We start from the raw sequence: 72,089 nt of genomic DNA, 5'->3' as shown, positions 1-72,089 counted from the left end.
CTTAATTATGCCTTCAGTGAGTACCATGTTTAAGTATTATGATCAAATTTCTAATTGAAACAGAAATCTTCTTGGTTCCAGAAACAGTGTCCTATTCTCTATATCATGTAGCTACCTGAATAACTTACCTCCTTAAACCTTTATATTCAAGTGGTATATAGAGAATATAAGAAGCTAAAGTATCATTTCAGATACTTAATAGCTGTGTGAGCCTAGGCAAGTCACTAAATTCTGCCTCAGTTCCTCATTTGTAAGGAGAGCTAGAGAAGGAAATGGCAAACCACTACAGTATCTTTGCCAAGAAAACTCTAAATGGAGTCATGCAGAGTTAGACATGACTGAAACCACCTAACTATAATGAGCTGTAGTAGTAATTTGTTTTTTTGGTGCATGTCCATGGGTTCCTCTGCATACTTTGCTACTTGTTCATTAAGGAAATAAGAAGTTGTCCCATTCCTGAAAGAGCCAGGAATTTGGAATTTAGGAGTTTTCACTTCTGCAAGTATAAACTATATTTAATATGTGCTTCTCTCCAAATCACTATTTTTTCTTCTGCTGGGAGGGAGTAGAAATTCCCTCTATTATCGCATGTTGCTATCTGAAATTTCAAGTAAGAATGGAGTTTAGCTATTTCAGAGCTCACTAGTATAGACTACTGGAAGGTGGTTCTTCCAAAACCTCCCTGCCACCACTATCCTCAACCCTGACCCTCCAACCACACACACACACTGCATGCTTAGTAGCCTATCATTTCAGAGACACTGGAACCTAGTCCAATCAGAGGAGTTCACTCTTCTGAACTCTTCTGGGGTAGGAATCGCATCAGGAAGCAGGTAGGACATATACCTCTCTTCAAGGGACTGGGGCACATGTCTAACTTCACAAGAGATTCTTCCTTCTGACAACAGCATACATTTTACAGTCTCATCAAGATGACTGAAGAGCTCAGGGATAGAGAGGTTCTCCTGCTCATTCTGCTTCATGAGTATTCTAGATCTTTGAGGCTTTTGTTGTTGTTCAGTTGTTTTAGTCAAATCTATCTTGGCAAAGATACTGGTATTGTTGGCCATTTCCTTTTCCTAGAGTCATATACAGATTTAAACTCAGGGATATCGTTCTGACTTTAGACCTGGATCTCTATATTCACTGTACCACTTAGCTACCTCTTCTTTAAGGATACAATTTTCATTCATTCTCATTTCAAATCTAGGATCAAATATTAATTTGCTACGTCACTCTAGTCGTCACTTAACCTTTTCATTCTCAGTTTTCCCAACTGTAAAATTATCATAACTGTTATGAGAATAAAATAAGATAAGATTTGTAAAGTACTTTGCAAATATTAGAGTCCTTGATGGGGATGATGATGATGAAGGTTGGACATATTTCTTTTAAGACATTGTGGATGCTTTCAGAATGAATCTGTAAAAGTACACTGTATCAGTGTTGTAGTTTTCCTCAGACACAGTAATATAGTCCTCGTTTTGGCTAAGAGATTACAATTTTATTGCATAGAGCAGCATTGGGAAGACAGACCTGATGTGTTCCTGCTTTCCATGGGTATGTGGATAAGAAAGACATGATACAGAAAGTTAAGACTCAGTTCATGGTCATGAAGTAGTCAATTGTAGGTCTAAAATTCTGAGCATTCCAGATCCAAACTGTTCCACTTCTTCCAGAGACCATTGTAACTCCTTGCTTCTACTACTAATGTGGGTATACAGATTTTAACTTTATTAATTTGTCCCAAACCCCTCGCAATCACTCTCGGACTTTTCTTTTAAATTCTTGGAGTGAGGACCATTGTGATTAATCCCTAGCTCTGCAGATATTCTGACAGGCTGCATTTCAAGTGAAAGGTCAGCTTAGAGATTTAGAGAACAGAACATTTGCTTGTTTTTTTATAAGGACAGCAACCTGGGAAAACTTAGAGTGAGCTTAAACAAACCACTCATAATATTTTACAGGAGTCCAGAGTAATTAGAGGGGGAAGTAATATTACATGAAATGCTAGATTACTGGAGAAGCCAGAGGGGCCCTATGAGTGTCAGCATTGATTCGAGGCTTGAAATGTGTCAAGGAGAGACAATGTCATGTGGGAAATGCAATGAGCCAATGTACATAGTTATGGATTTAAAGCATGCTTGGGTATTTGTGGTTTGATATTTCTATTTAGAATGCCAAGCACATTGAAAGACACCCCCACTCACCCCTGCTGTACTCCTTTCTGTCCTTGACTCAGTCTACAACACCATTTCCTCTATGAAAATAAAATAGACTCTAGAGGAGAAATGAGTTCTTGCCAAATTACAGAGAAACAAAAGCAACTCTGGTTTTTGGCCAGGTGCTGGGGTTATATCCCAACTAAGAAAAGCAGAATTCCTAAGCTCTGTTCTGGAGCCTGGGGTTTATATTCAGAGGTACTCTTCTGATATTACACCATCCTCTTAGTTATTAGTGTCAGAAGAAAATGTGACAAAAGCTTTGGATAATTAGTTTTGTTTCCAATGGAATTTGTATTAAGATACACCACTACACAATTGAATTTGGAGTCTAATGTCAAAGAATTGGGAAAAATCAATATTTTTCTTGACATTTGACAAAAATCATTTTTCTTTGTGGTATTCTCTTCTCCTTTGGTTTCCATGACCCTGAGTCATTAACTGTTGGATATTTTGTTTGTTCTTTTTTGCTTGTTTTGTTTTCCTCTGTCTCTTGCTGCCTGCTCTTTCTGTTTCTTTCTCCTTGTTTTGAGTCCTTCTCAAGACTTTGCTTCAATGGATTCTGTCCTCTTCTCTTTCTTTTTTCCATTCATTACTTTCATGACTTTTAAAAATTATTATTAAGGATTTACTTATCATACTCTCCTCTCCTGCCTCTCACTGCAGCATGGAGGCATGTCTAGTCTATGTCATCCTCCTCTGTCTCTTCTTAAGCTCAAGCCTTTTTATATCTTTTAAAATTTCCAATTAGACATCTCTCATGCACTATGCAATATGCCTAAAGCTGAAGGGTTTACTCCTCATTTCACAGATTTTTATTACATGATATTAATAACAAATCCATTTCCTATTTACATATTTGCAGTCTTAGAGTAATATTTGATTAAGGCACCTTATTTTTCCCACTTTTACAGAGTTCTGACCATTTTATATTCAAAGTAGTTTCATATTCTTCCTCAACAACATTGCTGTAATTTAAGGTCCTCTTTATTTCTCAAATTTCATCAACTTGAAGTTTTAGAATTAATTTTCTTTTTCATTCTAGAAGGAATTCCATAATGTCATATAATATAATGACATTTTTCCTTTCCTAATTTGGGTCAAAGATTGAGGTCTTAGCCTTGAATTTTTTGAATTTTTATTTTTAGGTGGTCTCATTCTCATGATTCTGAGAGTCATCATAAAACAAAGGTTTTTAATTTTAGCAATCAATAGTGATATTTGAAACGCATATTAATGGTTTTCAGTATTTGAAATGTGGATACTTAGTACTTTAGATCATGGTAAAATTGGTTGAAATTAGGAGCAATATATTATACTATATGTTCGTGAGCCAGACAGAAGCTAAGACTGTCTTTAAAAGCTATTGCCTGAGTAGGAGTTTATTTGGCAATAAATAAGGTATGTCAACATTTGGTATATCAAGATTCTATACAAAGCTTTTCATTTTTCCAACTGTCATTCTTTCATGCTCTAGCCATTTCATGTTTCAAGTAGCCAAACACATAAGTTTAATATAATAATTGCCTGCCCCAGCATGCTGATAGAGATAGACAAGCGTACTAAGGAGTATATCTATTTCAGTTAGTGATTTTGTGCTTTCATGGAAAGTCACCTTCATGAAATACTTGATGCAAAACCTGCTACTTTCCTAACATAGTACTGCTATTTATTTGTTTTCTTGAGCTTAGCACATCATGACTTAATTCTTCAGCTTTCTAAATGCACATTGAAAAGTCATCTCATCTCTCCAGGTGCTTAACAAAGAAAGCAAAAACTAAATTTTGAAAGTATTCAACTCCATCTCAATAATATAAAATTTATTTAATGGTAGGGAAAATTGTTTGTGTGTGTGTGTGTGTGTGTGTGTGTGTGTGTGTAATGAATAGGTAATTTAAAGATGATTTAGAATCAAATATATGTATATATAATGTGTGTTTACAAACTCATATGTATATACATGTATATGTGTGTCCATATGTACACATATAAACATAGATTGATGATATGTAATAGATGGATGGATAGATAGATAGATAGATAGATAGATAATCAGTTTTTTTTTCATAGTAGCCCAAAAAGAAAACTAAAGATATATCTATTTATAGGAGAATGGCTAAAGCAATTATGGTGGTGCACTTATGATACATAAATGTAATGGATTAGGATTGTGCCAAAAGAAATTATCAAATAGATAGTTTCAGAAGAAAGTTTGAAGATCTTTATTAACTGATACAGAGCATAGTGATAATAAGAATAACTTATAAATATGAATAATGTTATAAAAATCAAACTATAACAAAAACAGAGCAATGACATTATTAAACAATAGTCTTAAAGAATGAAGATGTGTATATGTATGTTTGTGTGTATGTATATATGTATATATGTGTGTGTATATATATATATATATATATATATATAGAGAGAGAGAGAGAGAGAGAGAGAGAGAGAGAAAGAGAGAGAGAGATTTGGGGGCATGACGATTGTGAAACAAATTTTTTGAACCAAACATATTTTTGGTGAGGGATTTGTTTTTCCTTTTTCTTATTCAATTGGAGGGCATAGTGTTAAGGACAGATTATAAATGCATGAAAACCTTTTTAATTTATCTTTAATATAACTTAGAATAATGGAATATTCATGCTAGAAAGGATATTGAACATCATGAATAGTCTACTTATTGCCTTTTTAGAACAAGGAAACCTGGACCCAGAAAGAAGAAATAACATTCAGGATTACACAGTAATTTTATTTGTATAATCACAATCTGCTCTCTGAAATTGTTGAAATACATCCCAACTCCATCAACAATGTATTAGTATGTCTATCTTCTTCATATGACTAGACATTGAGGAATAACTATATACACACATTTATATACATATGTATGCCTATTTGTGTGTATGTGCATGTGTCTGTGTGCATGTATTTATATATAGTTTAGATTTCAAACCCTTTTCAGAGAAATGTGATGAAAAACAATCCCAAGTTGACCATTTCCTTATTATCCTAGATGCATTAATGTTGTCTGTACAGTTTTTTGGTTTTAAACAAAGTTATCTTTATAGCCTTTGTAGTTGTCTCATTAAGAATACATCTCTTACTCATAATTGTGAGAGAGATATATTATCTCTTTCTCTTCTATTTAAAAATAGTATGATCTTTACAATTTAGGTCATTTATAATTTTAGGCTGCATTGTGGTATGTGATTTCAGGTATTAGACTAAGTCTAATTTCTGCCAGGTTTCTTTCCAGTTTTCCCAGCATATTTTATCAAATAGGGAATTTGTCCCTAGGTAATTTATATTTCTGACTTTATCAAACACTGATTTATTGAGTTCTATTGTTTCTGAATTCCCTTGTCTAGGATGTGCCATTGATGAATCTCTCTATACGTTGTCTGGATGATTTTGATGACTGCTGCTTTAAAGTGTAGCTTTAGGTCTGGAAGTTCTATTTCTCCTTCCATCTTTATTTCTTTTCTACATTTCCCTTGATCTTCTGGATGTTTTTGTTTTCCAAATTTATTTTGTAATTATTTTACCAAATTCTGTAAAGTTTCCACTTGAAAACTTGATTGGTATAGCATCAAAGGTGTAAATTAATTTCAGTGTACTGCTCTTTTTATTGAATTGGCATGGTCAAGTTATGTGCATTGAATATTACTCAAGCTATTTTTGTTGTTTGGTTCTTTCAGCTACATACATCCAACTCTTTATTATCCTTTCCCCCTTTGAAGTTTTGTCATTTCCTTCTCCAGATCATTTTACAGATGAGAAAACTGAGACACACAAGGTTAAGGGAATTGCCCCAGATTACACAACCAATAAGTGCCTGATACTGGATTTGAATTTAGATCTTCCTGACTCCATTTCCAGCACTTTGTCCTCTATACTAACTTGCTGTCCTCGCTGTCCTGGCTATTTGTTGTTCTTTATTTCTTTAAGGAGAGCTTAGAAATTGAATTTATATAATTCTTTTGTGTAGGATATGTAAGGATATGCTTTTCCACTCATAGAATGCATTAGCTATTTCCCAGAAATTAAGATATTTTGTTTCATCATTATCTTATTTTATAATTATTGTTTTATATAATTTGTATTTTGACTCACTCATTATTTGAAATTTTAACTTTAAGCCTCTATTAGTGTCCATATCTTTTGTTTGTGATACCATAACCAATTTCTATTATTATTTCATTATGCTCTGTAAAAATTCACTCTTTCTACCTTTTGATATTTGTTAGCAGTATCTTTGTGCCCTAGTACTTGGTCAATTTTGCATCTCTACAACAATTTGATATTTGTGTCCTAGAGCAAAAAATAAGTAGCTCACAATGGCAGGAGATAAGATCATTTATTCTAAAAAGTTCAGGTGGTTAATATTTATATACTGAAATAAATACTATTATCATCATTAATGTATAGACAGAGATTTGGAGAGGTTTTGGCTAGCCCTATGTAAAAATTACAATGCAATGAAGATTTGTTGAAAGAATTGGCTTAGGTTGAGCAGTTGCATGAGCTATAATAGGCCAAAATACATGAAAGTGAGAAAACCTTGGAGAAGAGCCCACCAAGAGAGTAACACATGTGCCATGTTAACTGGCATTGAATGGATATGGTGATATATCCTCTATCTATCTTTCAGCACTGATAGATACATCAAATCATGGCTGTATTCCCAGATTTGGGGGAAAAAACCTATACTGGAACCAATTCTGGATTCCCTTCTGACAGACTGGTACTCCTCTAAGAGCAAAAAATCCTGCAATGCAATATAATTTGAAAGTAGTAGGGAAGAAAGAGGTCCCTGAGGTCATTTCTCAACCATCGTCTATTTTTAACTACTGGCTTTCTTACTCGACCCCTTTCCCTCAACCTCTCTTCCTTCATCCAGTTCCTTTTCAATGCTATTTTCCTTACTTAGAGTGTCATAAGTAAACCCAAGCTCAACAAAATATTCTGAAATAGTAAAATGAATCCACAACTGCTTTACACTTAACTTCCTCCTCTTGAGGTATTTGAACCAAAGATGTCAAGCAAGGGAAAGACTACATGATTCTCCTCACTCTCTGGTTTCTTCTTGTTAAAGCATCCGCATATATGTGAAGTGCCCACCATGGCAAGACTGACCAATCAGTGCAGACAATTTAGCATTGTGCCTAATAATAGAGAACCATAAGGAAGTATCCCCCAGGCTTATGAGGGAAGTTTGGGCTCCCTCAGCTGCCAAATCATAGCAAATCTTTGCAGGGAATGTCACAAAAATGGATTAGTAGCATTGGGATGTGACTACATACAAGCCCGCCCATTGATAGATTTTTTTTTCATTTTATTTACTATGTTGACTTTGAATTAGTGGAATTCCCCTCCCTCCTCCATATCCTTCTAAAAGATTTAGGATATAGCAAGCATGTTCTGGAAAGGGAGGAACATGAAAACACTCTGGCTGGAAATAGGAGGAAAAAACAGTTAATTTCAATCATGATGACAGTTTCTCAGTGAACAATAGTCTCTGAGAGTTGACATGGAGCAGTAATGAATGAATGAAAGGAGAACTGAGTCACAGCTGCACATTGCAATCATGGTCGAACATCTACTCTCCTCCAGCCAAAATACTATTAATACGTGTGTCAGCACAGTGAGTGAATCTCATAGTGTGTACGCATTGGAACAGTTCAGGAAAGAAAATGAAGAATATCCTCAGGGACAGACTCTCCTTTTTCTCTGAGAGAGTCTTCATTATTCAGGCATTGTGATACTTTTCCTTTATTTGTGTAAAGATTAAATTGCACATGATTTCTAATGTTTCTGCTACTCCAACTGTCATAGGTCGATGACCTTCATGGAAGTGAGATAATAGATACATCGTCTGTGGCTCAGCCCAGTGCTGTTCTTCCACAGCCCAGTACTTTTCTATTGTTATAAGTCGAAAGCAATTAAATAAAAATACAAGATAAGGCATCTCAAGTATCTTTAGATTTCCATATGTATCTTTACATGACTGTCATTTAGCACTAATATGAGATATGATCTAATGGAATAATGAGGCTTAGAAGCATGCATCAGGGATCTAAATCATAGGAGACATGAAACGTTACAGGGGAAGATGTCCATCTGGAAGGGTATTTAATAATGCAGTCTCTGGAAACAAGCACTCTAGATATTTAAAACTTTTGATCCAGAGGCCACTAATGGATAGTTGTGTGTGTGTGTGTGTGTGTGTGTGTGTGTGTGTGTGTGTGTGTGTTATAGCCTTTGGAGATATAACAAAGGTCTTTAATTGCCTACTATGCTCCACAGGACTCCACTGGAAAACTATTTCTGTCAATCAGAGGATTATTATTCAGTGGTTACTTTTTCCCAATATTTTTATTTTAAAAATATTAAATTCTGCCTTCATCTCTAATTATCCATACTAATGGCAGGAAGCACATGGTCATCACTTCAACAGGGATTATATCATTTTTGGGAAAACCATATTTACCCAGAGAATTCCCTGCTTCTATCATAGCACCCCTTTATTCTTAAACCATCAAATAACTATTCTGAAATCTATTTCTATACTCTGTTCTTTAGAAACCTTATACCCTTTTAGGGTCTTTACTTTTATTTTCTTCTCTTTGAAATATTCTTGATTTTCCATAAATGCCTGCTGAATATTATGAATTATCACTTCAAACATGAAACATCTAAAAATCATCATTTTTTCTCATTATATTTCCTCCTCACTTTCTTATTTGTATCTATTTTATCATCACTCTTGTCATCAAAACTTTGTCACCAAATAGTTCTTATTTTGAACTCTTCCCTCTTCTCATGTCCTGCTTCTAGCAATAACCACTCATATTTAATGGAGCTTTTGAAAAACAATTTTCCTCACACTAACCTTCTATAGTTCTGGAGTGGGTAATTACTGATGTGGAAACTTCATCTTCTAGTGAAGATTCATAACGTTTTGTTAAATCTTAATTTCTAATAGTAAGTAATGACCTTACTTCATATTTGATTGCATTGGCAGTACTTTTGAAATAACCTTTTTTTCTGACCTAATATTCAACCAAGTATTTTGACATCCTCAACTTCCTGGAATAATATTTTATTAGAAGCTTGCCTATGATAATGAGAAGTTGAGACTTTTTCAAGGTCACATAGTATAGAGAGAGAGTCAAGGCTTGAACCTCATTAGTTCTCTCTGACTTCAAGACCCATCCTGGATCCTACACTCTACTGTATCTATCATGATGTATTATTATTCGTATTTTATTAATGAGGAAACTGAGGCTTAAGGAAGATAAATGGTTTGCTCTGGAACACAGAGCTAATATGTATGATACCTGGGTTTCAAATTTAGGCCTCCTAATCTCAGGACAATCGATCTTTCCAGTATCCTAGGGTGGCTCCCAAATGGCCCTAAACCATGTTGATTTTTTCATTGTGGTGTTTTTCAATTTTTTCCCTTTCTTTCCATTTCTACATTTATCAGAATGTTGCAAGCTCTTATCTCATATTTGCATTATTGCCATAAATTCATAAATAGGTTTATTATTACTAGTCTCTCCCTACTTAAGTCCATTCTATACACTATCAGCATTTCCCACCTAACATATAGTAATATTGCTCCTTTGAAACATTTAATGGCTACCACATCAGTCAGGTTTTACTCCATTTTACTACAAGTTTACTATTTACTACATCTCAAAATACTTGTATATTTCAGCCTTCATAACTTTTGTTCATGTTCGGTCCTTTTCACCTATATCATTTCTACCAGATCATCTTTCAAAGAAAATTTCAAGTTCCCCCAAATTCATGAAACCATTTCTTATTTAACTTAATTCATTAGGCAGCATAGTGGTAGAATGGACAGAGTCCTGGACCAGAAATCAGGAAAATTGACTTGACATTGTGCAGATAAAAAATTTTCCACACCTGAACTACATTCCCAGAATCCTCTTAAGTTACATTCTCATTTTATGTAAGGATACTTGGGAGATAAATTTGGCAGAGGTCCACACTAAAGGGCTCTTTTTTTGGAGTTTGTACTTTTGGTAAAGTGCTGCAGGTGTGAATCTCTGGCTCTCTTTACTAAGCTCACTTGACTGAAAGAACCTTTTTTCCTTTTCCCTCTCTTTTGATTTATTATTAAAAATCCTATATTTTTTAAATACTATGAGTATTTATTTATTTTTACTCCTACAACATTTTTGTTTTGGACAGTTATTAGCTGTGTTACCCTGAGCAAGTCACTTAATCTTTGTCTGCTTCAGTGTCCTCATCTGTAAAATTGGGATAAGAATAACACCTGGTTACTGGGTGGTGCAGTGGATAAAGTTCTGAGCCTGGAGTTAGAAGACTCACCTTCCTGTGTCCAAATATGGACTCAGGTACTTATTAGCTATGTGATCATAGACCACTCACTTAACCCTGTTTAACTCAGTTTTATCACCTGTAAATTTAGCTGGAAAAGGAAACTACAAACCATTCCAGTATCTTTGCCAAGAAAACCGCAAATGGGGTCATAAACAATCAGCAACTACTGAAATGATTGAACAACAACAATAGCAGCTACCTCCCAGGGTTGTTGTGAGGGTAAATGAGATATTTATAAAGCATTTTCCAAAATTTCAAGTATTTTATAAATTGAGCTATTATTATTATTTTTGGCATACTCTGAACTGGAAAAGAAAACAATCTCTCATACTTCCCTATCTCTTATAAAGAGAAAAATAAATTCTTCATCCTGGCATTTAAGGCCCTTTATAACATGACAACATACCTTTTTGGCCAACTTTCTTATTTTCTCTCTCACATCAACACATACTTTCAAAACTAAGTTTCAATCAAACTGGACTACTTAGAACTTTCTAATTTTTCTCACCATCTCCTATTTGTAATCCTTTGTTTAGATTGTTGCTCATGATGCCTTAAGTTCATTTCCCACTCTTTCTTTGCCTTTAAAACCCTTCTGATCCTTAAATTAATAATTTAGGTATCATTTGGGTGACAAAGTTTTCCCTGTCCCCATTCTAGCTTAAATAAACTTGTTTTTTTCTTAAATTTTCCTTGATTATTGGCAACTCTTCTTTCTCCTTTCAGTCCTATTTTATGTAGCCTGCCCCACTAACATTTAGGCCACTTGAAAACTATTTTAGGTTTCAAATAGTAGGTCATTTGGCTCAAAAATACTCAATCATGTTTCTTTTAACAAACCAACCAAGGACACATTGATCAAAAGTTAAAAAAAAGTCATTTAATTAAATATCACTGAGATAAAAAACAGAATCAATACCCACCCCATCCCCATACACATCTTTAAGACTCGCTCTCTCATGGATTCAATCCCATGTTACAAATGGAAGAGAATGGGCATTTAGAGAATATGTGCAACAAGGTAACTCAGATTCCCAAAGCTATGTCCCATCTAGCCTCACTCTCTGCCTCCAAAACACTTCTTAATTCTTTTTCCACTTTACTGCAAGATGGGAGTTTATTTTACTGTATTGTTTTCTCCACTGTATTGACTCACTGCTGAGTTGTAACTACTATGTGGTCTCCTCCCAAAGGAGAAATCTCTCAAAATCATAGTCTTGAAGTGATTTTCTGTTTTTTTTTTTAGTGATTCATAACCATAAGTTGTAGTAGCATTGAGATATCTAGCAAATGCTTTTGCTTTATCTGCCATTCACTGACATAAAGTCTACACTTTTAATTGGAGTAAACAAATTCTTTTATATTGCCATCATACTGCTCCCTGAGTTGCTCCTCCCTGTGTCAATGCAATTCATATCATAAACTTTGCTTAGCTAAACTATAGAGATTAATGAAATAGAAGATATTTTTTCATGCTTTTCTGTTTACTTGAGGATTGTTATTTTTCCTTTATTTGAATTATGCTCCTATTTGTGTCTATTTTAATCATTTCATTTAGATGATAAACTAAATTAGAGCACAGATTTGGTTCATTTCTTTTCTCTGTTTTACAAGCATACACATTGTGGCTAACACAAGGATGGTGCTTAATAAATGAGCGCTGAATTCAGTTGAATTTATAGAGTATTATCTGTACCAATAATTTGATACATATAACTCATTAAAGCCATATCCCTAAATGGAACCCAGGTATCCTGTCTCCAATCTTGCAGTGCCCATTCCACTGCTCATCCTGTTTCCATTTTAAGTGGATTAAACAATTTTATATCTTCCTTCAACCCATCCCCAGTCCAAGAAAGCTCTTTTGATTGATTAATCATTCTATCTCTATAAACTTGCTTATTTTTTTTTTTTTACTATTTTTGGGATAGGGGTTATATTTTAAGAGAGAAGAAAATTTCCATTCTGTTTGCCTTTCAGTTTTTGTGAACAGAAATAGTTGTAAGGAACAACAAAATAGCTACTTAAGCAGAAGTGGTGGTCATATCACAAATAAATGATTAATTTTCAAGTTATATAGAAAAGCAGATTTTATAAAGACAGCTGAGAATTGATTATTATATGATAGATCTTAGGGAATTTTTTTGCATGGCAGGAACATAAAGTATACCTGTAATGATTCGATATAACCAGATATTGAAGATGATTCATTCATTCATGCAACAAACATTTATCAAATGTTTATCAAAGCATTGTACTAGGCATTTGCGAAACTCCAACATTCCAATATATCTGTGATGTCATTGTTACTATTATTTTCTCTAACAGTACAGATTATAATTCATTATGCTATCTAACCAATCTGTGAAGTGGATATCTTCCCATAAATTCACCATAAAACTGATTCTACCCAAAATTTTGGATACTTTCTTCTTATTCTATGATAAGGATACTAATGTAATATGAAAGCTCAGCTACTGCTTCAATACTTGGCCATTTGATCTTTTTTTATTATATTTTTGATGACATCCTTTTACAAATTTTCCTTGTTTGTAATATACTATATCTCACGTGTGCCACTCATAGGCTTCTTGTTGGCCATGTGGATGACTCTCAATTTCAATTTTTTAGGGAGTATGGATTTTCAGTCATACTACCCTAGAGGAATATTGGTATTAAAAAGATGAACCTTTATTTCATAAAGAAGTTTTGGTGGTCATGAAAATAACCGTGTTGTTTCTGAAAAGCAATAAGCCTGTTCTTTGGGACCAACTCCTTATTCATTAGCAGAGTGCATCCAAAATACATACAAATGTAAATATGTGTTCCCAAACATCAAAATAGTAACAAATTATATAATGTAGATATAGAACAATATATTCACATGTACACACATGTAAAAGACATATATATACACACATGTTGATGGACAAACTACAAGTTATCCATCCTATTTTATTTAATATTCAGGAGGGTAAGAAAAATTTAAAAATAGGAATTGGGGTTATACAGAATATATGTCTGGAAGGCATATGTAACTATCAGAGGGGATTGCCACAAAACCTAACTATTCAGCTTGAATTGTAAGAGAACTTTCTAGGTCTTATTCAGTGAACTCACCACATGGCCTTTGGATTTGTGATTTATTTCCAGTGAGAAAATGCTGATGTGCATACAAATCATTGCACCTTTCAATAATTTTAAGATCATTACCTTTTCACTCATTACTATATTTGGTTCATAATAGATCCTTACCAGTCTTATAATAAAGTCACGGTCTTCCATGTTGCAACCAAAGATGTGATAGTTAAACCTCTTTGGTTCAGTTTAGTTTTTTTTTTTAGTATCATCAATTAAACATCTCAATTACTAGTAGCAAAACAAAGAGGAAACAAAAAATAATAAAAGAAAAACAAAAAAGAAAAGGAAGCAAAAACTAAATTAAAGTAAGTACTTTATTTAAGAAAACCATGGACAAGATTCCAAAGATGATGATGGTAGCTAGCATTTACATAGTACCTTGATGTTTGCAAGGCACTGTACATATTGCATCCTTTTATTCTCCCAACAACTCTATAAAGTATAAGATATTATTATCTATGTTTTGCAATGAGGAGCAAGTTGACAAACGTTAAGTGATTTGCTCAAGGTCATATATTAAGTAAATATTCAGACTCAAGTCTTCCTAATTTCAAGTCAATTGTTTTATTCACAGTACCACTTTACCTTCTTCCCTTCTTCTTTACAAATAAGGTATAAATCAAGATTTTTTAGCCCTGTGACCCTGGACCAATCATTTAACTTCTGTTTGCTTCAGTTTCCTAATCTATAACATAAATAAAATGGAGAAGAAAATGGCGAGCCACTCCAATATCTTAGCCAAGAAAACACCAAATGGGGTTACAATATGACTGAAACATTAAAACAAGTATAAATACCCTTCTTACCATTTTGCTTCTCTTCTGGAACATTGCTTTTTCTGTTTGGTGAAGTGACTGCTTCTTGGTGAAAAGCATCTCTACTGTGTGAACAAAATGCTAAAGATTAAAATAGAAAAGAAGAGAAATAATTATAATCTGCTAATAAGATCTCTTCATTGAACCATCAGCCATGTTGGAAATTGGATAGGGTGGGGCAGGATAGGTTGTAGAACTCACAATGGATAAAAGAGAGAAATGATTTGAAGATGGTTCAAAAGATGCATGACTTGTAGGAACCTTAGAGACCATCTCGTCCAATGCTCTCATTTTGTGAGGAGGAAACCCAGTTCAGAAACACAAAGTATCCTGCTGAAGGTTACATAACTAGTGAATCCCAGAGCTAGGATTTGAACCTAGACTTCCTAATCCCAAATCAGAGGCTGCTTCTGCTATATCTTATCTGGCAAAAACTTGGAATCAGGAAAAGAGATGGGAAACATTTTATAATTTTAAAGCCAGTGGAGGCCTGATATGTCATTTCAACACTTTGGCCCTAGGTTTCGAAGTCAAATATCCCATTTCCAGTGTGTGCCTTGGGCATATGGCTTTGCAAATATTTGCAAACTTGTGAGGGTCAGTACAAATATGCTTCTGTATTTCTACTCTTGCTGACTGCAGATGCACTACTGAGAGGTGATTGAAATCCTCGAGTGGATAGGAAAATGATTATTTAGAAAAACCCTCCTGATACCAAATTTAAAAAAAAAACAGATTACAGGTGGGGAAAAGGAAGATTTATCTCATTTAAAGCTTTATGGTTTGTACTATGAGGGATTTATGATATTTATAATTTATAGACTTTTTGATATTCTCATTTTAATGGAATGTTATTTCTTTCATTAATAAAGTCAAATATAAAGCAATGCACTTTTTATCTCTGCTTAAAGAATTGTCAGTCCTTTGGTTGAAAAGTTTAAAAACATCTTATATAAAACGTCACATTGTTATATCATATTGATTCTGAGATTTAAAAAAATAGTCCTACTATTTCTGTGATGTTTTATGTTCCCATCTAGGGAAAATGTAAGAGAATCAATTTCAACCAATTTACTAGAGGTTTGTTAGGTTTTTTGTTAAGGTTAACAAAACCATTCATTTGCTCATTCATTCATTCAACAAGTATTTTTTAAGTGCCCACTCTGTGATAGGTACTGTGCTCAGTTCAAATGATTCAAAGGAAATAGTCCCTTTCCTCAAATAATTTACATTCTATTGGAAGGGGAGCAAGGAAAGAAATGAGCAAATATTATATATATATATATATATATATGTGTGTGTGTGTACATATACATATATGTATGTATATTCATGTTTATACATATATGTGTAAATATTTATAAATGGATGAGAGAAGGGGATATCTATTGACATATATATATATATATATATATATATATAGAGAGAGAGAGAGAGAGAGAGAGAGAGAGAGAGAGAGAGAGAGAGAGAGAGAGAGAGAGAGAGAGAGAGAGAGGAACTGATTTTTGAAGGATGCTTGGAATTCTAAGAGGTGGAATTTAAATGAGTAGGGAGATTGTGTTCTAGCAAGTGCAAAGGCCCTGAAATGAGAGATTTAATATTGTGCAAGGAAGGGGATAAGAAACTAAGTCAGTTAGGCAAACACAGAATCAATGAAGGGAATTTGTGAAGCAAGCCTTTTAGGTGAGGTATAGACTATAGTTCTTAGGAAGAAATGCCGCCATCCTTGAAAGCTCTAAAGACTATGTCAGTTACAAGAATTTCCCCTTCTTGCATCCAACTAATAGACTAGATAAGACACTCATTGTCCTCATGAGGCCCTTTGCATGAGGAGTGATATACAGCCCCAAAGGACAATGATGCCTCCAAACAGAGAATGGATAATGATTTTTCTAACAAATTGTTGTTACCCTAAACACCCCCTCCCTTAAGAGACGAGACAGAAATCCAGGTCTACTGCTGACAGTTCTCACCAGTTATGAAATGGTTTAAATAATTTTCAGCTCCTAACATTTCCATTAAGCATGACAAATTTACATAATTTGGCCACAACTCCATGCCTTTCATCCTTCTTTCTCCAGGCCCCAGTTCACTCCCTGGCTTCGACAGTTTTTTTAAAAAGCCCAAACACTTACACTCACCATTAACTGTTAGGTAAAAACATTCCTAACCCAGTTATTTTAACACACATTGTAACCATGGGTGGGCTCTATGTCTACTTCTTTCTGTAGATGTGGGACTGTGTATAATTTAACATATGATCATATTAGTCTCAGAGAAGATTTATGACTAAGACCCAAGAGACTTTCTAGCTTCCATGATGTTCTACTGAGATTTCAAAAGCCAAACAAACCAGAGAGAAGATATACAGTTGTGATGGAAGAGAGACAAACTAAGAAGCTATGGAAAGTATCATGTAAGAGTCTAGAAATATGCTACCATAGCAGCTATCTCATTCAAATATCTATTGGAAGTTTTTATCAATGGATCTAAATTCCAGCTCCTTGTTGATTGTTTTCTTTTTGTCTTATATTTTGCTTGTTTGTACATATCTGTTTGTATGTTGTCTCCCACGTTCGATTGTGAGCTCCTTGAGGTCAAGGGATGTTTTTTTGTGTTTGTTTTTTGTTTTTGACCTTTCTTTGACTCTTCAGAGATTAGCACAACATCTGATACATGTAGGTACAATAAATGGTTTTTTTTGTTTTTGTTTTTTTACAAATTGACTGAAGGTTATAACATTTAGAGAAATACCTTATTACTAAGGACCATAAAACTTTAGTCATAGAAGAGATCTTAGAGAAATGAACTAAACCTCAGGCAAATCAGTTTCTTCTATGGCTCTGTCCAGTGCTACGTCAATTGTAATATGAAACTGGAGGTCAAGAGATTTAAAATTTGCCAAAGATTAGTTCTAGAATAAGAACAAATTGCTATTTAGGTTGGTTTTTGTTCAGTTTTTTTTTTGGTTTTCTTGTATCTTCTGAGTACTAATCTAATATTCTTTAAAAGATACAAAGATGCCTTTTCACTCACCTCTCCCTTATTCTTATAGCAACTTTAAATGACATTCTTTTTTTTTTTTTCAATAGGAAGAGGGGCCAAGTTAAATTTAGCTCCACCCTCTAAAGAATTTTCTTCCTTTAATACTAGGCATTCTATTTTCAAAGAATATCAATATAATTTAAAACAGTTGCCAGAATTTTTCAAACGATCTTGAAGACATTTAGGGCAACAGTGGGTAGATAAAGCAAGAGCCAAGAAGACCTGAGGTCAAATATGGCCTCACTCAAGTACTAGCTATGTGACCCTGGGCAAATCACTTCACTTCTATTTGCCTCAGTATTCCCATCTGTAAAATGGTAATAACAATTACACCTACTTCTCCTGGTTGTTGTTTGGGTCAAATGATTTAATAATAATTGCTATACAGCAAACACTCTATACTATATCATTCATACAAAATATGCTTCCAGGGTAAATAATAATATGAGGACAAAATAAACTTTGTTTATGAAAAGTACAGTGTGAAAAATATTGTTATATTAATGTTAAGCATTCACTTAAAATTCATTAGTGAAGAAGGGGAAAACGAAACTGAATGATGTTTCATTATAATGGCAAAGCCCTGAAAGATGAGGAAATGTACCATGTTCCCTTTTTTGCAGAGGAGAGAAATTACAGAAATGGCCACTGTACATACCATCACATTAGGTTGATGTTTGGATTAATTTTGCTGAAAGTCTTTTTCCCCTCTATCCTTTTTCTATTTTATTTTAAGGGACGACTTGATGTGTTGAGATATACCAGGAAATGAAGGTGATAAAAATGAAAGCAATAAAATTAAAAATAAAAAAGCATTGACTTCAAGTCTAAATGAGGCCATCAAAATATAAAATTAAATTAAATCCACTACTGAGTTTCTTCTCACTATTCAGATTTTTCCCCTTAAGTCTATTTTTTGGTGTTACAACTTTAGGGGTACTTGTCATATCCATTGTTTGTTTGCTCTTCCCATTTCTAAGACTTCTACTTGCTCTTTTTGTCAGATTGCTGGTATCTGATGCTGTTTCTATGAGCTTACTTCATTACAGTATATCATTTGGTTCAAAGTCATTCCTGATAAGGAAAAGACCAAGAAGTTAAAAAAATAAACAAACAGAAAAATAACTAGTTTCATTCCTATTTAGTGCATTACAATAAAAACACCCTTCATTGTTACTGTGATAAAAAGGGTAGCAGGCTCCAGGAGATTTTTTTGGTAATCAGTAATATGAATCGGTTGCCTTTGTTTTGCCAGTATTTGTTACTATTCTCTCCTCTATGAGCCTGTTTATCGAGGTCTACTGAAAGCCCAGAAGCCCATAGGTCAGAGAACAGCATTTTGATGGATTATGGGATTGTAACTGTCCCTGCCAGCTGACAGCTTTTATTGGCTGGGAGGATGAGCCTGTAAACCTTTATATAATTATTGTATTAAAGCCGCTGTGCCTCTGTGTTGCTGGCGCTTGTTCAGGGATCAATGTGAAGATAATTTCAAAAATGAATAGTAAGTATTGATCGTCCCTTGGTGCAGCCTTATCAGTGGCTGAAGCAGACTACTGTAGATTATAACTTCAATGTCATTTATGATGATATGATACGTATTGCCGAGGAGCAATTTAAACAAAGGGCTGATTTAATTCACAATGGATTTTTGTAGTGTGATGGGTAATAAATCACAATCTGTGTAATTTTTAGAAATGAACACGTGTTGGCAGTAGTTCAGGGCAGTTCCTAAGAGATCTGAAAATGACCAGGGAGGGCAAATATCAGCAGAGAACCCCTTCTGAATGATTGGCCTTTACTTGATTCTGGCATTCAGATGACCTTGGGGCCTCTGCTGGCAGCTGCTGGTTAATTTTCTTCACTGAGGACACAGTTTAACTTTCTATCTGTCTGCCAATTACCTGACATTTTCAACTTATCACCTTCTATTTTTTAAATGATTGGAGGCACATCCACATTTTGACATTTTTTTTAGGCAAGTATTCATTTTGGCGGCTGCCAAGAAATCTCTGTCACCTTGTTGTATTACGCCTGTTACTTAAAAAAAAAAATTAACAACTGTTAACTAGATAAAAGAAAAGACCAATTTTTATTGGTAACCTCAATACTTGCTTTTCAATTAGTTGTTTCCAACTCACAAATATCACTTTCATGCTGTTTCTTTGCATATAAACTAAGAAATGTCCACCTAGGGTCGCTACACACACTGGCCCTGCTTTAAGATATTTCATTCTCTATTTAAAAGAATTATTGTCATGTAAATGAAACTATCATTACAATAGTTACTAGAACAGCATTAATGGATTGTTAAATCTATTTTAACATGGGATGGGAGAAAATTTGAGCCTAAACCTGCTACTGTCAGTAACCCAACCTATTGGCTTTAGTGTTAAATTCATAATTCAATTTCACTTTATGCATTTATTTAGCATCTACTGTGAACTAGACATTGTCCTAGGTATTGAATACATATTAAATAAGAAATATTCAAATGTACTAGTTATTACATCATTGTATATTTTCTCTCTAAAATGTGTAACTCAGAACCTATAAATGACTGCTTTTCTTGTCTCTGCCTTCCCACAAGTTCATCACTGGTGGTCCATATATAACATACCAGGGACCTTCTTGAATATTATGAGTATGTCAGTAAAGTACAGAAGCTTTCCATTGCTTAACTCACATTCTTGCTATATGGCCAGCTTTTTATCTTTTTGAAACATATATTTCTTGAATGATGTGCTCTATTCGAATCCTCTGTGATTTAGCACTTCTCAGACTGAGGTCTATGAACTTATGTTTTGTTTTTTTATTTAAGTTCATAATTATCTTTTGATATAATTGGTTTCCTTTAAAATACTATGTATTTTATTTGATGCATTTGTGTATCCAATCTTTATTAAACTGCTAAAGGAGACCATGACAACAAACAAAATTAAGAACCCTTCTTGTAGACTGCAGTGTTTTTATTTCTTCAGAGATGATAGTGCCCTGTGACTCATTACCAAACAATGCCCAAATAATATTGATAGCATGATTGGCCTTTCTGATCCAGAGAAAAATATAGGATCAGTAAAATATTTCTTAAGTTTTCTAAAAGGACATGCAGCCTGTTCTCTTCTCTTGTTTAGTTCTGGGCTAACCCTTTGGTCAGTTGTGATTTGCACATGAAATATGACAGTGGAGTCGTTCTGCTTAACTGAAGTTTTCCTGTATGGGTGATTAGATCAAATACTTTTGAATGGTTATGGATCCTATCCAGGAAGTCTTGGAGCTTCAAGTAACCTGAACAATGTCATCTCCAAACAGGAGCATTTGAATATCTTATCATTCATAGGGAATCCTTTCCAAGCTTGGACTTTGTATGGGATCTTCCCCATTCCTGTAGTAAACCATTTTAGTGCAAGTACATTTCATCCTTTAAAAATTTATCTGATATTAATGATGAGAAAGCCTTTGAATAAGATTATCTTTGTTAAACAATTCAAACAATATGAAATTATTTGGCACTTAATATGTGCCAGAGAATGTCCTTATAATAGGAGATTCAATTGTAATAGGCCTTCACCAGATCTTGGGATGGCTACAAAGATATTGGAAGTTCTGGTTCTTCCCACCTTAGAAATAGAGTAAGCTAACATGAGATCAGGACTGGAGGATGGACCTTTTCCCCCATTTGGAGGAGTGTTGAGGTTGTCAAATGAGAGGCCAAATTGAGCAAAAGAGGCTGGGGGTTCTCTAACACACAGAATAGCAAAGATAGTAAAACCAAGGTAGAGAGAGTACATCTGCAGTTTCATTTTTCAAACTAAGATTAGAGAGGTAACTTCTAAAGAGGCAAGCTGAGTGGTTAATACAAAATTGCGGTTTTTGTCTTAATTTTGAGTTCTTACTCTGATAGCAGAAGTGCTGAGAGAAAAACTAATGGGAAAAAAAAACAGTGGTCCTACCAAACCTGCTCCCCATTCCTCAACTATCACTTCACTTCACTTCACTTCACTTCAACTATGTGGGAAGGCATCTACTTCTAATTATGTCCTTTAAAAAATCAGGACTGCATTTTGTATATTTCTTATTATTGGTTTTAATAAACTTCTGTAGTTTCCCTTTTCTTTGCATTTTCTTGACTTGAGTTAGTTCTAGAAGCCCCAGAGGAGAGACTTACGTTCCCTTGTACCGGGCTATAATATCACTACTCCCCCAATCCCTCAGCCCCATCCCGATTTTTTAAACTTTTTTTGCTACCTGGACAAATATACACATATTTCTTCTTATTGGTTTTAGAACTAATTGATTGTCATATCTTAGTTGGGAAATATTAATATTTGATATCTGGTGCCATGTTAAAAATGTATGTTTTGTGGTTGCCTTTATTATTTTATCTATTACAATTTTGTCATTTGACCATAACTAAACTTGATGTTTATGACTCATTGCTGAACTAAAGCTAATTCAACTAAGTTGTTTGGTCAATTTTTCATTATTCTTTGGTAATTAGAACAATATTAGCATCATGGTATAACATTGTGATCCTCTAATTATGCTATTGTTGAATACTGTCATCTTACAAATGATGTACTTAAATGTTTAGGGATACTTAGAATTGAATCTACTTATTGGAATGTTAATGTTAAAAAAGTTTTATAAAGTAATATAAATGAGTTGAAAAGCAATATAATGATTAATCTGTGTGGAGTTAGGACAAGCAGCTATGTATATACTATTTGGATTATTAGTCATATCAATACCACAAGTTATGAAAATATGAATAGGGAATCATTATTGGATATTGGTGTGTGACCCAACTATTTACCCATTGTGAAGTAGAAGAGCTCTTTAATAAAACAATGACTGATAAAAAAGGGACCCATAAAGCAAACCAATTGAGGAAAAAAGGTTTGAAAATATATTTGGACCAAGGTAAAGTAAAATATATAAATGATTTGGAAATAAAGGGTGATACCATGAACAAATTAGGGGAACACAAAATAATTTGCCTATCAGACCTAAGGAAAATGGAAAAATTTATGTCCAAACAAGGCAAAGATAAAATTATAATATGTAAAATAATAACTTTGACTACTTTAAATTAAAAAGATTTTAGATAAACAAGATCAATGCAACCAAGATTAAAAGGCAAACAAGAAACTGGGAAAATTTTTATAGCAAATGTCTTTGACAAAAGCCTTACTTTTAAACTACATAAAAAATTGAGTCAAATTTATAAGAATACGTAGTATTCCCCAATTGGCAGATAGTCAAAGGATCTGAATAAGCAGTTCTCAGATGAAGAAATGTAAACTATCTTTATTCACATTAAAAAATGCTCTTAATCACTATTGATTAATGAAATGCAAATTAAAACAATTGAGAGATACTACCTCATACCCATCAGACTGGCTAACATACCAAAAAAAGAAAAAAATGATAAACGTTGGCTGGAATGTCAAAAAATCAGGACACTAATACACTGTTGGTGGAGCTGTGAAGTGAGGCAACCATTCTGAATAACAATTTGAAACAATACCCAAAGGGCCATAAAACTATACCTAACCTCTTATTCAGGAATACCAATACAAGGTCTTTATCCCAAAGACATTAAAGATCAGGCAAAATAGTTTGTATAAAAACATTTATAGTTACTCTTTCTTGTGGTGGTAAAGTACTAGAAGCTGAAGTATTGTTCATCAAACAGGCATTGAATTAATAAGTTGTAGTATATGATTGTAACGTAATACTATTATGCTATAAAAATGACAAACAAGGTGATCAAAAAAAATCCTGGAAAAAAACTTATACGGAAAGAGTGATGCAAAGTGAAGTGAGCTGAACGAGTAGTATGTTATCAGTACAGTAAAAACAATAACGTATGATTATCAACTGTGAATGATTTGACTCTCAACAAGGAAAGGATGCAGGACACCTTCAAGGGATTCATGATGAAAAAAGTTATCCACAGCCCATAGAAAAAAATGACAGAGTCTGAAATATACCATTTTCACTTTAATTCTTCCATTAATTTTTCTTAAGTTGAGTAATGTGTGTGTTTAATAACTTTATGAGCATGGCAATATATATGATAATATATTTACAACTTATATCATATTACCTGATTGGGGATAGGTCGGAGGGAAGGGTGGGAGGGAGAAAGAGTACACAAATTTCAAAATATTTTAAAGCAATCATTTAAAACTTTACCAACATGCAATCTGGAAAAAAATAGGAAGAAAACGCATAGGAATTATTACCTGTTCAAACGTTAAATAAGGAGTTTTATCGGTATTAACAGAAAACTTATAGGTAACACTGAGCTTGTCATCCAGCACTCAAGTATGTGGGCTAGGAATCCTTAAGCCTAGGAATCCAAGGAAGGTTGATATCCTTCAGTCTAAAAGCAAGACCTAATGAAAAGACTGAGGATTATACACAGAAAAAATTGTTCCCAGGTCTCAAGTATTTAAATTCTAGAAGCTTACATTCTAAATGCATATATACAAAATACTCACAAGGTAAGTGAGCTACCACATGAGAGGCAGTCATCAAGTAGAAACAAAACCTTTCATGGAGTCAGAAAGACCAAGCTCCAAGTCATACTCCCACAAATTCTACATAAGCATGAATGAAGCACAACTATGTAAGATTGTAATTACAAAGAATTTGATGATATACATTCATACAGGGAGTTTCTATTGAAGGAGTCTCAGTGACACTGGCTTCCATTTTCTTTCTCTCAAAAGATGCTCACTCTCTCTAGGAATCTATCTGCCGAGACAAACACAGGAACTATATGAACACAACTACAAAACACTCTCCATACAATTAAAACTAGATCTAAACAATTGGAAAAACATTGATTGCTCATGGGTGGGATGAGCTAATATAATAAAAATGACCATCCTACCCAAAGTTATATATCTATTTAGTGCAATACCCATTGAACTACCAAAAAACTATTTTACTGAATTAGAGAAAACCATAACAAAGTTCATTTGGAAGAATAAAGGATCAAGGATATCCAGGGAAATAATGAAAAAAATACAAAGGAACGTGGCCTTGCAGTCCCGGATATCAAACTATATTACAAAGCAGTGGTCATTAAAACAATTTGGTACTGGCAAAGAGACAGAAAGGAGGATCAGTGGAACAGACTTGGGGTAAATGACCTCAGTAAGACAGTCTTTGACAAACACAAAGACCCCAGCTTTGGGGACAAAAATCCAGTATTTGATAAAAACTGCTAGGAAAATTGGAAGACAGTGTGGGAGAGATTAGGTTTGGATCAACACCTCACCCTACACCAAGATAAACTCAGAATGAGTTTGAATGACTTGAATATAAAGAAGGAAACTATAAGTAAATTAGGTGAACACAGAATAGTATACATATCAGACCTTTGGGAAGGGAAAGATTTTAAAACCAAGCAAGACTTAGAAAGAGTCACAAAATACAAAATAAATAATTTTGACTACATCAAATTAAAAAGTTTTTATACAAACAAAACCAAAGTATCTAAAATTAGAAGGAAAGCAACAAATTGGGAAACAATCTTCATAACAAAAACCTCTGACAAAGGTCTAATTACTCAAATCTATAAAGAGCTAAACCAGTTGTACAAAAAATCAAGCCATTCTCCAATTGAAAATGGGCAAGGGACATGAATAGGCAGTTTTCAGTTAAAGAAATCAAGACTATTAATAAGCACATGAAAAAGTGTTCTAGATCTCTTATAATCAGAAAGATGCAAATGAAAACAAGTCTGAGGTATCACCTCACACCTAGCAGATTGGCTAACATAACAGCTATGGAAAGTAATGAATGCTGGAGGGGATGTGGCAAAGTAGGGACATTAATGCATTGCTGGTGGAGTTGTGAATTGATCCAACCATTCTGGAGGGCAATTTGGAACTATGCCCAAAGGGCGATAAAAGACTGTCTGCCCTTTGATCCAGCCATAGCACTGCTGGGTTTGTACCCCAAAGAGATAATAAGGAAAAAGACATGAACAAGAATATTCATAGCTGCGCTCTTTGTGGTGGCCAAAAATTGGAAAATGAGGGGATGCCCATCAATTGGGGAATGCCTGAACAAATTGTGGTATATGTTGGTGATGGAATACTATTGTGCTAAAAGGAATAATAAAGTGGAGGAATTCCATGGAGACTGGAACAACCTACAGGAAGTGATGCAGAGTGAGAGGAGCAGAACCAGGAGAACATTGTACACAGACACTGACACATTGTGTTTCAAGAGAACATAATGGACTTCTCCAGTAATGGCTTTACAATGTCCCTGAACAACCTGCGGCGATCTACGAGGAAAAAAAAAAAACTATCCTCAAGCAGAGGACAAACTTAGGGAGTAAAAACACCGAGGAAAAGCAACTGCTTAACTACAGAGGTTGAGGGGACATGATCGAAGAGAGATGCTAAATGAACACCCTAATGCAAATACCAACAACAAGGAAATGGGTTCAGAGCAAGGAAACATGTGGTACCCAGACGAATCGCCCATTGGCTAGGGAAGAGGTGGGGGGGGGTGGGGGGGCGGGGGGATAGGGGTTGAAGAAAATGATCTGTTTCCAATGAACAATGTATGAAAATGACCAAATAAAATGTTTTAAAAACTAAAAAAAAAAAAAAGATGCTCACTCTCCTGACTGAATTTCCATTTGTGATCCACTATGGCTAAAATACTCTCACTCCTTGTTTCTGCCTTCTGATTTTCTTCTACTCTCAAATTTTATCTAGAATTATAAGAAGTTTTACCATCTCTCAATACCACCCACTTAATGGTATTATCTTCCATATGAGATTATCTCCAATTTATCAATGATATCTATACATAAGTTGTTTGCATGTAGGTTCCCCACATTCAATTTTAAGCTCTTTAAGGGCAGAGATTTTTTTGCCTTTCTTTGTATGTCTGATGTTTAGCATAATGTGGAACACAGTAAAATCTGTGATGATTTTACTTGTACTTGACACAAATATCATGTTTCCTCCCTATTGAGAAAAGTTCATCCTTGGATTCTCAGATTCCTCTAAAGTTCAAATACTCAAAGACAAAATTACAAGGAATTGTTTAGATAGATTTTGATCATCTTAAAAGAAAAATTAAAAAGGATAAAAAAAAGAATTAGAAGAAAATGGTAGGCGAGGGAGGGTAGGATAGCTCATTATAATCAAGATATATACATACATACCACTGATGGGCAACATTTTGAACTTGGTTTGTCAAAATTCACCAAAAAACTGAGCATAACTTGGGTGGCATGTCACTTAGAGAAAAAAACCCATAATTTCGTGTTATTTGTAATTTAAATAACAAAAATGTATAATTGTAATATATAACTGTATTTAATAAACCAAAAACTAATTATTTAACTTACCTGCTTATTGACTTCTTTGTTCATCTGTCAGTCAGTTTCCTTTGTTGGTTTTGATATTATTTAACTTGAGTGGGGTGCCATGAACTAAGATAAGTGACGGGGAGGGCACATTCTTTAATTAACTTGCCTATTAGTGACTTTTTTGTTACTGAATTTAATTGGCTAAATCTTCAATAGAAGGTTGGTATTTTGTACACTTCAAGCCTAAGCAAGAACTACTAACTTTATCTGTCATTCTGTTTCTTTTGTTGGATTTGATGTTATTTAACACTGAGAATAAGGTCTCACAAAAGTACATAGAGGGAAAAATTGTGAATAAAGCCATTGCTATATTTTTTCAGGGTGCTGAAAGTGCCTGGTAGTGGGTTCCAGCACTCCTGCATTGCAAGTGGGCCGGAACCCCATGCAGTCTTCCAATGGCCTGGCCCTGCTTTGCCCCACCCTTCCCCAGCCAGCTAGCCCCAGGTTGCTGTAAGAGCAGTAGCTGCCCTGACCACCAGTCTGCCTACCCTTGTGCATTCCTTCTGTTCACTCCTCCTCACCATCCCTGCAGGAGCCCCACATGCCTCAGTCATCTATCTGCTACCTGTAGCTCTCCACCTGAGAAAAAAACTATTATACATAAAAGAGGCATGAAAGAACTTTTACAGGGAAGGGGAAGATGAGAGAGGTAGGGAAGAGAGCATATGAATCTTATTCATAAGAACTCAATGAAGGAAGAACACACATAATCAATTGGTTATAGAATTTTAACACCCTACAGGAATATAGAAGGGAAAGGGGATAAAAGAAGGGAGGTGGTCTAATAGAAAAGAGGGCAAATTATGGGATGAAGTGTTCGGATACTAAAAAGGAGAAATAGGATGGAGAGTAAGATGCAATAATCATAATGGTACAAAATGTTTTACAACAAGGATTCTAAAAAAGGCTTAATTTCTCAGATACATAGAGAAAAAAGTCACGTGTAGGAAAAAATACAAGTCAATGCCCAATTGATAAATGGGCAAAGGATATCTTGGCAAAGTTCTCTATAGTTAAAAAATTGCTCTAAGTCACTATTAGAGAAATGCAAATTAAAACAAGTCAGAGGTACCACTCCATACCTATCAGATTGGCCATTATAACAGAAAAGGAAAATGACAAAACTTGAAGGGGATGTGGGAGACACTAATGTACTGGTGAGGGAATTGTAAACTGATTCAACCATTCTGGAGAGGTACTTGGACCTATGCTCAAAGGGCTATAAATCAATACATATCTTTGACCTAGCAATACCATTACTAGATGTGTATACAAAAAGGGGAAAGACTTATATGCACAGAAATATTTAAAACAACTCTTTTTGTGGGGACAGAGACTTGAAAAGTGAGGGGATACCCATCAACTGAGGAATGGCTGAGTAAGGTATAGTATATGATTGTAATAGAATACTATTGTACTATAAGAAATGACAATAAAGAGATCAGAAAATTTTAGAAAGATTTACACAAACTGAAGCAGAGTAAAATGAGCAGGACAAGGAGAACACTGTACAAAGTAACAGGAATACTGTACAGTGAAAAGTTGTTAGTTACTTAGCTATTCTCAGCACTACAATGATCCAAAATAATCCCAAAGGATGAACTGATGTACTCTGATTCCAGACCAAAGTAAACTTTTTTCACTTTCTTAATTTTTTTCTTTGTTCAAGTTTCCTTCCACAAAATTACTAAAATGGGAAAATGTTTTATATGTTTCCATATGGAAAATCTATATGAGATTGTTTACTTGTAGGAGGGCACTGGGAATGAGAGACTTCAAAAATCAAAATTATTTTTAAAATTTTTGGTAACTTTTCTCATATAATTGGAGGGAAGATAAATTAAATTTAAAAAGATTCATTGCTTTAACTTCATTGTATTTGGGCCTAGTCAAAGAAAACTAGAACATACTCACATATATAAATCTTTTAGTGAGGAAATACATTCAGTTCCACAGGGAATTAAGGAGAAAAAGAGATGAGAAAAAGATTGTAGATTAAGGAAGAGATTAGTCATATGCAAAATGAATTTTAGTGAGGAAATCCTGACTACTGTTTTAAAAGTAAAAAAGACTCAGTAAATACCCTTGCAAAAGAGAGGTCATAGAGTGGGGAGTTGGGGTGGGGGAGAGAGATAGAGAGAGAGAGAGAGAGAAGGAGGGAGGGAGAGAGAAATATATGTATAGATATCTGTGTATTTGAGGGACTATTCTAGAGGAAAATATATAATTAATAAGAACTGAAAATGTGAGTGAGATGAACATAAATAAAATGAAAGAATAGCATAATTAAAGCCACCAGTATATTGTTTACAAGAAACACAACAGAAAGATAGATTTACCCCAAGTTTAAAAAAAAAAGTCATAACAAAATATATCAGATGAGACAAAAGGAAAAATAGGTTTATTTGAAAGATAAACAAGGAAAATACATTTTGTTAAAAGTACTGTAGATAATGAATGTATTTCAAGGGTAAAGTTAAAGTATTTAATGGTAAAAACAAAAAAAAAATAAAAAGAATAATGGGGCCTGTGCTGGCAATCTGAATCCCTGGGGGAGGAGGAAAAGAAGGCAACAGGCATACCTGGCCATCTGCTGTCATCAGGTAGAGATGTCTGGAGATCATGAAGGTAATTGTCAGGAGGCCATTGTGGAAAGGAAAATAAAACAAGTACTGGACTTTCTGCCACTGTGTTGGAACAAGCAACAGAGGGAATATTAGAGAGAGAAGAAATTGACAAGAATGACAGTTGGTGGGGGAAGGGGCAACTGGGAGTGGCAGTTGGTTTTATGACTAGCACTTCCTTCCTGGCATGAGAAGTGGGGGAAATTTTTCTTCTTCATCTCTGGATGGAAGCGCCTCTATTTTCTTCAGCCCAAAGAGAAAGGCCCAACCAACTCTGAAAGTTAGAATTTTCTTGTTGCTTGCTGTCTACTGCTAAGATTTTGAAATTAAGAAAACTAGTGCAGATATAGTGTAGACAGGATTAAGAGAAACCTTCCGCCAGCCTCCACCACCTGGCCTCAGCTCCAATGCTGAGAGAGGCTCAGACCTTATCTAGAGAAATCCCTCTTCCCTCTTCCTTGGTACCTCTCCAATCCAAACTGGTTATTAAAATTTATCTTATATGAATATCGTAGTCAGATAAGTGGACTGTCTTTTCTGGGGCACAGAGGGAGATGAACCTCAGTTAAGTCATTCAACTACAAATGGTCCTTATCAGACCCCTGCTGGGCTACCAAAGTCTGGGGAAAGACTTGTTCCTCAGGAGGGTACACGTTTACCTGCTCTAGTGCATCTTCAGCATCAATCCATAGAGAAGACATTCCCCACAGGCTATCATAAGTGGCCCATTTCTCAAACACCCCATTTTGTTCAAAAAGAGCCTCTTGGCAGGGGCATCTCTCCTTTTGCCTCACCAGCAGCCATATTCCCTCTCTCCTTTCAATTCCTCCATTCCCTGCTACAAACCTTCCAAATTCCCTGTTCTTATCCACCCATCTTACTCTATAAATATTACACCATCAAGGACCCAGCTACTTATAGGAGGGACAGAGAAAAAGAGATGTCAGTTTCTCTGAGGTCTTAAAGTTGAGACTGTTTTTTTTTTTTTTTGGTTTGTTTTTGTTTTTTTTGGTTTGTTTTTGTTTGTTTGTTTTGTTTTTTAGGTAAGACAAGATGGTCTGTTCAACGATGTCTCTGAATCCTCTGGTGGGATAGGTCCACACTGAGGAAAAGCACCCTCTCTACTAGCCAGGGCAAAAAACTTCACTGTTTCAGAAGTATTGTGAATCTTCATGAAATTCAGTGTTACTAGAAATCAACAGAGTGTTTAGTCAGGAAACTCTTTTTTTCAGTGATTGAGGCAGGAGATTACTCAGAAATTCAAAACAATCTTGAGGTTCCAGATTGCAGCTATTGGTACCCTCCAGGAGGCTATTAAAGCATATTTGATGGGTCTTTTTAAAGGTACCAATCTATGTGTCAGCAATGCCAAGAGAGTCACTATCATGCCCAAAGACATCCTAAGAGGGGGAAAAGCTTAAGTGAAGGCAGTTTTATGGTGTTTTGTAAGTTATGTAAAATATATTGGTTTTAATTTGTGGCCTTTTTTTGTTAGAAATTGTTTATAACATGTGTTTTTACTTGAGTCATTACACCTTCCACACAGGATGAAAGCAAAAAAGTAATTGTTTACCGATCACAGTGATATACTAGTGAGCATTGTTGTGCAGGAATGACAATTTGCTTAGGGATGGGTGATATTCTTTGCTTTTGGTGATGCATGTGTGTGCATGCCAGTGACTTTTTAGGTAGCTAAAATCACAAGATACTAGAACTGATATATATGTATATAGGATCCTTTGGCAATAAAACTGGTTGTGACTTTACTTTTTTCCCTCTTTTTTAATTACCTTTTGATGATTCTCTTGAGTTCTGTGCTTGGACATCAAATTTTCTGTTCAGGTATGGTCTTTCCTTTATGAATTCTTGAAATTCTTCTATTTTGTTGAATGGCCATACTTTCCCCTGTAAGAATATAGTCAGTTTTACTGGGTAGTTGATTCTTGGTTGTAGACCTAGATCCCTTGCTTTCCAGAATATCATATTCCACACCTTTTGGTTTTTCAGTGTGGATGGAGCCAAATCTTGCATTATCCTTACTGTGGTTCTGTGGTGTCTGAATGACTTCTTCTTGGCAGCTTGCAATATCTTTTCTTTGGTCTGATAGTTCTTGAATTTGGCTATAACATTCCTGGGTGTTGTCAGTTGGGGATTAAGTACAGGAGGTGATCTGTGGATTCTTTCAGTCTCCACTTTTCCCTCTTGTTCTAGGATATCGAGGCAGTTTTTAAAAAAATAATTTCCTGTAGTATGATATCCAGGCTTTTTCTTTTGTCATAGTCTTCTGGTAGACCAATGTCTCTCCTTGAACGATTTTCTAAATCCTCTGTTTTGTGAATGAGATGCTTCATATTTTCCTCAATTTTTTCATTCTTTTGGTTTTGTTTTATAGGGTCCTGCTGCCTTGTGAGGTCACATAATTTTAGTTGTTGTATTCTGGTTCTTAAAGACTGGATTTCATCCTTGGCTTTTTGGTCATCCTTTTCCTTTTGGTTTGATTTTCTTTGGAGGTCATCTTTCATCCTCTTTACCTCATCTTCCATCTCCTTTTTCTCATCTTTCATCTTTTCCACCTCATCTTTCATCTTCTTTGCCTTATCTTTCATCTCCTTTGCCTCATTTTCTAGCTGGTTGATTTTGGCTTTCAAGACTCTTTTCTGTTTCCAGATGATTTATCTTAGTTTTTAAGTTATTTTCCCAATTGTCTTCAGCCTCTCTTAATTGTGTTTTGAATTGCATTTTGAGTTCTTCCAAAGCCTGTATCCAATTCGCTGGGATTTCTGATTTTTCCTTTGCTGATACCTCCCCCTCTGTTTCTTTTGCTCTTTGCTCATTACCTGTACAGAAGCTGTCTATTATAATTTCTTTCTTCTTTTTCTGTTGTTTGCTTGAGTTTACCCCTTCTTTGCTCCCCATATTTGTCTGTGCTCTTGCTCCTCTCATTTTTTTTTTGGTTTTGGGGCTGTCAGCCTCCCCTCTTGGAGCTTTGTCAGATCTCTTGGTACAGTCTCTAGTGGAGGAATGTTAGCTTCCCTGTCCTCTGGAGGCTTTTGATCGGATTAAGTTCAACTGGGTTGGGCTGTATGTGCTCTGAGGCTGAAGACTCCTGGAAGGCTGGTGCTGCCCAGGCTCTCTCCAGTTCTCTCCAGCTGCTTCTCCACTATCAGCAAGGTTCCCCAGTGCCTTTGCCCACCCTGAGGTTCCTGTCCTTGCAGGAGGCCCTGTATTATAGGGGGGGAGGGGCCCTGGCCTCCCTGGGCTCTGAGAAGTCCTAATGGGATTAGGTTCAACTGGGTTGGTCTGGATGTGCCCCAAGGCAAAACCTTTGGTGAGACTTGTGTCAGATGGAATGGCCCAGCCATGGGGCTACAGGCGCCCCTGTCTCTACCTGGTTTCCTTCCCGCTGCCTGGGCTGGACGCTCTGAGCCCGGCGCCCCGCTGCTCACAAGGTAGACCCTCCAAACTAGCACCTTTGCCTGCCCAGAAGTTCCCGCTGCCTCTGGGGGCTCAGCACTCTGGGTTGTGGGGGAGGGGTCCTGGGACCTTCCTTCTGCCTTCCCCTTAGACCGGAGCGTTCTTGGATTCCAGTTTTTGGGGGGATGTACCCTTTGATTTGAGTCCAGAAGGAGGGTTTCCTGCCTCTGTCCTGTTGTTAAGTTTGAATTTCAGTCCCCTAGGAGCATTCAGTTTGTGATTGGTAAGGAAGGGTTTTCAGAGGTCTGAACTTTTGCTGCTTCTAAGCTGCCATCTTGACTCCGCCCCTGGTTGTGACTTTAAAAAACCTAATAGTAACATATTTCAATGTAAAACTTTCAGAGCTAGTCAAATTAAAACAAAAATAAACAAGAAGAAAGGTAAAGATTTGAACAGAATTTTAGAAAAGTTAGATTAATGAACAGACTCAGAAAGGAATATTCATATATCTCAGTTATATATGAAAACTTTTCAGAAATGGGACATGTATTTATAAATAAAATCTTCACAAATAAATGATGAAAAGCACTAATATGAAATATGCCCTTTGGATGATGCAATGCAAAAAATTATATTTTATACATTTATTTTGATAAAAAGATATTATTATTTATTAATTAAGATTAATATTACCTAGATATTAAGTAAAGTACTCCTAACTTGTTGGTGGGATATGGAACATATTATGGAAAAAATGTTTTCATTGAAGATAATGACAACAATGAAACAACATATCAAAATTATTGAAATGAAGTCAAAATACTCCTTATGATTATACTTTTTTTCTCTAAACACTTTATTCAACAAAAGTGAGAAAAATAGATCAATAAATTTCAAGCAAGAAATAGGTATACACACAACCAAACAAGTAAAACTTGAACCAATAAATTAAAAGAAAATCAAAATGGGAATCTAGAACATCAAGGAAGTGATGAACAAAGTTCAAATTTAAAACTGAATTGATAAATAAAATTCAGAGTCTGTTTTTTAAAGAAAACAATAAAAAATAAATAAAATACTATCAAATATTTTTTCAAACAGAAATAAAAGAAAACAGCAATACCAATATAAGAAAAGTAAAATGGAGAATTCAGTATAAACCAATAAAGAGTATTAAAAAAAACTATTTTATTTAATGTCAATAAACTGACAAAATAAAGAAAATGGTATATATTTACAAAAGTTTAAAATGCCTTTCTTGTCAGAAGCAAAAATAGTCATTTTTTTAAAAAAGCTTAATCTCATGAAAAGCAATTGAAAAAGGACTAAAGGAACTTTCACACAAACAAAAAGTTTAGACCAGATAGTTTTATAAATGAATTTTCTATCAATCATTTAAAAAACAAATATTATATTAAATTTTTTCACAAATAATAAAAGAAATCCTATCAGATTATTTCTATTGTATTCATCTGGTCTCTATATCTTACTCAGGAGTCAAACTAGAAAAATTAATGTTATAGAATAACTTCTGACACTATCATTAATACAAAACATTTAAATAAAATATTAGCAAAGAGGTTAGAAAATTAGAGATAAAATTATTACTGTTATTGTTTACAGATGAAAAAGATTGGGTTTTATATAAGAACATCCATGAGAATGAACTAAAGTCAAATGAAACCATTAAAGCAGCAAAGTTTCAGGATACAAAATGAATCTATATAAACCATCCAGATTTATTCATATTATTAACTAAAACCAGACAGTATATATGGAGAAATTCTATTTAAATAGCTATAGGATGTATCAAATACATGGGAATCTACCTACCAAGAAACTTAAATGAACTAGATCAATGGAACCGTAAAACCAGAGAGAGACCTAAATAGAAAAATATCAGTTGCTCATGACTACCATTATAATAATATGGCAATATTACTTAAATTATTTTACTTATCCAATGCCATACCAATTAAATTGTGAGAATATTGTGAAGAAATGAAAGAAAACTATCTGCCTTTGATTTTTCAAAAACTTTATTAAAAGAAAAAACACATCAGAGTTCCCCTAGGCTGAAATTAACTACCCTGCTAAACCCTGAAACTTCTCAGATTCAAAGTTCCCTCCTTGGCATGTGATTGGTACTTATATAAATCAATTCTGTGCTAGGAAGCAGGGAAGTTTGATCCCTCCCTAGCACGGAATTGGTCCATCCAACACCAATCCCATGCCAGGAAGTGGAGGGGCTGAACCCATGGGGCACCTGGGGATGTAGTTCCCCGGCCACAATATTTTAAAACTCACAATTTCTATATGGGAACTAGAAAATAAAAATTAATTTCAGAGACAAAAGATTTAAAATTTCAAGGAGGGAAATAAAAAAGATGGGAACAATGATGGTCTAGCAGGACTATAACACAAAATATACTTCAAAGAATAACCCTAGTATCTTGGTTTTCCATAAATTCAAAAATCCAGGTGACTGTCATCAAGAATTGTTATAACTTAAAAACTTCTGGGGAAATGAAGCATCAATATTAACAAAATTATTCTTAGACAAAAACCTCATGTCATTTATACCAAAAATAATCTCTAAATCAGTGAAATGCTATAAAGTATTAAAAGGTTACTAACAATTAGATAAATTTAAGAACACAAAAAGTGAGAAATAGTGGAGCCATTATAGGAAAACAGAATGCTGATGCATTCTTTGATATTAATCTGAATTGTTTAGAGAAATTCTGGGAAGCAATTATTGTCAAAATTTACCAAACTGTGTATACCCTTGTACCAAGAAATATCACAATTAGGCAGTACTACTCCCAAAAGAAGAAAATATCCTTAGTGTACAAACATATTTATAGTTCATTTTGAGGTTGCAAACGATGGGAATATGAGAGATTGTCCATCTATTAGGATAATAGTGGAACAAATTATGAAATATGAATGACATGGCATTCTAAAATCCTTTAAGAAATTTAAGAGGCATTTTCTTTGTTTGTTTGTTTCTTGAGATAGGCACTCCTCACCTTGGGTAACTGAGAAGTTTAGCAGTTACTCACAGACCTAATACCTCTACAATTTTTGTAAGAGTTTTGAGCTGCTCCATTTTCAGCTTAGACCAGTTTGCCTCTACATGGGCAACCTGGTGGTCCTGTGTCCCATTGGTGTGGGAATTAGGAAAGATATTCAATTGTCTGTAGCTTGGCTGTGCTTTAGGACTCCTGAATTCAAGATAATGCTAGGCTAATACTCATTGATAGCAGAAATTACAGATATTGCCACCACTCCTGGCTAAAAAGAAATGTAGAAGCATTAAATATTTCAAGTAAAGTGTAAATTGTTAGCACTAGATAAAGAAAGGCAGAAACACACAGTTGTTTGCCCAAGGAAAATTTCCCTCTTCCTCTTATAGAATTCATATAAAATTTTTCTTTATGCATCTTTGGTCCTGATGTAGTATAGAGTTGTAAAGTATACTCATCCGTGTTTGTGATTTATTCTCTTACTAAAATGTATAGTCCTTGATAACTGGCAGGGGCAGCTAAGTGAAGCAATGGATAAGAGTGCTGGGCCCAGAGTCAAGAAGACCTGAGTTCAAATTTGGACTTAAATTACTGGCTTTGTGATTCTGGGTAAATCATTGCTATTTGCCTCATTTTTTCCCATTTGTAAAACCTACCTGGCAGGGTTATTGGTAAGATTAAATAAGAAGTCTATATGTAAAATGCCTGGAACATAGTAGATATTTAATAAATATTAACTTCCTTCTATATTGGCATTAGCTTAGCAAGCATAATATTTGTCTCCCTCCAAGCTCCAAGTTTAATTTTTTACACAAAAGTGAATGCTTACAAATGTTACATAAATGAAGTAAACGAATGAATATTCCCAGCCTATACTTTTGAGTTAATAGGAGATATGTGTTAGGTACTAAAGTCTTCTTAATAAATCTCTTTCATTTTAATATTAGAGTAAAAATGTGTTTTATATCTATTAGATCAGAACCTTGTGCCCTTAGAAAAGCTAACAAATATGTGAGATTTAGAGTGTATGCGCGCGCGCACACACACACACATCTACTGACAAAATTAACAGTACTATGGAGTTCATTTTTCAAAGACCTCCATTCCTCTCTTTCCCATTGTCAACTTATCTGTCTTCCTATTATGTGGAATACTTGGTAAGGAAGGGACAAACACTGGTATATAGAAAATACACTTTTTGTAGCCACAAATGCCCAATAAAATCAAGCCACAAATTAATTTTAAAGAGAAAAGTGCTACATTTAATTGCTTTGATAACTGATATTTGGCATCTTTGAGTATAAAGTAATTTTGGTTATGGGACATTCCACAAAACTGACTGAATTTGATCATTAAAAGCCAGTATCTTCTATTCACCTTAATCTCCCTGAAGCTTATTAGAAAGAGAAGGGGGCTACACTTCTGAAAAAAAAAAAAACTATAGAAGAAAGAAGTTTGACACTGATTTGGGAACTTGATTTAATTTTATTTGTAAATTTTTGTTTTGTTTCATCTCTTTTTCCCCACCATTCAGAAAATTAGACAATTAAAAGGGGCAGAAAAATATAGGGATGTCATTTGGAAATATGATTTATTTCTGAAGTCTGTCATGTATTATATTTTACCAAAAATGATCAATTTAAGAAACTTCTATTATGCTATCAAAACACCATAATCTTTTCAAACCTCCCAATTTAAAGCCTCATTAACTTGTGTAATAACTGTAATGTTACATTTGCAGTGCTATATTGTAGTTAAGGGTCAGCTTAAATTCACATACAAAAATGCTTTAAAGCATATTTTTCTATTGTTTGGGGAAGAAACTTGGTAAATTGTTTCTTGAAGTAGAATGTGACTTTTTTCTTTTAAGAAGTATAATTTTTTATTCATATAACTGTTAACATTAAAATTATTTTAGCTATTGTTTAATCTCCTAATAAGTTCATTAAGTAGATAAATCTAATAGTTTAAAACCCATAGGTGAAGTAGATTAGAACTTTGGTACACTTCTATAGTTTTACAAGAATTATAATTTGTAGAAATAAAAGTTCAGAATTATTTTTGTCAAAACTTTATGGATTTATGAAATAATACCAAAGTGATTTGGGTCACTTATCTCATTAATCCTCTCATCTCCAAAGGGATCAATACCAAAATAATTTCAAATGGAAGAAAATTTTTAAAAATATACTGAACATGATATTGTCATATATTCTTCAATTATCATATTTTATAATATTTAGAAACTCTTACTCTCAGGCAAGTATACCTCCTCTTATGCTTAAACATTAGACTCTAATATTACTTATTGTCCTTTAATCTCAGAAAAGTTAGCTCTATCCCGTGTTTGATGGCTTTTACAGTCAATACTTAATACACAATAAGTGTTGAGTGACTGTCTCACTAACTTACACTGTTATTAGGTTAGTCTGTAGCTGTTCTATTCATTAAATGACTCCAGTTTCTTTGTGCTCTTTGCCATTGTACAAATATACAAACATGTGTATATTCCATCTGTTCCTTTTCTTTAAAATCTTCATTAAAAATTAATTCAACTGATAATTTTGATAGATATCTTACCAAAGGGTTTGAAATGCTACCTAATGATACCATTACATATATTTAAAACAATCTATCCATGGATAAAGGCATAAAATGAAATGTCTTAAATTATATACTCTCCTCCATTGTGACATTATATATATATATATATTATGGTTAAGTTTAACTCTTTAGTGTGAAGGCTTTTACTTGTATAAAACTGAAGAGTACAGATAAAATGTATTGAAATATTTATATCTCATTGCCTGTAGCTGTGATATATCGATAATACATTCTTCTATGAGGCTGTTAACATAAATGAAATTCAATAAATTTTAAAAGATGTGAAAAATGCATGTATTCAACTTTTCTGTACTTTTCCATAGGAGTGGGGAGCATTGGTGTGAAAAATATAAACTAGCAGATTATTTTGAAAATAGCTCATATTTTTGCATTTACATATTAAATTGTACAATATATTGCCTAAGTGCTAACATTATTATTTTTAATAATCCAAGTCACTGGAACCAATACCTATCTTCAACTGATCATGACTTGTCATAATAATCACCCTTAGTTCTCAAAGGCTATGTATGGCATTATAGTGAAAGCTTTTAACAAACTGGACAGATTTCCCAAAATATCTATTAGTGGATTATGTATTTATTGCTTAAGGGTCAACATAGCAAATCAAGAAGCTACAGGAATATGCCATGGAAAGGGAACTCTTAAAGTCTATACAGTAAGGTCACAAAATCTCAGATTATAGATAGAAACATTATAGGTCATTTTGTTCATCATTTTATAGAAGAAGAAATTGAGGCCCAAAGAGTATGCCACCCTATCCCTTTCTTTTAAGTTAGTTTTTGGATAGGTGTTATTAAACTCTGAAAAGTAGAGAGGAAAGATTTATAAAGAATAACCTAAAAGAAACAAAGTACAACAATAATGCCAGCTGAAAATTCATACTATGTGGTTTACACAGCTCCTCTCACAAGAGTGACGCAATAAATGACTGAAAAATTTCCCTGATAATAACCCACAACTTCTTTGTGGAAGATGCAGTCTCAATCAAAGATGAATGATAGCACTTCTTTATCCAAGATGGAACTCAAAAGAAAGACAAATAATAGAAAAATAGTGTTTGCAGGACAGCATCTTCACCCAGACCACAATGGAGGAACTGTAATATATGTAAGTTGGAAAAGTACTTAAAAAATATAAAAATATCTTCACATTTATGGCATTAAAATGCAGCTATTTGAAGCACTGAATATAGGAAATATTTTTTTCTGAAATTAAAAAAAAAACACTTTACCTTCTGTCTAATAATCAATTCCAAGGCAGAAGAATGGTAAGAGTTAGGCAATTGGGATTAAGTTGCTTGCCCAGAGTCACACAGTAGGAAGTGTCTGAGGCCAGATTTGAACCCAGGACTTCTTGTCTCCAGTCCTTGATCTCAGTCCACTGATCCATCTAAACTATCCCTGCAAGAAATCTTGAAAGCTCTTCAGTTTCCTTCCATGTTGAAATTGCTCACCTCTTCCAAGATTTAAATGGATCTGTGATATAATCAATGTAAATATCTCCACCAATAATTCAGATATAAGCTCTTCCATGCCTGCCCTGCATATGAAATCATATATTCCTATGTATGTTTGTATATAGTGTATGCACAAACTAATATACACTGAAGGAAATTCTGGAACTTGTTCATCTAACTGATCATTTTCTACATTCAATGAGTCTTTATCTACTTGGTATTTCCCTGTTAATAGTTTATTCAAACTCTTTAAGTGACTATGATTCACTTCTAAGAGCCTATGCAATGTTCCAATGTTGATACAATTTGTAAAATGCTATATTCAAATTGTAGCCCTATGTTAATCTGTCCATAGGGATCTATGTTCAATTTGTGGTCTATTCTGGATTTACCCATGGTAAAATCAAACTCCTTTGGCAAGTATTTTTCTTATTTCTTCATGATTCCATTGTTATTAACAAGCAAAATGTCTTTTAATGAGTTTGTCTCTGTTGTTATATATTTCTAGGGCATGTGTATGATTTGGACACTTGCATATGATTCATCATGTTGGGGCCAATCTTTTAATATAGGATTTTGCTCTTTCAAATCAACAAACACTTTACAATTAACAATATAAACTTGAGTCTCAAATTTTGAACCTCTTTCATTCAACTTTACTATAAAAGTGTGGTTCACATTTTTATAAGGAATGTTGCTTCCGAAAACTTGCCTATTTGCTTCCCTTACCTTCGTTAAGTTTACCATTGATTCTTTTAAAACCAATGCAGATAAGACATTTGATATATGAGTTAGTAATTATTGGTGCTTTAACAATCACCTTTTTTGTTTTGTTTTGTTTTAGAGAGCTTAAGAATAAATTCCTCATTACTCTTAAACTTTTGTCACTTCTAGTACAGATTTCTATGAAGAACTTTGGCTATTTTTTTCATCTGTGATTTCTTCAGTTACATTTGCATTTCCTCAAAAAGCACATACATGTCAAAATTCAGGTGCTGTGGTAATACTCTAACTAATAATGAAAATTCTGTTAGAAAAAAAATCTTTTCTTTCTTTTGTCTATTTGTTGTCCTATTTCCAGTTTGATATTTAATTGTCCTCAGGATGGCTTTCCTTAGAAAGGTCTCTCATCAAGATTTTTTTAAAGTGATTTTTCTTTCTCCTGTTTTTTTTTCCATTTTTTAAATGGGATAATACTCACTATGTTTGATCATTTTCCTCCTTAAGATTTACAACTGAGTTTATCTTCTAAACTGGTAATGCCCATGGCTACCATTTCCTTTCACTTGTCAATTAAGTCAAATGTTTGCTAAGGCAATTTTTTTGACTCTTTTAGTCTCCTGGTAATTGCAATCAACTTATATCAGTTAACTTACATGTGAAATGGTTCCAACTATTGTAGATATACTTTCCTGTATCCATTTTCCAATTTGAAGAATAAATACATAATTTGAATAAATCAGGATTGACTTGTTTTAATTTTGCCCTAAATTTTATTTTTCTCTTTTTCATTCTTTCAACTAAAAATAATTACAAAAAAATGTGGTGTATAGTTGGGACAAACTAACTCTGAACTATTTAAGCAAGTCATTAAAAATGGAAATGGATAAATAAAATGACATTGACACCAACTATTATATGTTCTCCACCAAGTTAATCATTTTAAATTACTTGGAACAAGGAGACCAAAAGAATACAGAGTTCCTTAGTCAGCAAATATCTGATTTCCTTACCAGAGAGGAATAGCTGCCAAAGTTTTCACTTGCTCAATATGCAAACTCATTTGCTAAAAATCTAATGAATAAGAATGATAAAAAACTAGGAGCAATATTATCTCATAAAACAGAAAGAAGCAGTGGAGAAAAAAATTCAACTTTTTAAAGCTTCGGGTGATATCCAACTACACAAACTTATCTCAAGGGCATTCAAAGTTAAAATAGAAAGGATGACAAATACGAGATGAATGAAAAACATTTTCAAAAATCATTATAATAAACTCTTATTAGTCAAGGAGAGTGGAACCATCCAAGTTGGTCTCTAACATAATAACATCAATTTTGTTTTGGAAGAGGTATAAATAGTATTTAAAAAAAACAAAATGGTAAATTTAGTGAAATTATACCAAGTGTTTGGAGGAAATTTGTATTGGAGTTAATACAACTGATACATCATTTAGGAACTGATAAAAAATAATTGAAGGATACACAAATACTTAAAACCATGGAGTTTATCAATATTCAAGAAGGTAACAGAACATCAGTCAATATGAGACTATACAACTACAAATATATATACATATATAGGTATATATATATATATATAATCTTCATGGGACTTATCTATGTATGAATCAAGAACATTCTTATTGAGGGTATTAGTTAGGAGCAAATAGACTTTCATAAGCAATATTTGATAATGGATCACATTTTTTATTTCACAATTACAAATATAGAGAATATAAAATTCCATTGTATATTTTGTTTATTGATTATGAAAAAGAGAACAAAAAGCCACCTCACAGTATTTTGAAACAATGTATACCATTCATACATCATTAAAGAATCCTTAAATATATATCATTTACCAGCTGATAATAAACATTAACAAGGTCTAAAACAGTGATGTATATGTACACCCAAGGTATTCACCGGAATGATTATGATAGCACAACAAAGAGTCTAGGTTAAAGAGAGATTTTTTGTGGATGATCAGGTGATCCAAAATACTCTTGTTTGTAAATGATATTGTGTTAATTATTCCAAGTTCCAGAACTCTGTAGAACTTCCAAGAAGAAATCCATAATCATTCAAAGAATTTATTGTCACTGTTTACATGAGAAATACCAAGCAGATAAAGAATGTTCATTGCTAAGATCTCAACATGAATTTGGATAGAAAATTTTCCAACTCTATGCGGGTGTACATGTATATGTTCATGTGTAGGTATGCATATACATAAAAACATACATATATCTGGTAAGAACACTATAGATGGACAACTTGGGTCTAGAGGTGAACAAGAAGAGAAAAAGTTGATTATGTTGTTTCCTGAAATCAAAAATTTCTTTTATAATCCCCAAGTTTTCTAAAAAGTTTTTCCAAAGCTGATAGCCATTTTTATAGCTGAAAGATATTGAATACAACTACTTTTCAAAAATTAATGTGACACAGAAGACTATGAAAGGTATATTTTAAATATAAGCAGGATGCATATTTAACCACTAAAGAATTCTGAAAATAGTAGCGAGATAATTTATAGAAGGTAAAATGGACTTGTCATATCTCAAAAAGAAGACATGAAAAGTGGACAGCTATAAAATTCAACTGGAACTCTCACAATGACAGAAAAACATGAGGAAGATCTCCAGCATAGAATGAAGGGATCCTGTGGCAAAGTTATAGATGGATCAGGGAAAGAGTCATGCAGGTTGGGAAAGGATTCATAGTGTAGAATCTACTTCATTGGAGAGAACTCATAAATTTTTTAAATCATAGATCCATTTTAGTATTATTTCTTCTATCTTTTTATAAATTTTGATCTTTATTTTATCACTATTATTGCGGATTCAAGGATACCAACCTCAATAACAAACTATCTCTTATTTATTATGATATAATCAATTCCTTCCTTCCTTTTTCTCTTTCCTACTTTCTTTTTTCTTTCTCTTTTCCTTCCTTCCTCCCTCCCTCCTTCCCTCCATTCCTCTCTCCCTTCCTTCCTTCCTTCCTTCCTTCCTTCCTTCCTTCCTTCCTTCCTTCCTTCCTTCCTTCCTTCCTTCCTTCCTTCCTTCCTTCCTTCTTTCCTTCCTTCCTTCCTTTCTTCCTTTCATATTCTTTATCACTTCCTTTTTTTCTTCTGTCAATTTTAAAAATTCTATCTTCTTTCTTATTTTCTTTCTCTCATATTACCTGTTTTTTTCTAGATAGCATCTTCCAATTCTTTACTTGTATTAAGCATTAATACAAGTACTAAGGAAAGTATTAAGATATGTAAGCAGTAGATTTCTTTGTAATCTCCAACTCTATTATTTCTGTCATTTCTTTCCTCTTAATTAGTTAAAATAAATTAATTAATGCTTTTATAAATAAATTTAAAACACTCAGTACTTAAAATTACATACTTTTGGAATCCTCTGCTTATTCAAAACTTTATGAACAAGAGTAGGTAGATTTGTGGCTCAGTGGATTAAGAGCAAGATCTAGAGATGGGAGGTCCTAGATTCAAATCTGACCTCAGACACTTCCTAGCTGTGTGAACCTGGGCAAGTCACTTAATCCCCATTCATTTTTTTTTTTGCCTAGACCATACTCCTCTTCTGCCTTGGAAACATTACCATGTATTGATTCTGAGATGGAATGTAAGGATTAAAAAAGAAGTTATGGACAGGAAAAGTAAATCAAGCTTTTATAGTACATCTACTCAAATAACCATTCATTTGATCCCAACAATTAGTTTATGACTGATGGGCCTATGGGAACCCAAGATCTTCAGGTATTGCTTACCAATTGTTCTTCACCAGATAATTATAAAGGAGTAAACATTAAAGAAATAAGGGGAAAAAAACTTCTCCATTGGCTTCCATATTCAGAAAAAAATAGTCCTAAAAAGCAAAGTAAGTGGGATAGCAAGTTAAGCAGAAGTGAAATGTATAGCAAGTTGCAGATTGCAAATGGTTGATTTTACCAGAGTTTAAATCTTGAGTGAAGACTTCACTGTAGCTCTGAAAGCAATATTTTCTGCTGCCAAAGCATGAATGAACTAATTGTGGTTTAAGTAGTTTGACTTACAAAGAATTTGCTTTCTTTATTTAAAAAGAACTGTGATTTATTAATTTTCTTGTCTTTTATTTGTGGTAGAGTTACTCTGGCATCATCCTCATAAGTCACCATCTCTATTGATATCAACGTTGAAATCACAATGTAATTAGTGTAGATTGTAGGACTTATGTGAAATAAAACAAGGACATTTAAAATATCCAGGCAGCCTTCTATTCAGACATAAATGTAAGGGACCCTTCAACTAGAAGAAGTCCACAGAATAGGATTTCTCACCTTGCCCGACAATTCAACAAAAAAGGTGACACACTAGATGCTAGGCCTTTTCCCCCCTCTCTCTTTTTAAATGGATTGCTAGGAAATTCTACAAAGTGCTAAATTGGGAAAGGAGACTTAATTATCTTGCCTCAAGCCCTTTGCTGTACTGTATCCCAATTGACCAGAGACAAAACTCAGCATTTTTATCAATGCAATTCACCTTAGTCCTTGGAATCCTTGTCTTCTTAACTATATACCTAGAAAAGTACCTGACTTATTTTTTGCCAAATATTTCTGTTATTGAGATTCAGAAATGTTAAACATTGTACTTCACTTGTAAAATATCTATATGGACATCAATATGGAGAGAGAAATAAAAGACTTTAGCTTCATTTTCAAATTTGAAAAAAAGGATCACCCTTGGCATTTAAAAGGACTTTTTATAATATAATGATATCTTACTTTCCTGGAGACACTTAAAGCTGCTGTCAGATATCCATAATCCACTTTTGCTTTAAATTCTCATTTTTAAATTTTTAAACAATCAAACATATCTATGTCTTAAATGGGTATAATGTTCATATCCTTTGACCATTTCTCAATTACTATTCTTATACATTTGACTCAGTTCTCTATATATTTGAAAAATGAGGCCTTTGTCAGAGACAATTGTTATACATTTTTCCTCCAATTTTTTTGTTCCCTTTTTAATCTTGCATGCTTTGGTTCCCATTGTTGTACTTTCCAGGAAGGGGAAATATTATCATCAGAAAAATCCTTTGTAAAGCTATTTAAACCACTTTGAGCTATTTATCCTTTTTCCTACCTTCCTTGTTTTCTTCAACAATTGTGCTATCATTTTTAAACATTCCTTTTGTGCATTATTTAATACACTATATTTTAATAGTTTTTAGATGATTTTGAAATTTAAGAAGGTTGAAACTTAGATTTGTTCCTGTTGTTTGTAACCCCAAATAAACCATACACTGTGCATACTTAAACTCTGCTTATTTATGTTTCCCTCTGATCATATTTTCCCTGTTATGTGTTTTGGGAGTAAACTTTCACTGCAGCCATGTGATTGTAAAATGGAGGATAAAAAAACAACATGGGATTAGTATTGGGAAGGACTGGGAGACAATAATGGAACTCCAGAATGTAAACACGTTCTCAGAGTGTGTACAAGCACACACATACACACACACACACACACACAACTAAAGCACAGCATTCAAGTTATTATCAATCATTCCAGGAAATGAGGATAACTTGAAAAACAAAGACACTGCCAGAAGTTTTTGTAGAGATATTAGAGACCATCTGGTCCACCCTACTTATCTTACCTGGTGCCTTAGTGCATGCAGTGCTGGGCCTGGAGGGAGGAAGACTCATTTTTTCTGAGTTCAAATCTGACACTTACTAACTGTATGGCCTTGGGTAAGTAATTAATCCTATTTGCCTCCCTTCTTTATCTACAAAATGAGCTAGGGAAGGAAATGGCAAACAAGCAATTATTAAGTACCTGCTATCTACCTAGTGCTATGCTTAATACAAAGGAAATAAAGAACAAAGAGCTTGAATAGTCTACCTACTTCTTAATTAGCTCTCTTAATAATTAAAAAGAGACTTTATGTTTTAATGAATAGATTACTTCCAAAACCCTTACCCTTAGCTTTTTTTCCTGTGTTTTATTAAAATTTGATGATCAGTAAGTTTAATTTTTTTTACTAATAATTTGCTTTGAAAAGACCATGAATGGTCCACATTAGATAATGGTCACTAAATAGTTTTCTAATATTATAAAATTATTAAAATCTGCATTTTTCCCAGAACATAAGTTTTAGTGTTTTGAAATATGTTATTCAGTGGCAGTAACTTCCTGTAGGTAAAAGCTATCAAGGTGCTTTTCCTTCAAATGTATATATTTTTATAAGTTGTCATTCATCAATGAATACGTAAATCTTTCTATCTATCTATGTGTCTGTCTGCCTGTCTGTCTGTCTGTCTGCCTTCCTATCTATCTATTTATTTATCTAACAATAATTTTTAAATACTGCTTCTTGGTAGCCTTCAAATGGAGTATTTATCAGTCTGTAGGCCAAAACTATGTGCTTGCCATATCATTACTAGCTCAGGGGGAATCATTCAAACCAATGTAATTTACTCAATATTGGTCAGTTTGACTCCTGACCCTGGTCCCTTGACAGTGTATCCTTGGCAACCCTTGATGTGTGTTAAGTCAGGATGTGCTTATTGGTCTCATCTGTGACAGCTTGCTAAAGGCTGCTTAACATAGCTTGGTCTTTTCAAAGAAAATTGGAAATCCAATGACATACTGTATTCTGATCAGATTGGTATTTACATGAGGAGAGCCACAATAAAAAGAAAGCCTTCCATGTATAGTATGATACTGTACTCTCGGGGTTAGTTCCTCACACATGTAGAAAATGTAAATTGTTTTTATTTTTGTTTTGTTGAAGGTAGGGGTTGGGTAGGAGAGGAGTTCAAGCACCTGAGTTTGTGTCTGCTCTATATCTAAATCAAATGATTATAAGTTAATCAATCAAGGTAATTTGGAGGAAGATGCATTCTCAGAAAATTTCTTAGAATATTTCCATTTTCACATTCAAAATTATATTTCCTTTTGCTTTTTAACTGACTCAGAGTCCTAAATGCCTGTGTGAGGAAACACTGATTCATTTTCAAAGCTAAAAAGTTATTGAATATAGAATATCTAACTGGGATTACAGAAAACATTCTTTTAGGAAATCACTACTTGTAGCGAGACTAGGTTGTCAGTGTCTGAACAATCCATGGTTTAACTGTTTGTAATAGATTTGAGGTTGTTAAGAAATTAAAAAAAAATCTCATTAACAAAGTTTCCTTTCTGTGATCCATATAGGAATGCAGATGTATGTTAAGTATGTAGGTATATTTATATAGATAGATAGATAAAGAGATTATTTCCACAATAAGAATAAATTGTTGTATCTAAAGATATAATTAGAATTTAATATTCAAATATGTATTTTCTTATTCAGAAATGGAAATAGCATGATACAATAATATCATTCAATAATATTCAATAATGAATATTGAATTCAATATTCAATGCTATTCAATAATAGCATTCAAACATTCAAAAGTCAAACCAAAATGATGATCAAGATTAGTTTTTCATTCAGAACTAATTTTATTGGAAATATTGGATACTAATATGAATGTATTAAAAGAAAAAGTTATCTTCATTTTAATTTAGCTCATTTCAACTAATTTTGAGTATTTTCTATGTGCTAGGCATTAGGGATACAGAGACAAAATAAAACATTGTCTCCTCAAGCAACTTACAACTTACTAAAGATTAGTAAGTAAAAATATAGAGAAAAATGTTTAAATCTATATTTGAACTGATGGGAAAATGGGGTGTGAGGGGATCAAAACTAACAATTGAGGATTAAGAAAGGACTCATGCAGCCCTTTGGACTGAGTCTTGATGTTGGCTTAGTCATAAAGAATTCAGTCACTTCATACTGATAAAGAAAAATCTTGTTCATTATTTAACTAATGGGTTGAATTCTGCAGTTTTTCCATAAGAGTATTACTGTAGGGAAGAGAATTAGAATAACATTTAAAACAACTAGATTATTTAGTCTAACTTGTTTATTCTGTTATCATTCTTCAATATTCTATCCAACCTGCAAGGAGTTACTTTGTTGTTTACTCTCTGTGTTGGCTGGGCAATGATAAAATATTCATGTATTGAATAAACATAATTTTTTGTTTGTTTGTTTCCATGGACTTTCTGACATTGAGGTGGCTGAGTTCAGATCTTACTTTGGTACATCTTCCCAAAATGGCCTTAAAATCTCTATATGCTGAGCAAACAGGTTAGAATACACTCAAGCAGTCTCTACTTTCCAATACTTCACATTTCTTCTCTCCTATTTTCCTCTGACTAATAAAATTCAATCATGAATTTTGTTTCTGTATCATCTAAATTAAGACAGTTAAATGCAGTAAAGAATGAATGGTCAAATTATATATTATACATAGACTTTCCTATATGTCAAAACATGTTTTATATGTGATTTTCAAGAATGCACTGAGTGTATACACACACATACACATAAAACAAACAGTGATAATTCTAAAGTTAAATTTTAAACTTAATGAGGAATGCATTGTTCATAAAATACTAACTCATTACTCAGATTGTTAGGAACTTCATATAGGATAGGGAAAGGCCAAAAAGAAAAAGGTAGTATTAATAATAGTACATTTTGCTATCACTGATCAGAGAATAAGAGATATATTCTTGGCACATGCCAACATTGTAAAATTAATTGACTGCTGCCCTTAATGATATGTACCTTTCTTTTAAAAAGGGCTACTTTCTTAGGTACACAGTTTCAAGGCCAAATTTTATGGTCGGTATTCTTTCTTACTTCCCACTACTTTGAATGTCCCTTTTATACACATTGTGCACTTAAAGTGTTATCTCCATAAAGTGTTTCACAAATTGATCATGAATTTCTTTTTTTTTTAAATTTGAGAATGTCAACTTTAATTTGTTATTTCAAAGATCTTGCAAGTGTGGCACATTCTACAGTATTTTGTTTTCTTTTTTCCATTTCTAAAATTATTTATTCATGCACATTATGTTTATTTTTCTGACATAGATCTTTCAACAGAAGCAATTTAGTGTTATCAGAATCACAAAGTATTTAAATAATTAATATTTCTCCTTAGATTCCAACCAAGGACATAGAAAGAAGGAACTATATCCCCTGGAATCTACAGAAAATCTTCCTTGGATTCCATGTACAAATTTTAAACTTATCATATATCTGTCCTTCAGCATATCATTTTCTCCAGAGCCTTTTGACCTTATGTCAGAATGCTACTGAAACTTTTGCCCAAAATGTGTTTCTTTTTAAGAGTGTATTAATTAATTAATTTAGAATATTTTTCCATAGTTACATGATTCATATTCTTTCCCTCCCCTCTCCCCACCCGCTCCCATAGCCATGAGCAATTCCATTGGGTTTTACATGTGGCATTTGATCATGAATTTCTGCAACTGAAATATTTTGGCTTTCTCTCAAAATCAAGTGATAGCATAAACTTTATTATGAACCAGGTGTCTAGGACAATAACCATATTTAATAGAGCTGAATGGAAGGGAGAATGAAACAAATATATGAAGCTACTACTTTGTGAGTTAAAAAGAGAATCATGGTGATGTAGTTGATAGAAACTCAACCTTGTGCTCCCCAACCAACAAATAGTAAAAAGATTGAACAAACAATTCTCACATGAAAAATTAAAATAATCTCTAGTCATAAAAAAGGGTTCCAAATCACAGTTAATTAGAGAAATGAAAATTAAAACAATACCAAGATACCACCTCATACCTATCAGGCTGGTTAACATGTCAAAAAGGGAAAATTTTCTATATATGGAGGAGATGTGGAAAAATTGGGACACTAATACACTGATGGTGGAGCTATGAACTGATACAACCTTTCTGGAGAGCAACTTGAAAAGACCCAAAGACCATCAAACTGTGCATGCCACTTGACACTTCAATAAGACTTTGTATCCTAAATATATAAGAAGTGATGGGAAAGTACCTATTTGGATTAATTTTTTTACAGCAGCTTTTTTGTGTTGGTAAAGAACTTTACAGTGAAGGTCACACCCATCAACTGGGGACAGGCTGAAAAAGTTGTCATATATGATTGTAATAGAATACTATTATGCCATAAAAAAATGACAAAATGATCACAAAAAACCTGGAAAGACTCATATAACGTGATGCAAATTAAAGTGAGCAGAAGCAGGATAATATTATACACAGTAACAATAATAGTATATGATTATCAACTGTGAATGACTTAACTATTATGAATAAGAAAAGGACCAAGGACAACGCAAAGGGAATCATGAATGAAAAAGAGTATTTACCAATAGAAAGAGCAGACACAGTCTGAATGTGGACTGAAGCAGTCCATTCTTCACATTATTTCCTCCATAATTTTTTCTCTAGTGTAAGCAACGTTTCACAATGTGAAAAACAGAAAAATAGGAAATAAGTATTACATGTTAACATAAATACACATATGTATTTATATATAGGACACTGCCTCTGAGGAGGGAGATGGCTCTGTGTGTCAGGACATGACAATATGTGTATATATATATATAACCTATATCAAATTATCTATCTTTGGGGGAGAGAAGGAAAGAATAGGAATGAATTGCAAAATGTCAGAAAACAATTATTAAAAATTATATTGATTGTAATTTTAAAAAGTAATCAAAAGAAACCCAATTGTGGTTTCAAGGAGATGGTTCAAATGCTTATTCCAACAACATATGTAACCCTTCTTGTGCAAGCCTTTTAACCCTCAGTTCCCTAAACAACACAAGATTCTCAAGACTAAATTACGGAACAATTATTAGGCATCTGTTTTGTCAGGTATAGTTTCCTCACCTGAAGTTTTCAACACTAGTGAAACACAAAGTACACATCTAGTAATTCTAATGATGAAGGAAGAGGATAGTTGTGTATTCTTATGTAATTAAAAAAAAAAGCTGATCAGCATGTATAAAAATGCATGGTCAATAAGAAATAGCATAATGGTAAGAGAGGCTTGGATTAGAATCTCACCTCATAAACAAAATGTGTTATCATATATATATATATATATATATATATATATATATATTACTTCACTTCTCTGATATTAAGTTTTTGCCTTTAAAATCAGGTTAATAATATCTATTATGCCTACTGATGAAGTTAGTATATGAAATCAAATTATACAGTATCATACTTTGTGAACTATAAATCATGATATGATATTCTGCTATTATTTTTATTAACCAAGTAATTTAAAACTAAGAGTCTTTATGTTGCACTGGAAAAAATAAATAAGTAAATAATCTTAGAAACTTAATTTTGATAACTTTAATACTCATAGAATCTTTAATTCAAAGGAATTCATTTCTCTTTTAAAAATTGAGGCTTATTCCATATGGTACATATATGTTTAGTAGTTATATTACTTCATTGTTTATGGTACTTTTTAGTAAGATATAATTTCCTTCATTATCTCTTTTAATTATATTTATTTTTGCTTTAGCTTTATCTGAGATCATGATTGCTACTCATGCTTGTTTTACTTTAGATGATGCACAATAAATTCTGCTCCAGCCTTTTACCTTTACTCTATGTGTATGTCTCCCTGCCTCAGATGTGTTTTTTGTAAACAACATATAGCAGGATTCTGGTTTTAATCCACTCTGCTCTCCACTACCATTTTATGGTTGAATTAATCCCATTTACATTAACAGTTAAGATCACCAACTGTGTATTCTCCTGCATCTTATTTTCCTGTTTCGATCCTGCTCTTTCTCTTTTTTCTCTGTCCCTCTCCACCAGTGTTCTTCACCAGCTTTTTATCATCCCCCTGCTTCCCCCTCCCTCTTATTACCACCCCCTTCCCTTGTCTTATATCTCTCCTACTTCTCTATAGGTTAAGATAAGATTCTATAGCCCAATGAGTATGGTTATTATTCCCTCTCTGTCAGTTACAATGAGAATGAAATTTAAGCATAGCCCATAATCACCTTTGTTCTCCCCACTACTGTGATAGTTTTTTACACCTCTTTAAGTGAGATATTTTACCCCATTCTATCTCTCCCCTTTTCTCTCAGTGCAGTCCTCTTTTTCATTCCTTAATTTGTTTTTTGTATATTGTATCTTCCTAAACAGCTCACTTGCACACCCTCTAAGTATACTTTCAACTGATTTACTTTTAATAAAAATTTTAAAGAATTACTAATATCTTCTTTCCATGTAGGAATACATAGAGTTTGACCTTGTTGAGTTCCTTAAATTTTCTCTTAAACAAGAATTTACCTTTTTAGGCTTCTCTTCGGTCTTATGTTTGGACTTCAAATTTTTTGTTTTGGTCTGGTCTTTTCCTCAAGAATGCTTGGAAATCTTCTATCTGATTGAATAACAATTTCCCCCCCGGAAAGAATATACTTGGTTTGGCTGAATAGGTGATCTTTCACTTTCCAGAATATCATATTCCATGTCTTCTAATCCTATAATGTAGAAGCTCCTAAGTCCTATCTGTTCCTGTCTGTAGCTCCATGGTATTTGAATTGTTTCTTTCTGGCTATTTGGAGTAGATTCTTCTTGGCTTTGGAGCTCTTGAATTTAGCTATTATATTCCCTGGAGTTTTCATTTAAATATTTCTTTTTGGAAGTGATCTATGAATTCTTTCAGTGTCTATTTTACTTTCTTGTTTAAGCATATCTAGGTAGTTTTCTTTGATAATTTTTTTTGTATTATGGGATCCAGACTGTGTGTGTTTGTGTGTGTGTCTGTGTGTATGTTCATGGCTTTCTAAGTAGTCTAATAATTCTTGAATTGTCTCTCAATATATTTCCAGATCTTTTGTTTGTTCAATGAGATATTTAATATTTTCTTCTGTTTTTTTTTCATTCATTTGATTCTGTTTTATTATTGCTTAATATCTCATGAAATTATTTGCTTCTAGTTCCTGATTCTGATTTTTAAGGAATGTTTTTTTTTTCCCATCAGGTTTTGAGCCTTCTTTTTCATTTCTCCCATTTCTTCTTGCATTGCTTTCATTTCTCTTCCCCATTTTTCCTCTGCCTTTCTTAATGATTTTTAAAAATCCTTTTTTAACTCCTACAGAATCTGAGACCAATTCATATTTTCCTTTTTGACTTTTTGTGTGTTTGCCTTGCTTTCACTTTTCCCTTTTGTGTCTATGCCTTGCTCTTTGTCACCATAAAAATTTTCTATGGTTAGGTTACCCCATTCATTTTCTCATTCTTTTTCTTGACTCATTTTTCCCCTAAAGGTAGGCTTTGTTCTCCATGAGTATAGGGCACCCTCTTAAGCTTCAGTTCTTCCTTGATGCTATCTTTAGTCTTATTTCTGGTTTCTGTAAGTTTCAGTTCTTTCAGGATGGTCTGATGACCTGTGGGCTGGAAACTCTGAAAGTCACCTCCCACTGCTGATTCAATTACCTTCTGAGACTTCTGATGCCTCAGATCCTAGCCTCAGATGTGGGTATAGGCTTTTGGTCTCATTCTGGACTTTATCAAGTCAGGTACACATCACACAGCAGATTACCCTGCCCTGGGGTTCCACCTGAGCTTTGGTAAGGGTCAGCCAGCACCTTAGCCAGCACCATAGACAGCTCCTACCAGTGATTGGGGGCCAAGCTCTGAGTCCATTGACTACCCCAAACTAGGATCCAGGTCATTACCACAAGCCTGGACTGGGACTCCTGGCCTTACTCTGGGCCCACACAGATCAAGCGGCATAACACAGACTGCCCTGGGCTCAATGTCTGGTCCTCACATCAGGTGTGCTTGGACTTTTAAGGGGTGTGCATTGGTTTGACCCAGGATGGATCTCAGTGAAGTGTAGATGTGGGGTGGGAGACCTTCACTGTAGATGCTTACTCCTTGCTATTACCTCTTGCTGGCTATGCTCCTCTCACCCTGGTCCCCCAGATATTCTCTATCTTTCAATTTGTTCTCTCGTTGAAAGTTGCTTCATTCTGTCGCCTTGTTGGTTCTTTCACTCCTGTATTCATTTTATGGTGTTATTTTAAATTGATTGGAGAGGATCTCATAGTGGTTTTTGAGCTTCCCTACTTCTATTCTACCATCTTGGCTCCACCTACCTGGTAGACCTATGAACTCAAAGGAATTTTAAAAGCCTTCTAGTCAAAGCCTCCCCTTCCATTTTATATCTGAGCAATCTTAGGCCCCAATCATCACAAAGGTAGCAAAGCCAGAATTTAAACAAAAGTATGTGTGTGACTATTTGTCTATCTGTATGCCTCATGATAGAGAGGGGAAATAACTTGTCCTGGATTACAGATACAGTAGATATCAGAGCCATATCTTGAGCTTTACCCAGACTATAGTATCTCCATCCTCTCTGTCATTGTCTTTTGATGCTTTCTCTGTTTCTGTTTCTGTCTTTGTCTCTGTCTCTTTCTCCATCTCTTTTTCTGCCTCTGTCTCTGTCTCTTTCTTGAAACATGGAGCTCCAGCTTCAAGTTTTTGACTTTGAAAATATTGGCACTTTTTGTCAATAGTCTTTTAGCTCTATCTATCAGTTCCCCAGATTTTGTTCTGATTTGAAACAGATGTCATGTCCAGAGTCAAATGGGAAGCCACTTAGATATTGTCCTGGTATACTGACACCTTTCTCTCTGTCTCTCTGTCTCTCTGTCTCTCTGTCTCTCTGTCTCTCTGTCTCTCTGTCTCTCTGTCTCTCTGTCTCTCTCTGTCTCTCTCTCTCTCTCTCTCTCTCTCTCTCTCTGTCTCTCTCTCTCTCTCTCTCTCCTTCTCTGTCTCTTGCATAATTATGTATCTTTCCAAAACATCTACTTATCTCTATCTACATTTATACAATACTGGTGATACTAGGTCATTGGGTTTTAATAAGCTCTTCTCAGAGTCAGTGAGGCATAGTGAATCAAGAGCTGTTCCTTGAGTCAGGAAGGTCTGGGATCAAGTTTTGCTCCTAGTTGTTACTTCCCATGTCACTCACAACCTTTCAGTGCCTCCTGGCTACTATCTAAAACTACCAAAGGGAAAACAGTGATTGGCATACATTTATAAAGGGAATTTCTTTTGAGGGATTTCTTTTTTTATTTTTTTAATTTTATAGTATTTTATTTGATCATTTCCATGCATTATTCATTAAAGACAAAGATCATTTTCTTTTCCTCCCTCCCACCCCCTGTAGCCGACGCTCCATTGACTGTCCTCATTTACCCTGTATAATGTCTTGTATGTGCCTAGTTATTTGCATACTGCTTCTGAACATAATGCAACCAAATACTATATTCATATATCCAAATATAAGAATGCAAGTAAATAATATATATACACACATATATATATATAAATGTTAGTATGCACATTTAAAATGTAAGCTTATATGAGAATATAGATATAAATGAGCATATATAATGTATATTCTATACATATATATGGTATCTATATTTTTCCCTACTGTTTCAGTTTGACTAATATATCAAGTGTTTATGATAAATGTATAAATCACCAAAGACAGAGAGACATACTAAGATGATAACAGGGATTGACATATTTCCATTTTTATGCAAAACAAAAATAATTTGTTTTCATATGATTCATTTAAAAATTCTATAATATTATAAAAATGAATATATTGTTTATCAAATAAAGATTTCATATAGTTGAAAATTGGTTTTTTCCAAAGTATTACCTTAACATTTATTTATAGACATTAATTTATTTTCAATGAAGATAAAATCATTAATAATAAATAACATACATGCTTAGATATAATTTTGGAATTAAAGGCATCATGGAATGTAGGATCAAGTGGCAACCTTCAGCCTTGGAGATAAGACAAAGTGAAACATATCAGTTTTGTGACCCTGAAAGAGCCACTAAATCTCTTAGTGCCCAGGCAACTATTTCAGACTAGAAGAGGAAGAACAATTACTGATCTGCATTGCTAGTGGGAATTTCTTAACCAAGAGTTCCTTCAATTAGATCTACATAGATCTACACCAAAAGAAAGGGTTAAATTGCCTGAAATGAGAGGACAATCTTAGGACTCAGAAGACCCAGGGTTTTTTAACCTGATCTTTTCAGATGTTCCTTGGGAGACCTTGACTAATTAATTCAAATTCCCTCAAGACCAATTTCCATCACTTATAAAATGAGCATTTTGATTCAGGTAATCTCTAATCCCATCAAACTGTTACAGAATATAAAATCAAGTCAATAAGGCATATATAATTTTGCCTGATAATTATATATCATGATATAAGGGATATCTGTTATGCCATTGTAATTATATATTTAAGTGGATAATATTTAGCTCTGTAAATATTTTAAAGTTGAACCATTTTTGTTAAAATTCATGCTTTCTAAAATATTATATAGCTATAATATAGCACAGTGCCTAGATAGACTCAGGGAACAATATTTTGCAAAAACCTCTTTAAATTTAAGGCCACTTTTCTTAGGGACTAAGTAGATAGTGTGCCTCTTTTTTTTTTTTTAATAACAACTAGCTTATAAAAAGGCAGCTATGTGTTCCCAGGTGTTCCTGGTCAAGTCACTTAACCTCTTCTTGCCTCAATACACTGTAAAAGGAAATAGCAAACTACTACAGTTTCTTTGCCAAGAAAATCCCATATACAGTGTAGTGCACAGGGTTACAATTAATTGGATGTGACTGAATGACAACTAATAAAAACAGGCTAATTAATATATGAGAAACTCACCAGATAGATGCTCATGAATGATAGTATTAGAAACTTCAAACCCTGCAGGGTGAACTCCAGATCCCTAAAGGGAGGAGTGATGAGTCACACTCAGGTGACTTCACTTGCTCTCCAATACAGATGTTGGAATAGTGAGCCCAGAGGGGATATTTCAAAGAAAAATAAAATGTTTTCTTCCCCAGAAAATCAGGTTGTAAACATTACTTTTTAGACACATTTGACAGAGAAACTGGAGTATGTATCCCCCTACCAAATGAAGTTTGTTGTATTATTTTAGCTAAAAAAGAAATGCCAACAGGCTGCTATTTTAGTTGGCTTTTTGTGCAGGGTTGTCTAAATGAATTTACAATAAAATAAGATTGCTTTTAACAAGTCCAACTTGTCTAAGAAGATTGAACTAGAGAGATTACCTTTTCCTCAACACACACACACACACACACACACACACACACACACACACATTCTCTCTGTCTCCTACACAGACACACATACAAAAACAAACTTGTAATGAGTGGGTACTTTATCAAGGCCTCTCTCCATCCTTCATTAAATGACAGAAAATTGCTCTTTGCTGGGTTTGTCAATGCAGCTTTCCCTCCCAGAAGCCCATTTGTTTCACATGCTAGCACAGAATATTGCAGGAATTTGCAGATTTTAAATGACAAATGCATCCAAGTTTACTTTGTTCTCAAGAGTTTTTAAGCATGATTTTTTTGGTTTTGTTTTAACTAGCCTAGCCCTTCTGCAACAGAAGAGCTGGTCATTCTGCTGTCTTCCTTTATGGACAGCAAAGTCCATTACCTCATTCATGGAAGAGCATTGTAGTGTGTGATCTTTTCTCACTTGATAAATGTTTCCAAAGGATTCTTTAGCCAACAACAACAGAAGGCTCAGTACAAGGTGTAATATATGTGAGCAGTTTACACTAAAAGCAGGAACCAAACAGGAAATGTGTTCTTTCACAACATTCTCTTTATAAAATTGTATTGAATTTGACATCTTTTCTTAATTGCACTTATGTCTAATGGTGGTGAAAAAGGGATTTTAGTTTTATTTTTATGAGTTTAAAAAACCCCACAAAAACACAGTTTTGACACCCTGGGAGGAAACCAGCTCTAGACAGCATTTTTCAGTTCAGGATGATTTTACTGATAGCAGCCAGAATAGTGTGGCTTTGTAAGGGTCACACTTTGATGTGTAGGATTATAATCAATGTGAATTATTGAGCTTTGCTGCTGCGGAATGTGAAGCCAGAATGTGTTGCTCTGTGGTTTGTTTGTGTGGTCATTATTTATTCATGCCAAAGGATTAGCCACTGTAAAATATTTGTAAAAATTCTATGATCAAGGTGAATGAACAGGTGTGGCTTTAAGTGTCCTTGAATGCGACCAGTGCCCAGCATTCCAGATTTCCACAACCAGAATGCTACTGCTCCTTGCAACATTTACGTAGGCTATGAATTTCAATACAAACAAATGAAGAAGAGTTTAGGACAGAGCCTGCAGCATGCCATGTCCTTTAATTGCCATTTACATAGCAGAGGAATCATTAATTTCTAATTCACCTATTATTCATTCTCTTTAGTATGCTGTGTCGATGGCGGTTTGGGGCCAGTGAAATAAATGTGGTTTCAACAAGACTTTAGAAACCTACCATTTTGTGATTTTTTTTTTCTTCCAGTGCTATTTTGACCAGAACACAGCCCTCCTTACCCATAGGAAGCTTAGGGCTCTTGTTTAGATATGATTTATGATGCTACATTAACCCTTCATTGACCTAGAAATGCCCTAATATTAAAACAGTTTGACACATAGAAAATCAAAAGCCCTTTTATTGGAAGTGCTATTGTCCGCATCATAAGTTTCCTCAATGTGATGCCACAGTTACACCATCAATTTCCTACTCTTATTGAACACTGTATTGAAAAACTAATGGACAGAATCCTTTGTCATTTCTGTCCCAGTGACCAGCAAATAGCTCAGGGAAAGGCTTTCCCTTCATATCACTGCAGGCATTTCTAAATGACATATCTAAGATACTAAGGGAGCATTCTGGAGAGTGGGAGTGGGGGAGCTTATAGGGGCAGGAGGAAGAGGAATCACAATGGAATCCTTTGACTTAATTATGCTCTTGTAAAATTATTATGCTCCTGTTCTTCCTGATTTATTGCCATGGAGTTCATTTAAATGGAAAATGTAGGAAGAAATCTTTGATCTTGGGTATACTGAATTGCTAAAATTTAGTTTTTTCATTGTATCTTATAAATTAAGCCCCTATAGGAATTTTCCTACTAATTGAAGAAAATTTTCTATTTTATCATTTTGAAATGCTAGGATAAATCCATAGAAATACTCCATTTAATTCAATAAGGGTTTATTAATTAAATAAACCTTTATATATTAAATATATATATATATATTAAATAACAATGATTTTTTAAAAAGTTACTGTACTAGGTTGGTAATGTGGATAAAAAGACAAAAATAGAAAAATCCCTATAATTAAGGAGATTAATAATGAGGGAAAAGAACATATACACAGATAAATAAATATTAACTGTATATAAAGAAAATACATGCTATTGAGAATAGAGTAGCAGTAGCAAGCATTAGTCACTGTAGGAAGTAATGCTTGACCTAAGCTCTGAAGGAATCTGGCTCAAAATAGTAATTGAAGTTTGTTGAAAATGATTTTAATAAGCCTATTAGAAATCAATTATAAACATCCGTATGTGTGCATGCATACACACACACATACACACACACACATTTTCATCCTGCCATACGCAACTGAAAAAAAATCACAATACTTTTTTTAAAGCTGCTTAGGAAACTTCCCCCCATGATGTATTTGTTTTCTTAACTGTGAAATAAAAGCTATGGACAGGATGATCTCTATGGTTCCTTCAAGTTCTAAATCATGAATCTGTAATATGTTTAATAAGGCTTATTTAATCATACCTTATATAAATAACATTCATAAAACATTCAATTTCCATTGACTATATATACAATTATAAAACCTAATATATATATATAATATTTTAATTTATTTGATCAATACATTATTTCAAATGGAAATAAAGATGGATTTTTTTTTAGAGGGCAAGAAAAAAAGAGAAATAATTTCACTCAACCTAACCAGAATTATGTTCCTATTATGTACAAGATATTATGATAGGTGCTGATATATAAAGATGAAGAATGAAACACTACCTTATAATCTAAGAGGGAGGGATGGGACATATCTTTATATGATTGAAATTGCAATGTGATAGGAGCAAAGGAGAGATTACCACAGAGTCATTAAAGAAATTTCAGAAAAGGAGAAAATACTTTCTTTTCACATTGGTGAATCAAAGAAGGCTTTGAAGGAAAAAAAAATGTTCATTGGCTTTAGCCTTAAAGGAAGGAATAGATTTCAAAAGGTACAAATGTAAAGGGAATGGGGAAAAGGAATTCCAGGCATTTTGGATGAAAGAGATTAGAGATCAAACTGAACAAATAGGGATGGGTAGGAAAATGTACAGTGAGATAGGAAAGGATTTAAGAGTTGATTGAGGGGATTATAGAAAACAATATGTGCAAGTACAGTAAATCAAGGAAAGTTGCAGCTAAATTGTGGTGAGTCCTAAATGCAGCCTTGAGGAATTTGTATATTATTGTATATTGTATATTGTAAGGCAATAGGGAACCAATGAAAATATTTGGTTAGACTCAAAATTTACGCTTTAACAAGGTTAATTCGTCAGTTGTATGAAGGATATATTATAGAGGAGAGAGTTGGCATACAAGAACAATAGAAGAAAATGAATACTTTTAAGGACATCTTGCACGTTTGAGTTATTTCGTGTTTCAAAAGTCAAAGTAAGTTCCCTCCACTCTCTGCTGACTCCAAGACCAATGGAATTTATAGAAAACAAATCAGGAGGACAAAAAAATTCTTGTATGATGATTTGTTTTTTATGTCTGTAATGATTTATTTGCCATACCTTCTTGTAAAAAGTTTGCCAGTCTTTCTCTTTGCTTATTCCCCTCTCTCCTGCCCCCAGTGCTAGTAAATTTATGAATTTTCTATACACTTCTGGGGAAAGAAGGGAAAACTTTTTCTGTCTCAACTTCTGCTCTCAAGCATCTGACCTGCAAACGCACATATTATACATATACCCACAATAATAGCTCAAAAATGTAATGCACTTTGAAATCCACACCCCAAACCTCCCCAGCACGCCTGGGAGGAGGGCTTTTTCAAATATTGTTATGCCTTTTTCAAAGAAGTGGAAAGGGAGATTCTGAAAATCCCTAACACCCTTGTAGGCTCTGTGAAGATATAGCCTCTTCCTGAAGACTTTTCATCATTCTAACTAGTTGTCTGTACTCTACTCATTCCAATCTAGAAAATACTTTATATTTACTTTGTAGATACGTTGTATTTACTCACTCACTTAAATATTGCTCCCTTCTGTCTAGTCAAAAGTGAGATATTTGAGGGCTTGTGCTGTTTTGCTTTGTCTTTTTATCCATTTCCAGTGCCTAGCATAGTGCCTATACTGTCCTAGAGTGCTTGGCATGAGAAAGAACAGGCACCATGTCAAATCACTCCAGATCTTTGCCAAGAAAACCCCAAATGGGGTCACAAAGACTCAGTCATGCCTGAAATGACTGGACAACTGTATTTTTTAAAAGCTGAAATTTTTTAGGTTATTGTCTTAGCCTGTATGATTAATAACTGAACCAAGTCAAATACTTGAACTTAATTATACTTATCTATGCAAGTGGCTCCCATTCCCGAAATCCTCAAATCCGTTGACAATGCCAGGACTCCAAGGGGCAAACCTGTGGAAGTCATGTTCAAGAGTAATGTAAGATTGGCAGGGCTGGAGAAACTACAATCCACATCAGGGATATCACAGATCCAGCGATCTGAGTCAATCATACTGACATCCATTTTATAATTTGATAGGTCTCCATTGCTCAAATCCTTCGAAGTTAAAAAGAAAAATCTCAGACTCTCTCAACCCTGTTGCAGTAAAAAAAAAAAAAAGGATATTAATAGATTTGGTACAAAGAACTAGGATCATCACAGACTCAATTTCTTTGATATCAGTGAGAGATGATGGAGTAAGGGAAAACATAAGCCCTCTAGAAAGGAAAGAGAGGGACCCCACAATGATATAAATTGGTGCCGAGGGGTATTCTTGACAGTAGACTGCATTTTGGCTCTTCACAGAACATATAGAAGAAAGGAGAAAAGAAACTGAATGACTGGTTCAATGAGAAATAAATCATGTGGGGCTGAAAGTATTCTTTAGAAATATCATAGTATTTTAGAACAGCAAGATGTCAGATATCATTGATTTTGAGTCAGTAATTTCTAACTAAGGAAACTGAGCACAAGAGAAGTAATGACTTGTCCAAGATCATAGAGGTATTAAATAAAGGAGAAGAACTTGGATTTCAATTTAGATTTTCTTTTTATAGTCTAAAATGCAGACAATTCTTCAAAACAAAACAAAACAAAATGCATCTATCCTGGCTCTAATAAGGAGTTTAATAAAGTATTTTGCATTTTAAAATTCAAACTCTTACCCATCCTGTTATAAATATGGAACCTCCCCTTTTTGAAATAAATGAAATTGTTTATGGTTTTTTCCTTCAGTAGTCTATACAAACACAGAGACCAGTTTATTTTTGCCTGGTCCTGTATATTATGTAAATGTAAAGGGTGAGAGAGCACTCTAAGACCTCGGGCATGAAATTTAAAATTGAGCCATGTCAAATCATAGGAACTCAAGTGTAATTCTTATTGTGGAGATGACAGCAGGCTAATTAGTAATACTAGAGACTGTCACCCATGACCTCTAAGGTCACAAGCCAATGTACTTCCCCTTGTTTATTAGCTTAACCCAAAGGATCATTATTGTAATCCTCCACCCCCACTTTGGTGCTGGTGGTGGTAGCTATTTCAGGTTGATTCTGGCTTAATAGAGAAAATGTGAATAGCATCGCATGCTACAAAACAGCCTCTACTTTCTATTTACTAATAATTATCAGAATGCATTATTAATTTTCTGGCTACAACCTGGAAAAGAATTTGTTCATAAAATTGAACACGGTGATACAGTATATAAATCTGTGTCTATTCTTGCTAATGTGATTTCATATTAGCCTCTCTTTCCTTGTCTCCGATCTATTGAGAGAGAGAACTTAATTTACCAGCTACTGCTTTTTTGGTTCAAAAATTAGAGTTTCCAAGTTTAATTACTACTCCATATATCTTGTGACTAAACTTTTTTTTCCCTATCTGTACTGTACTAAACTGCCCTAGCTGTTTTGTAAGGGCTAAGTATTTCACTAAGCTCTTGCAATATTGAAAGAATCTATATTCTGAGAATTTGAAAACATGTCAGCCCACCTAAATTACATATTGATCAGGTTTAATTGCATGCCACCCATCAGTATTAGGTTTGAAAATTCATAAAAGAGAAATAATGTACTCTTTGTGGATGATTACTTCTGGGGCATTTAAATGAATTCCATCACTTAACCTGAGCCGAGACAGATTATTGAGCCTTGCAATCTAGCCATTCAGAGTCCAATGCAGTAGAACAGCTGTTTTCCAACTATCAAAGAACAGGAGAGAACAAACAATATAAATTTATATAGATTTTCTTTTAAGGAAAATAGCAAAGTAAAACATTAAAAGTAAACATGCATTATTCAATGGTTTCACAACTCATGATCATCATTGTTGTACTATATCAACATTCATTTTTAATTATTTTGTGTGTTCCAATCATCATTTTTTGGGAGGGGGAGCCACATCTTAATTATTACACTGTAATCAAAGAGAAAAAAACAGGAAAAATGATTCACAGCATGGTTTCATTAGTTTTTTATGTTCTATGTTCATACCAGTTATTCAGCCCAAACCATTCTTTTTTTTAACAGAGAGCTCAGAAGTTTTTTGTTTTTTTTTTAAGTATGGGCTCTGTGTGTGAGTGTGTGTGTGGTGTGTGTGTGTGTGTGTGTGTGTGTGGCGATTTGTTCTTTATAATCTATCTCCTCACGAAGGTCACATTGGCTAAGAAAATGAGTTTATCATTAATTTACAGGATGTTCTTTACATTTAGAAATTATGTTTGCTAGTATTGGTTGTGTTTTGAGAAATTGTGCTTATGTATGTTTTTCTTTACAGATTATCAATACCAAGTGAAAAGGACCAGTTAAAATCATTGGGCTTACTTGGATAATAGTTTTAAGAGCTACATTTTATTTGGACACTTTGAGGTAATAAATATCTGTGAGCATAATTAACTGTCTTTATCTAGGTCTGGTCCTTAGAGATGCCTTTTTTAGGACCTTTAGTATTGTCTTTCCTTAACATTAGTGCTCAGTTGGGCCTTGGAAATTATTTCATGCCACGAGGAATGGAAACAGCACTTGTTTTTAAGTAGGTGGTTATTATATGAACCTCCAGAGCAGATGTCTCATTTAGTCCCCTCTTTGGCATGCACACTATGCCATCTTTTATTTCTCAGGGAGCAAAAAAGCAAGCTCTGCAAGGGACCTCTCCTGACATGTCTGATTTCTTTGTTTATTGGACTAAAATTACCATTGTGGGATGTGGCAAAGTCAAGTTCAAGAGGTTTGGGGGGCAGAATTATATCTTATGTTTTTATCTCTGTTAATAGTTGCATCAAGATCCTTCAATGGAACAAGTATTAAAAGCCTGACAACTCAGAATGTAGAACCTAGAAACTGTAGGACTACTTGCACTTGGTGATTATGGGGATAATCTCAAAAAGGTATGCTGGGGGAGAAAAACAAGGGAAGAGAGATGAAGATATGGAGGAAGTGCCGATGTTGTAATGAGCCTTTGACTTTCTGATTATAAAATATGGGGTGCTAAAAATTCCATTGCCACCCAATCAGAAGAAAGGCATTTCCTAGAAGGGGCACTAGCATTGTGAGAAAATAAAATGTTTTCCCTTAGATTAAAGTAAGATCTTAACCATGTAGCTGGGGTCTGAGGGAGGAGATATCTCACCAAATATCACCAAGATATCTCACCTATTCTAGGCCACAGAGAATTGTTCTAGATTTTGGCCAATAATAAGAAAACAGCTGGAAGTTAGGGAAGAATCTGAAACTTCTTCCTTTAAAATCTTTATAATTCCTGATTGATTAACACTGTATATTGGGGAAGAATTGATCCTACTTTGTGATATTTGAGGAAAACTCTCAGTACAAAACAACCTCCAAAGGAAGCAATCGCCATTTGTCCTTGTACTTAGACACAATTAAATAGGGAAATAAATGTGTCCAGGAACACACAAACTAGCAGAGAATCGGTACCTGAACAAATGAAAATTTCTGGGCAGAATGCTTAAAAAACATATTGAGAATAATAATATTCAATAATAACCAGTAAAATTATATGATGTTTTAAGATTTACACAGCCCTTTATAAATCCTATCTCATTTTATCCTCACAACAGCCTGTACAGTAAGTGATATTATTATCCTTGTATTACAGATGTGGAAACTGAGGAAGACAGTCATTAAGTTAAGTGACTTGAACAGGGTTGAATAGCTAGAGAAGTGTTTGAAGACAGATTTGAGATCAAATCTTCTCACTTCCAGGTCTAACATTTTACCTATTTTAACACCTAGCTGCATTGAAACTAAGCCATCGGAATGAAAGGATATTTTTTTTTAAGATTTGGGAAGTACTTCCCTAAAGGCTCTTACTTTCTTTAGGATGAAACATATTCACACAAAAATGCATACCCATATTGGAAACACACACACACACACACACACACACACACACTCATGAGGTTGGGGAAGAGCCCTACCAATTAAGAAAATGAGGAGAGACTTCTTGAAGGAGATGATGACATTTGATCTGAGGCTTGAAGGAGTTAAAGAGGATGGAAATCAGGAGAGAAGGCTTTCTGCCCTTCTCTCTCTACACTCTCTTGGTTATCTCATTACAGGGAAGGAGTTGAGGGAAGCTCTGGCATGATCAGATCCTTCCTCAAGAAAGACTAAAATGGACAAGAGGATGGTTGAGGAGACAAGGAACTAAAGATAATTGAAGAAACAAGATAAAATGAGAGGCCCAACTTGATGGGGAGCTGTTTAAAGTAATATAGTAAATATATGTATATATATATATATATTTATAATCGAGAAAATGAAATGAGATATTTAATGACCTTTGCCATATCACAACATATTTGAACTACTTACACAAAGAACTGAAATCTCTACCCATTAATTACAGAATCACTTAGTTTACAGAACTTAGATTCCTAAGCAAGACATTCAAAGCCTTTCACAATTTGGTTCCATTCTCTCAGGATATGAGTTCTATGATCTTTTTAGTTTCCCTAAAATCTTTTGTTTTGCTAGATTTGTCTTATTTATTTTTAGATATGAGTCCTTATAAAGCAAAAACACAATATAATGGTGGAATATGTCAGAAAGTCAATAAAGAAGGTAAATTTTCATTTCCCAGAGACATGATTTACCTATAATGAATTTATCACTCAGTGTTTTCACTATTATTTCTGAATATAGGGCACTAAAAATTTCTGGGAGTATAAAGAATATAATATCTTTGTTCATGTTTCTAAAAAAGAATTTGAAAATATGCTTAATTTTATTTTAGTTTTAGGCCTTCCTTCATCATTTTTGTAATTTACAAAAGTTCTTATAAAATACAATTCACAATAACTTTATCCCCATTAAGCAATATTATAATTACTTTTTATTTTTACCTAACTATTGCTAAACACTAAAAAAATACCTAAGCATCTTGCTACTGTATTATTATTTTACATAAAGCTCAATTTCCATAAAAATAGTTTGTTTTCCAAAATAATGTTTCAGTCTCTAATTTAATAGCTATAAATAAGGAGGATATTGAAGTAAGTCAAAATGGTTATTCATTTTTTATACTTGGCATTTTCATTTTTGTATGCTGAATTCCTGAAGTTCCAGTTCAGTGCTGGTGGGAATGTGGAGTCAGGGAAGGGTACAGTACCAATCCTTTTTAACCTGTGGACAAATCTGTAACCAATCATCTATTACTCAAGACCTAAGAAACAAATCTACAGAAGTCCAGATGTGAATTTGGTGCCCCAAGTTGAAGCTTATCTACAATAAATCATACCTACCTGTGCTCTGGTGGATTCTGAAATAACTAAAGTCTAGGTTATAGTGTAAATATTTCATTCATTTGCTTGATTTTCTTTGGCAAATAACTATTCTATTTAGGGCAGGACTGCTGTATTTGATATGAACATCTTCCTCCATTATTTTAATTCAACTCAATAAACATTAGTTGCTTACCATATGCAAGATGCTATGATAGGCATTAAAAAAAGGTAGAGACAAAAACAGAAGTTGGAGCAAGCCCTGTTCCAGATTGGTGTGAAGTACTAGCCTAACCCTACTGATCTCCTAGTGTCCCCAACTGGGCAGGTGCAGGGCATTGAATACAAAGATTACGAGATAAAAGCAAGGGTTTTGGTTTTCTTAGATGACATTAAATAATCTCCACCAGTGCAATGTTGGATTTAGACTCTAAAAACTTGGACTCAGATTTCTAATCTGCCACTTACTATATATCTGACCTTGAATAAGTCATTTTATTTCTATGGATCTCAGTATCCATCTGGGATAAAAAGATAAGGAGTTCTGAATTTTTATTTACATGGCATATATCCCATTGGAAGTCTGGTGAAGCATATAAAATGATTTTCAGAATAATGTTTTTGAATTTATAAAATAAAATATGTGAGATTATAAGTAAAACCAATTCAACTGAAATGTGTCTATCATAAAATTAAAATACACTGACACACACACATACACATGATTTCATGAATTTAGTTTAAGAACCCCGAGACCAGATGAGGCCCAAGATCTCTTCCAGTTTTCAATCTATGATCTGATGATAGTTTTTACTCACTCCTTTGCTATAATAATTCTTTAAAGGTTATTTTAGGAAAAATATAATATACCTTTATGTCTATGAAAGGAATGTCTAGGGAAGTAAAAAAAAATCATAATGGACATGAGTTAAAATTCTATAGCAGTACATTACCAAATTAGCACCAAATTAAAAATAGATTTTTATTTAATGGTTTTATACTAATTGAAGATCTATATGTCTTGAATTAATATAATTTTATGCATATTTTCAAGGGCAAACTAGTTTCAAAGTCCTGTGGCCCAGCAGGACACATGTGAAAGACTGGAAAGAGCACTGACTCCTAAATCAGAGGCATTTGTTCAAATTCTATCTCCAGCAAAGGTAATTAATACATTTATGCAGGCACCAAATCCACCAGTGTAATTGATGAGCCATTTCCAATCTTTCTTTTTCCTCCCATCCTCTGATAGGAAGAAATCCTTCCTTTAATTATTTAAAAAATTATTTTCATTCACTTTTTTTACAGATTGCATGTTGATAATGATTTTCAATAACCATTTTCTTATTTTATGAACTATGTTCTTTCTCCCCTCTCCAAGAATCCAGAGAGTGTGATATATATGTATATGTATATGTATGTATGTGTGTGGTACATGTGTTATTATACAATTCATAGTTTCATATTTATCATGTTGTGGGAGAATAAACATGCCACTTACATTAGAGGAAAAATCATGGAGGAAATAAAATTAAAAATAGCATGCTTCAATCTTTAATTCTCCCACACATCTTTTATATATGAATGGATGGAAGAATAAAAATAACTACCAAATTGATTCGTATAAACACTGAAAGCTATAGTTTTGAAATAAGTGGAGTAAACTTTGAACTGAAATGATTAGAGAATTCTATATGGAGCAAGTGAAATTTTGATTAGGGGTGCATGAGACTCAAAGGAGATAAAAGATCTAAAGAACTTTGAAACCTTAAAGCTATCTACATATATCAGTAATTGTTTATTATTAGCCTTAAATCACTAAACCTCCAGTATGACAATGACTTCATTCCTGAGTTTTCTCCCATCTTTCTGATCTCAAGCAATTCATGAAGTGTAATACAAGGGTCTGCTGGTATATTTATAACTGAGCTATTTGGGGGAAAATGTATTCACACACACATATACACACAAACACACATTTTTAGTATATTTGCATTATCAGCATTTTTAAAGTCTCTAGACAATTTAAAAAACTTCAATAAGTCATCTTTATTTATTTTAGCTAATTTCTGAAGTATAAATCCTTACACTGAATATGTAACAAATTTAGAGTTTCAGTTGGCTTAAACACTGCCTTGGTTTTTTTGTTCACGTTGGCTCAGATTGTTTTATTTAGGCATGTATTTAATAGATGAATCAAATCAGGATTTGACTGAAAATAACTAAGTTGATTTCTTAGAAATCTTTTGTTCTCTAAATAATCTATAACTTTCTTATAGATCACTTTTCCCCTCCCACAGAGAAAGATCTAGCAAGAGTGTGGTGAATTAGTCTCATTTGCTTAGGAAATTGCCAACTTCTTTTTTAAAATCTTATTCATCTAAAATGTTATATAAACCAGCTTACAGCATCAAATTCACAGATACCAGGCCTCTATTTCCAAGGTTATGTCTACATGAGAGGAGCACAATGCAATTGTATTTTAGTGGAGTGTATTGAACAATGACATAAATAGATGAGTTGATTATTTATGGTGGGAGTGGGAGAGGGAAGAGAAGAATTGCATCCCCCAGAGTCCCTAGGATAGTTTTATGCTTAATAGATACTTAATAAATGCTTGTTAAATTCAATTGAAAGGGGGAATCAAAGGATTCCTGGAAGACAGAAGCATCTTAGGGCCTGTTAGAACCTAGTCAGCATGGTGAGATGATAAAGACCTTGGTACTTCAATTTAATATAATAGAAATGCATTATAAGTTATTTCCCCTTTTTCTCTTTCTTCCCTCCTTTTTTTCTTCCTCCTTTCCTTCCTTCACTTCCTTCTTTCCTTCCTTCCTTCCTTCCTTCCTTCCTTCCTTCCTTCCTTCCTTCCTTCCTTCCTTCCTTCCTTCCTTCCTTCCTTCTTCCCTTCCTTCCTCCCTTCCTTCCTTCCTTCCTTCCTTCCTTCCTTCCTTCCTTCCTTCCTTCCTTCCTTCCTTCCTTCCTTCCTTCCTTCCTTCCTTCCTTCCTTCCTTCCTTCCTTCCTTCCTCCTGTTTTCCTAATAACAATTTTAATGAAAAACCAAGTGAAAACAAACCTGTAGCTCTTCAGGAACTGAAATCTTACCATACTTGTATGTTGTTACTGGTTATAATTCAACTCTATCCAGATCAAGTGGTGAGGACAAGAAAGGAACTATTTCTTGAGTTCAATTTACATTGATTCCTCTGTGTACTATGGGAAACATATAAGAATTTGAGAATTTTTATATCCTTGGATAATACTTCAAGGAAGTATTAAGGGACTCTCACCTAAAGTTCTTCTATTGGAAGTAAGAGAATGGACCTTAAACCAAATTTTCTTCAGATGAGGTTTGTGAACTTATAACAAAACAAAACAAAACAAAACAACTTTGATAACTGTATTTTAATGCATCTGCTTTCCTTTCCAGTTCTATGTATTTGATTTTATGCATTTAAAAACATTATTCTGGAGTGGCACCTATAAGTTTCATCAAAGTACCATGACTAAAAGATCTTGTAACTTTTAGTCCCTTGTACCAAAATAAGCTAGTGCTAATGCATCTGTGACCTATCTCAGTGATCAGTAGAAGGAAAGCAGAAGGAATCTCAGGTTAGTGGGGAAAGGGTTATTACTACAGATATTGCTCAAGGAATCCTTTAGCAAGTTCCTGATGTAGCTATTACACAGTGCTTCAGTTTGTTGTTCTGGCATGATCAATTCTTTGTATTGCCTTTGGGGTTTTCTAGGCAAAGGTACTGATGTGGTTTGCCATATCCTCCAACTCAGCTTCCAGTGGTTCATAGGATTACATATTAGGAGTTAGAAAGGATCTTGAAAGTCATTTCATCCAATTTTCATCAACCATAAAGATACTGACTTTTCGGAGATCAAGATGTGATTTGAACTCTCATCCTCTATCCCCAGAACTAATATGTTTACTGTGCCACAATAAAAAGTTTAATAGAAGTCACATTTCTGGAAGTACTGGAAGCCAGAAAGTACCCTATTGTCTCTGGAATAAAATATTAACTTCCCAACCTAAAATTTTAAAATCTCTCACCTATCTTGCCAGATATTCATATTTCTCCCCTTCACAAACTACTTTGCAGGCAAGTTCTAGAATTCCAGTCCTCATTTCTATACCTACCTGTAGACTATGCAATCTAGATTCAAAGTTGATCTCAGGTGCCATTTTTTGGGGAAAGCCTTCCCTGATACCCCAGTTGTAGATAATTTCTTCAAAGCATTTATACATGTACATGTTGTGTATATATATATATATTGGGGCATTATATATACATATAATCCCCCACAATCCCAAGGGGATAATAAGCTCATTGAGGAAAAGGTTGTCTCATATTTTACTTT

The sequence above is a fragment of the Monodelphis domestica genome, chromosome 3 (assembly GCF_027887165.1).
Source record: "Monodelphis domestica isolate mMonDom1 chromosome 3, mMonDom1.pri, whole genome shotgun sequence".
NCBI lineage: Eukaryota > Metazoa > Chordata > Mammalia > Didelphimorphia > Didelphidae > Monodelphis > Monodelphis domestica.
This window is presented reverse-complemented; position numbering follows the sequence as displayed.